Raw genomic sequence first — 71560 nt, forward strand, 5'->3', positions numbered from 1 at the left:
AACGTTCACATCAGGAAGCCTGTGGAAGGTTTCTCTGCCCCTTTCATCCCCCTCACTTCATCCTCTAGGCACCCATTTCTCCTCTGGGCTCCACTGGTATACTTCCTGATTGGGATGTGATTTGGTTTCAGAAATGGCCTTCTCAAACCATGCAGTGCCACCGCAGCCTCTCTGAATATTCAGCTACTGAGCAGGATTGTCTCCAGACCTGTCTGGTCTCAAGTCCACAATGTGAGCCTGTGGACCTCCACTCCCCTTCCCGTTTCTCTGAACCAGATGTGCACTCCAGCCGCCTGGCCTCCACCCCCGACAGAGGGCTCCTGTCGACTCCCACCCCCACCCCTGCGCTTTCTCCTGCTGGAGACCCGCTCCCAGGCTAGGGCCCACGGTAGAGACCCTGGGCTGGACATCAGGCAGATCCCGCCAAAGAAACAGACCATCCACTGCACCGCATGTACTTATATCTTTATTTTAGTCCGGTATTAGGTTTTGATTTTTTTCTTTTTCTTCGTGTTGTAGATGGAGGTCACCACAGGTCGGGGGAGTGGGGCATGGACAGGGTGTTTGGGGATGTGAGGAGAAGGAGTCTCATGGGTTGGATTCAGAAATAAGGACGTGAAGCGGAGAACGTGGCGATGTAACCATCTGCAGCCCTTCACGTGGAGCATTCGTGAGGCACGAGGCTTCCCATTTCAAAGAAAACTAAAGATTCAGCAAACTTACAAGATATTGCTTTGGAGGGAAAAGAAGGCTCACACGTCAGGCAAATCCCAGTGCACAGATCTGTATCCCAGGTGCACGAAGGAGGGCACCTTCCAAGGCCCGAACCTGGGCTCTTGTCTACCACTCAGAAATGAAGTGTCCCAGGAGACACACGTGCCGACAAAGCAGCAGATCTTCTTGGGAGAGGGCACCCGGGTGCAGAGCCGTAGTGGAAGGGAACCCAGGAGAACAGCTCTGTCACACGGCCTGCAGTCTTGGGTTTTATGGTGATGGCATTAGTTTCCGGGTTGTCTTTAGCCGATCATCCTGACTCAGAGTCCTTCCGGTGGTGCAGGCCTTCTTCAGCCCAGATGGATGCCAGAGAGAAGGATTCTGGGAGGTGGTCGGACATGTGGCGTCTCCTTTGGACCTTTCCCAAACTCTTCCTGTTGGTGGAGGCTCATTAGTCCCGTGTTCCTTGCCAGCACCTCCTGTTGTAAAACAACTCATGGCAATGGTTACTAGGTGCCTGGCCAGGGTGGGATCAGTGCGCTTCCCCTAACACCCTGATCACCTGCACCATCTCCACTTAGCTGCAGAGGAAAGACTCAGCAGGCAGCTGAGAAAAGCTGACCGTTCCTGGTTAGAACAAGGTGAGCAGTCTTTGCCAGAAGACCGCCAGGGTCCCACTGACCAGGCTTTGTCTGAAGGACACTGTAGCCCTGAACGGCTTCCACCAGAAGGACACTGTAGCAGTTGAATATACTCTGTGAAACGTTCCAAAGAAGAAGAGAACGACAAACAAGAGGCACAGGAAGCATATGAGCAAGACACGCCTGCTGCGCTGCGAAGAAACAGCAACTTGAGAGGCAAAAAAGGAGAGAGGAGAGGCTCCAAGGCTCTCCAAAAAAAGAAAATTCAAGTGCTCAAAATGTGGAGCCAAAACACTCACAGTGGCCAGACAAATTCGAAATCACAAATGGAGTATTTTCTAAGAAAATACAGGAGAAGAATTAACGGGAAAAATTTACGGTACAAATATCTACTTGCCTTTGAGTCCTTTTGTATAGGGACTGTCCGTCCTAACATATAACTAGATTTGTCAGCATAAACTGGCCTGCGAAGGGATAGAATAGGGGGGGAAAAAAGGAAAAAAATGTGTAGAAGTCGTACCGTTTTCAAATAGTTTCAATTCTCCGTTCAGAGTTCAGTGGATCGGTTTCCTGGAGATGCGACAAGGACGTCAAGGATCATTCAACAAAACCTTTCCAAGTCGCTTCAAACGTCGTTTAAACCGGATTTCTACCTATTGCTTCATCAGGTTCTTTCTGAAAGCAATACGACATCTTGGGTGCGATGGAAACGAGAAACCAGGTTCTCATAGCACCAGCAATCTTTCCTGTTAGAAAGCTCAAAATAGATTGCATTGCATGCAGACAAATCAGTTTAATAAATTCCTTTATCACATTTTGGTACGGTAATTCATTTGGCAGAAAGGGCATCATCTTGCCCTCGAGATAAGCCCACACAATGTGGCTTAGAAGTCGCAGGAGTAGGTCTTGCATGAAGGAAGTCGTTCTCGCTAAGTCGCAACACATAACGGATATCTCGTTTTGCTTTCGGTCAGGCTGTGCCTGCGTCTTAATTCATAGAGGTGCCTCAGTGGCTCTGCAGAGAGGCCAGTGTCCTTACAAAGAGAGGTTGAAAGTCACCTAGTGAGGAGAGGCACCGCGCAGGGTGCAGAGACCCAAGGGGACGCGCCAGGTTTCAAAGAGCTTGTGACCTCTTGAAGGGGGCGTGTCTAAGGCAGAGCTGAGAGCTGGTTGTTTTCAGAAGAGGCAGCAGGAAGTGGCGAGTGGGGTGGGGCCAAGCCGCCTGCTCAATATCGGTTTTTGAATACCCCGGGTGTGTTTGGAGCTCTGGAGGTGGTCTCTGATAGCCGGGGACCTGGACGGGGAGAAGTTCGGCTAGGTGTGTGAGTATCAAATGCGGAGGTGCTTGTGTCTCCATAGAGCTGAGAAAGCTTGCTAGGGCTAGTGTCGTTGCACCCGAATCCCTGGGCACGTTGTGGCCATCAGAAGCCGTGCAGAGACTCCAGATGGCGGCAGATACTTTCCCAAAGCTGCTTTAGTGCAGGAGTCTCTGAGGGCACTGACGGGCATATGTGTTGACTCTTAAGTTGGAAGGAAAACGTGTAAATGAGCACTGGGTTGCCTCAGAACCCCAGGAAAGGACTAGAAGGTGTGAGATGTCTGTGTCCTTAGCACAGAAAAGGTGCTTGCACTGCATCTCCTTGAAGGCGGATGTCATCCTGTAGCCTCACACGGCTGCCCAGAGAAGTGTGGTGGGTCCGGCTGCTCCACACTCAAAGCAGTAGAGCAGCCAGGTTGGTGCAAAGGAAAGTTTGCTTTGTTTCAGACGCCGGCAGGTCGGGGGGAGGATGGTGGACACCTGTCCAGAGGCTGACTGACCGCTCCCCCACCCAAACCCTTAGTGGCAACCAGTGGGGCCAGAGCTTTTCCAGACAGAAGTGTGAGGGGGCCGCTCTATGCAGAAACAGCCCAGGCAGCTGGTTGAGAGTCACCTTCAGATCAGTCATCAGTGGTCTGACCAACATCATCTTGATTGTTTTCGGGACAGTGGACCTTCAGGTCCAGGGTCGGTTCGATTGCTTGACGAGAGGCCAGACAGGAAGTTCAGGCAAGGCTTTATTGCGGCTCTGGGTGCAGGAGGAAGGGAGCCAAACAAGTGACAGGTTCCCCTGGTTTGCACCCCAGGAGGGTGGGGGGAGGGTGTCAGGGCATGCGGGGGACTGTGGTCCCTGAAGTGGGGCGAGTGCAGGCTGGGTCAGGGGTTGGGCTGGAGGGGTGAGATCGAGGTCTGCCCCCTCCCCACACCCTTGGTGGGGTGTGTGCAGGCATCACAGCCAGGCTCCCACTTTTGTTCTCCAGCTGGGACGTGGTGATTGGGTTTTTAATCTGCTTTCCTATCTTGTGCATCATTGACCCCAACTGTTCATGTGGGGTCTTCCTGAAAGAGGGACTGAACTCTTGTCCCCGAAATTGGCGGGTGGACTTCTAAGCACTGGACCGCTGGGGAAAGCCGGTACAATATATACAGAAAGGCCAGATCTGGGCCTCCTGTGGCCCTGGGCCTAAAACGTTCACATCAGGAAGCCTGCGGAAGGTTTCTCTGCCCCTTTCATCCCCCTCACTTCATCCTCTAGGCACCCATTTCTCCTCTGGGCTCCAGTGGTATACTTCCTGATTGGGATGTGATTTGGTTTCAGAAATGGCCTTCTCAAACCATGCAGTGCCACCGCAGCCTCTCTGAATATTCAGCTACTGAGCAGGATTGTCTCCAAACCTGTCTGGTCTCAAGCCCACAATGTGAGCCTGCGGACCTCCACTCCCCTTCCCGTTTCTCTGAACCAGATGTGCACTCCAGGCGCCTGGCCTCCACCCCCGACAGAGGGCTCCTGTCGACTCCCACCCCCACCCCTGCGCTTTCTCCTGCTGGAGACCCGCTCCCAGGCTAGGGCCCACGGTAGAGACCCTGGGCTGGACATCAGGCAGATCCCGCCAAAGAAACAGACCATCCACTGCACCGCATGTACTTATATCTTTATTTTAGTCCGGTATTAGGTTTTGATTTTTTTCTTTTTCTTCGTGTTGTAGATGGAGGTCACCACAGGTCGGGGGAGTGGGGCATGGACAGGGTGTTTGGGGATGTGAGGAGAAGGAGTCTCATGGGTTGGATTCAGAAATAAGGACGTGAAGCGGAGAACGTGGCGATGTAACCATCTGCAGCCCTTCACGTGGAGCATTCGTGAGGCACGAGGCTTCCCATTTCAAAGAAAACTAAAGATTCAGCAAACTTACAAGATATTGCTTTGGAGGGAAAAGAAGGCTCACACGTCAGGCAAATCCCAGTGCACAGATCTGTATCCCAGGTGCACGAAGGAGGGCACCTTCCAAGGCCCGAACCTGGGCTCTTGTCTACCACTCAGAAATGAAGTGTCCCAGGAGACACACGTGCCGACAAAGCAGCAGATCTTCTTGGGAGAGGGCACCCGGGTGCAGAGCCGTAGTGGAAGGGAACCCAGGAGAACAGCTCTGTCACACGGCCTGCAGTCTTGGGTTTTATGGTGATGGCATTAGTTTCCGGGTTGTCTTTAGCCGATCATCCTGACTCAGAGTCCTTCCGGTGGTGCAGGCCTTCTTCAGCCCAGATGGATGCCAGAGAGAAGGATTCTGGGAGGTGGTCGGACATGTGGCGTCTCCTTTGGACCTTTCCCAAACTCTTCCTGTTGGTGGAGGCTCATTAGTCCCGTGTTCCTTGCCAGCACCTCCTGTTGTAAAACAACTCATGGCAATGGTTACTAGGTGCCTGGCCAGGGTGGGATCAGTGCGCTTCCCCTAACACCCTGATCACCTGCACCATCTCCACTTAGCTGCAGAGGAAAGACTCAGCAGGCAGCTGAGAAAAGCTGACCGTTCCTGGTTAGAACAAGGTGAGCAGTCTTTGCCAGAAGACCGCCAGGGTCCCACTGACCAGGCTTTGTCTGAAGGACACTGTAGCCCTGAACGGCTTCCACCAGAAGGACACTGTAGCAGTTGAATATACTCTGTGAAATGTTCCAAAGAAGAAGAGAACGACAAACAAGAGGCACAGGAAGCATATGAGCAAGACACGCCTGCTGCGCTGCGAAGAAACAGCAACTTGAGAGGCAAAAAAGGAGAGAGGAGAGGCTCCAAGGCTCTCCAAAAAAAGAAAATTCAAGTGCTCAAAATGTGGAGCCAAAACACTCACAGTGGCCAGACAAATTCGAAATCACAAATGGAGTATTTTCTAAGAAAATACAGGAGAAGAATTAACGGGAAAAATTTACGGTACAAATATCTACTTGCCTTTGAGTCCTTTTGTATAGGGACTGTCCGTCCTAACATATAACTAGATTTGTCAGCATAAACTGGCCTGCGAAGGGATAGAATAGGGGGGGAAAAAAGGAAAAAAATGTGTAGAAGTCGTACCGTTTTCAAATAGTTTCAATTCTCCGTTCAGAGTTCAGTGGATCGGTTTCCTGGAGATGCGACAAGGACGTCAAGGATCATTCAACAAAACCTTTCCAAGTCGCTTCAAACGTCGTTTAAACCGGATTTCTACCTATTGCTTCATCAGGTTCTTTCTGAAAGCAATACGACATCTTGGGTGCGATGGAAACGAGAAACCAGGTTCTCATAGCACCAGCAATCTTTCCTGTTAGAAAGCTCAAAATAGATTGCATTGCATGCAGACAAATCAGTTTAATAAATTCCTTTATCACATTTTGGTACGGTAATTCATTTGGCAGAAAGGGCATCATCTTGCCCTCGAGATAAGCCCACACAATGTGGCTTAGAAGTCGCAGGAGTAGGTCTTGCATGAAGGAAGTCCTTCTCGCTAAGTCGCAACACATACCGGACATCTCGTTGCTTTCGGTCAGGCTGTGCCTGCGTCTTAATTCATAGAGGTGCCTCAGTGGCTCTGCAGAGAGGCCAGTGTCCTTACAAAGAGAAGTTGAAAGTCACCTAGTGAGGAGAGGCACCGCGCAGGGTGCAGAGACCCAAGGGGACGCGCCAGGTTTTAAAGAGCTTGTGGCCTCTTGAAGGGGGCGTGTCTAAGGCAGAGCTGAGAGCTGGTTGTTTTCAGAAGAGGCTGCAGGAAGTGGCGAGTGGGGTGGGGCCAAGCCGCCTGCTCAATATCGGTTTTTGAATACCCCGGGTGTGTTTGGAGCTCTGGAGGTAGTCTCTGATAGCCGGGGACCAAACTGAGCATATTTTTTCTTTATAAAACTGAGCACTTTGTTTTTTTTTTTTTTTTGTCATGAAACTGAGCATTTTTTTTTTTTTTTTTTTTTGTTAGAAAACTGAGCACTTTTTTTTTGGTCACAAAACTGAGCACTTTTTTTTTTTTTTTTTTGTCACCAAACTGAGCATTTATTTATTTATTTATTTTTGTCACCAAACTGAGCTGAAGAAGGAATTCATAGGGCCTGGACTCCATCTCAGGCCTGTCTGTGCCGATCGTGCGTGGCCACCTCTCCAGTGGACTCTGAACTCTGTGCTTAGCGCCTGTGGGAACAACAATGGAAGGATAAGACCCCCCTCTGGGCAGGGGAATGTTGAAGAAGAGAAAACAGACACTAATCACCCCTGCCTCTGGACACTATCTATCAGAATGTAAGCACAGGCTTATCGGTTATTAACTATTTGGAATGTAACTGCGGGCTTATTGATTATTGACTGTTTGAACACATAACACGTGAATGATGGGGTTATTGTAATTGTATTTACCCTTCCTTTGTTTATGTAAGTCTCAAGGGAATTGGGGTAGTGGGTTTGGACGCGTGCACATGGGGTATAAAAGATTTTCACAAATGCTGGTCGGGGTCCTTGGCTAAGAGGAGACTCTGCCTTGGGCCCGCCAGTGTAATAAACTGCACTCCACTATCTGCATTGTCCTTCTGAGAGAGTTTGCTTCCCGGAAAGCGTGGCTATAACATTTGGTGCATTGGCCGGGAAACTCCTCACTTTGAGGAGACAGGTCTCACTTGAGGCCACCCCGAGGCTTTGTAGCTTGAACCTCCTAGTGGAGGGAAGGCGCCTCGCCCCTCTGGAAGGATTCTGCTTCTCAACGCCCGGACCTTTCACGTCAGCAGGTAGTGGACGGCAGCAGGGGAACTGAGCGCTCAGGTGAGGAGGAACTCACCCAGTAGGGTGGAAGAGGGGGCCTGATCACCCCTCTGGGAGGGACTAGAAGGAGCGGGGACCCACAGGAGCCTGGAATAGGCAGGCGGCGATTGCTTGGTACACAGGTCGACGAGCGTGCTAGGGTTTAGGAAGGAAATTTGTGAAGGTCATTTAGGAGGTGTGTCCACGCTGTCTCGGGGAAAATTATTACCAAGCTATCACCAGGGATTCTTAGGATAGGAAACTGGTCCTTGTATGCTCGTATTCTGCCCTCCCCCAGGAGGTGTCCTCTCTGCTGTGAAATTCTTGACCCCCTTGGAATTGTTGGGCTAGAAGGAGGGGGAAACAGAAGTGAGTATGAATTGGCTTTTCTGGAGATGGCCTGGGACATGAGATATTTAACCCATCTGTGTTTTCATCCGCACCTGATCAAGCCCACCAAGGCAGAATGGACTTTAAGGGAGAAACAGTCTCGGACCATGTGATGTTCTGGTTCAGCTATGCTGACTGGCAGGTGAAGACACGCTGATCCCCCTTCTCCCTCTGGGATCTGGCAGGTAAGGCTCTTCTCACCCCAGTTAAGGAGGCAAAATGGCAATTTAAGTGTCACTGAGTGGAAATATCAGAAGTACATAGGGTACTGAGAACTTCGTAGACAGAACGAAAAGGAAAAGTAGAAGAAGGTCCGAGAAGGTAAGCAAGATGGGGGAAAGTGAATCTAAGGCAACTGTATTGGAGTGCATGATTAAAAATTTAAAGAAGGGATTAGGAGGAGACTATGGGGTGGAGATGAAGCCTAACTGCCTCCACAGACTCTGTGAGGTCGAATGGCCCCCTATGGGAGCAGGATGGCCACCAGAGAACACCGTGAACTTAAAAATAGTGGAAGCAATCTATACAGTAGTCACAGGAGAGCCAGGACACATGGATCTATATCCATCTATTGACTCATGGCTAGGGTTAGCTTGAGACCCTCCTACTTGGACAAGGTTCTGTATCCAGAAGGGAAAGGGAAAAATATTAATGGCACAAAAATTGACTTATGATAAAAAAGGAAATTCTACAGGATTTGGACGGGGATGACCTGACCCCTCCCCCATGCTGGATAATGACACGCCTGCCTCCCAGTGCTTCACCAGGACCGGAGGCCGCCTTAATGCCCGATCCAGGGCCAGGTGAAGTTTCTGCAACAGCCACTGCTCCTCTGCCAGCTTTCCCGGAGTTCATAGAGCCGCCGTTTGGGCAGGCTCCGATCCCGGTGACAGAAGCCTCTGGCCAACACTTCCAGGATCCGGCTCCACCCGAACCGCCCAAGCTATACCCGCCTCTCCTGGTGAGTACTCACAAGACAGGGAGGGAGACGTTGGAATTAAGCAGAGACCGCGCCCTGCCGGAGAGCTGGAGGGAACGAAAGAGAACAAACAAGAGCCTTACAGTGCAAGTTGCTGCTCTGGGAAAGTCTATCTCGGGCCCTCCAGAAAACCTCATCTGCCCCAGGGACAGGACAGTCCTTCAGCCGGTCCAAAGGGAGGCCCTGGGCCCATTACAGCCAAACCAGTGTGCCCGGTGCCGAGCTTTTGGCCACTGGAAGAAGAAGAAGCTCCCGCAGTTGTGGGGCTTGCTGACCTGGAAATTAACTAGGGCTGCCAGGGCTCAGAGATATCAGGTCCCTGAGAGCCCATGGTAACCGTAAAAGTGGGGGACCAAAACACTGACTTCGTGGTGGATACAGGAGAACTGTCGGTAGTAACAAAACCTGTGGCACCTCTGTCCACAAGACTACCGCTGTAACTGGGGTATCGGGAGAAGAGATGATTAAATCATTTTGCCAGCCCAGAAAATGTCAGATTGGGGGGTGGGGGGGCACCAAGTGATTCATGAACTTCTCTGCATTCGTGAGTGCCCAGTACCCCTGTTGGGAAGAGACTTGCTCTCCAAACTAGGAGCACAAGTGACTTTCTCCCCTGAGGAGAGACCCACCTTCTGGACGGACTCTATGACTTATTTGCCCTCTCTCTCAATACCAACCCAAGATGAGTGGAGGTTGCATGAGCCTCTGAAGGCAGAACCGGGTGGGCCAGAAGAACATGAGGCAGCTAACTCAATTATTCCCTGAGGTCTGGGTGGAAGACAACCCCCTCTCCCCCCCCCCCCCAGGCTGGCTAAACATCATGCCCCAGTGATAATAGAACTCAAACCAGGCACCATCCCGGTTAGAGGGCGCCAGTACCCGCTATGGATGGAGGCCTGAACCGGCATATTGCCCCACATCAATAGATTGAAACAAGCAGGCATTCTGGTAGAGTGCCAGTCGGCTTGGAATACGCCAATCCTGCCAGTCAACAGGGAAGGAGGACAGGACTATAGGCCTGTACAAGATCTCAGGCTAGTCAACCAGGCTACTGTGACTTTACATCCCACTGTTCCAAACCCCTATACCTTACTTAGCCTCCTCCCACCGAGGACTAAAGTTTACACTTGCCTAGATCTCAAGGATGCCTTCTTCTGCATACGCCTCGCCCCAGCGTCACAGCCCATCTTTGCCTTTGAATGGGAAGATCCAGTGGGGAGCACCAAACAACAGCTCATCTGGACTCCCCCACAAGGGTTTAAAAACTTCCCAGCCATCTTTGGAGAAGCCTTGGCTTCTGATCAGGACTCATTCCATCCGGAAGAGTATGGATGTCAGCTCCTACAATAGGGGGATGACCTGCTGCTGGCTGCCTGAGACCAAGGAAAAATGCTGGAAAGGGACAAATGCACTGCTCCAGCTGTTGATGGAAGGTTACCGGGTGTCGAAGAAGAAGGCACAGATCTACAAAGAGGAGGTAAGGTATCTGGGGTTTGTTTTAAAGAAGGACTCAGGGTTCCAGACCCTAATTGGGTCCTATATACTGATGGCACTCGCCTGATAAAACAGGGACAACAGTGTGAGGGGGCCGCTCTATGCAGAAACAGCCCAGGCAGGTGGTTGAGAGTCACCTGCAGATCGGTCATGAGTGGTCTGACCAACATCATCTTGATTGTTTTCGGGACAGTGAACCTAGGTATAGTACATGTCCCCGGTCACCAGATAGGAGAAGACCCTAAGGCGCGGGGCAATCGTGCTGCTGATGCGGCCGCTCAAGAAGCAGCTAGCCGGGACTATGCTGCCCTCATATTAGCCGTGGGACTTCCACCTCCTTGTATGGGGACCTTGCCACCAGTTCCCGAGTATTCCCTCCCTGATCTCGCCTGGATCAACAAGGATACCACCCTCCAGAAAGATGACCAAGATGGATGGTACCGAGACCAAATCAACAACCTGATCTTGCCTGCCACCCTGGGTCGTCACCTGTGTGAACACCTGCACACAACTACACACTTGGGAGAAAAAAAGACCCTAACACTTCTCCAGACGGCCTGCCTGAGTTTCCCTCGACAAAATGCCACTGTACGAGAGATAATTCAAGCCTGCGAAGCGTGCCAGCTGATGAGGGCAGAGAAGAAGCAGCACTCGGGAACGAGATACCGAGGGGAAAAGCCAGGGCAACATTGGGAGATAGATTTCACTGAGGTAAGGCCAGGCAAGTACGGGTACCGCTATCTGTTGGTTCTGGTAGATACCTTCTCGGGGTGGGTGGAAGCTTTCCCCACTAAGGGAGAGACAGCAATAGTGGTTGCTAAAAAGATCTTAGAGGAGATAGGGCCTAGGTATGGGCTGCCAGTGACTATGGGCTCTGATAATGGACATGCCTTTGTGAGCCAGATTGTACAAGGGCTGGCCCAAGCTCTGGGGAAGAAATGGAAGTTACATTGCGAATATAATCCCCAGAGCTCAGGACAGGTTGAGAGAATGAATCGGACCCTAAAAGAAACTTTGACAAAGTTGGCAATAGAGACTGCCGGGGACTGGGTGACCCTCCTCCCCTTTGCACACTTTCGGGCACGTAACACCCCTTATAAGCTGAACCTTACTCCTTTTGAGATTCTGTATGGAAGACCCCCTCCTGTGTATCCTATTTTCGAAGGAAAATGTCTGCCACCCCCTACTTTGGGACAATTCCAGCAAACTCTGATAGCATTAAGTAAGATGCATAACCATGTTTGGAAATTGATTCGAGAGATACATCAGGGCCAAAACAAGAGGGCCCTCCCCTCACATAATATTGGCCCAGGTGATTGGGTTTGGGTAAAACGACACCAATCTAAAGTATTAGAACCTAGATGGAAACGCCCTTATGTTGTTCTTCTTACCACTCCTACCGCTGTCAAGGTCGACAGGATTGGACCCTGGGTTCACTGCAATCACGTGCGGCAAGCCACATCGGAAGAACAGGAAAAAGCGCGAGCAGAATGGAAGGCGAGTCCTCACCCGTCAAATCCTTTGAAACTGAAACTCGTCTGCAGGGAGGCCTCCTAATTCTCCTGCTGATGGCAGCCCTCATCGACCCAGGAGCGACCAGTCATAACCCCCATCAACCTGCTAAGATCACATGGAAACTCAACGACGGGCAAACTCATGAGCTGCTCAATGAGACCTCAGGAATCCACCCTCCAAACACCTGGTGGCCAGACCTGAACTTCGACCTCTCAAGCCTCTTCGCAAAGCAGGACGGTCTCTATGATAAGTACTATAGGGATGGGATAAAAAACCATAGGTTGGGGTTTGGGGCTTGCCCGGGCTATGTAAGAAATAACTGGAAAACCTGTGGTGGCATAGAAAGCTATTATTGCAGGAGCTGGAGTTGTGTGACCTCTTGTGATGGACCCCAGAGGTGGGATGTCGGAAACAGAGATCTAGTTAGCTTCACCTTCAAGGACCGTAGACACCAGGGGCCTCAGGTACGAGTACAATTTAACCAGGAACGGGCGAAGAAAGAAAACCGCTGGACCTCAGGACTGACTTGGGGTTTTCAGCTTCACGTAAATTGGCCCGGCCCCTACCCAGGCGAGCTTTTAATCATTAAACAGGTTATTGAGCCGGTGCAGGTACATAGTTTAGGTCCCAATCTGGTCAAAGCATTACAGGGGCATAAGGCGACCCCCAAGCCAACCACCTTCAGACCAAGCTTGCCGGGAACATTTAACATCTCCTCTACCCCGAGCCTCAGAGGCAAACTGACAGAAACCCCTGGCCCTCTGGCTGTTACCATTAGCTCAGCAATTCAGGACCCCCTATGGGCCTTAGTGAATGCAGCCTTTACGGTCTTAAACCATACCAACCCTAATGCGACCCAGTCCTGTTGGCTTTGTTATAATCTTCACCCACCCTTCTATGAGGCCATAGGCCTCAATGTCTCTTACCACTTATCTTCAGGCCAGAACCCACCCCCATGCCGATGGGAAGAACGCAAGGTTGGCCTCACAATGAATGAAGTCTGGGGACAGGGACTCTGTTTGGGCACAGTGCCACGTGATAAAACTTCCCTCTGTGCCCGGACTATTAGTAACCTACGCTTACACGGCAAACATTGGATTGTGCCAGAGGTTGGGGGTTGGTGGATTTGTTCACATACTGGGCTAACCCCATGTTTACATTGTGAAGATTTTTAACCAGAGTCAAGAATTCTGTGTCCTGGTTGCTGTAATGCCAAAAATCTTATACCACTCTGAAGAGGTTATGTACTCACATTGGGACCGGGAATTGCTAAGACAAAAGAGAGAGCCAATCAGTGCGATCACCATGGCAGCCGTGTTCAGTCTTGGGCTGGCAGAAGCAGGGAGAGGAATAGCTTCACTATCTCTGCAAGGCCAAGGGTTTTCCTCCCTACGAGCCGCCATAGATGAAGATATAACTCGCATAGAAGAATCAATCAGCCACTTAGAGAAGTCTCTGACTTCCTTGTCTGAGGTGGTCTTGCAGAATAGGAGAGGATTAGACTTGATTTTTCTCCAACACGGTGGGGTCTGCGCGGCTCTGGGAGAAGAATGTTGTTTCTATGCATACCATACAGGAGTGGTAAGAGAATCTATGGCAAAAGTAAGAGAAGGGCTGGCGCAACGAAAGAGGGAACGGGAGGCCCAACAGGGATGGTTTGAGTCTTGGTTTCAACGCTCCCCCTGGCTGACCACCTTAGTTTCCACCCTCCTGGGCCCGCTTATAGTGCTATTATTAACAATTACATTTGGCCCTTGTATTTTAAACCGGCTAATGTCATTTATTAAAGAACGTCTAAATACCATTCAGATTATGGTATTGAGGCAGCAATATCAGATGGTAGCCCAGGATGAAGAGAAAGATTCCTCTACAGGAACAACAAGACAGGGGGGAATGTGAGGCTGCCAGGGTTAATACCGTGACGGGCGGCCTGGACCTAAGTGTTAGCTTCCCCCGAAATGGTAAGATTCCCTACCCCCATCAGGTAACCTGGAGCCAGCCAATCAATATGCGCCCAGTAAGAACAAAGGGAGAGCTGAAAAGCCCGTGAACGCCCAGGTTTGAAAAAAGCCCGCGAAAGTCTGTACCAATAGAATTGTCTTGCATACATGTAACCAATCCGCTTAAGCCAGCTACTAACCGCTTTTGCATATGTTATAAATTTGTGTAACAAGCTTGAGCTCGGCGCTTTCTGACCCTGCACCACTGTGATGTTTGTGGCAGAAAGCCCTGGCTCGAGACAGTAATAAACTTCCCTTTTTTGCGAGTTGCATTGTCTTGGAAGCCTTCTCTCTCTTCCCGCTCGGGGATTCGGACATCGGGCATAACATTTGGGGGCTCGTCCGGGATCCCTTGACCGGGAGAAGGGAACGCTTACAGGACAAAGGGGAAGGATAAATAATAACACCGGTGCTCAGGAATGTCCAGAGTAAATCCAAGGCCCTGCTGGGAAGCAGGGAGGTATCTGGCACAGAAGGAAGGCTTTCTATAAAGGGGGGCCAGCCGGCGTGAGGCCGAGGCCAGCGGACGCGCTGGGAGGCAGCCGACTCCGCGGGAAGGAAAGTTCCTCTACCGACCCCGAGTCTGGTGAAAAGCGGACGCCATTCTGTAAGGTGAATCTGCTACCGGGAGGCAAGAAAATTCAGGGGGCCCGAAAACCCAGCGCTGTGTCGTCGGCCGACGTTTGTTTGTCCGTGTGTTTGTCTTTGGCTCTCCGTGTTTTTGTGTGTGCTGGCATTGTCTCTAGTCTCGTTCTCTTCTGGTGCATCGTTCCTTCTCACTTCTGACTTATTCTCCTTCTCTTCTTCTCTGATCTGCCCTCAACTCCTTTTCTTTTCGGGAGTTTCAGTGAACAGGCGAACGGTTGTGGGGGCATTTGATGAGTCCTGGCCAGGGCTACACTCTGGCGGACTCTGAAGGCCCTACAATAAGTAAGCCTCAGTAACTAGAGCCCGACCGGGTGAAACTCTCCTTTAACATCCCTAACTGAGGACGTGGCCTAAAATTCTTCTTGTGGGCACGGGTCAGGCACTTAAAGGCCATTAGGGCACCTGCCACTTGAAGACTCCCGTGAGAGGATAAGGGGGTCACGGAACGGACTAGAAACCCCTAGGGTGCCCGCCCCCAGCAAGAAAACTTCCGTGCAACGACGCCGGCACATAAACAGTTCCAAAAGCATACCATAAGCCCAACCTCTTGGCCGCCACCACTCCCGGTAGGATTTTTGGTGGTCGTTCTCAGTGACTTCCTCTCTCTCTTCCTTGCCGTTTATTCTTTGACCATGGGGCAGGGAGAATCTACCCCACTTTCTCTCATGACTGACCATTTTTCGGATGTCAGGGCCAGGGCCCATAACTTGTCTTTGCTAGTCAAGAAAAGTAAATTAATAACTTTTTGTTCTGCAGAGTGGCCCGCCTTTCAGGTTGGATGGCCTCCGGAAGGCACCTTTCAACCGTCCATCATACAGGCTGTGAAGGAGAAGATTATGGCTCCTGATCCCTGAGGCCATCCGAGTCAGGTCCCCTATGTCATGGTCTGGCAGGATCTAGTGGAAAATCCGCCTAAATGGTTAAAACCTTTTGTTCACAAACTTCCTAGTTCCTCCAATTCACAGGTCCTGGTGATGGAGACCCCCCGGAGGAAACCAAAAAGAAAGAGGACCCAAAACCAGTCCTTCAGGAATCATCTTATCCAAACCTGATAGATCTAGAAACGGAGATAAGGCCTCCGCCATATGTGCCCTCCTTCCAATCCCCTCCGAGGAGAGAAGCTCCCACAGGTGAACCGAGAGGATTAAGAGGGCCAACGCGAACCGACCGTGAGGGGGGGGGGGCTGGCATTGGGGACCCGGGGGTAAACTAAGGGAGATAGGGGTAAGCAAGACCCTGGGGCCCCAGAGTTACCTTCATCCACTGTTCAGGCGCTCCCCGTCCGAGTGGGACCAACTAACCCGGACGGAGAGCGAACCTATCAGTACTGGCCCTTTTCCACGAGTGACCTGTACAATTGGAAGACCCAAAACCCTCCTTTCTCAGAGAAACCCCAAGGCCTCATTGACCTCTTAGATTCCATTTTGTTCACTCATAATCCCACCTGGGATGATTGTCAGCAGCTGTTGCAGGTGCTCTTCACCACGGAAGAACGGGAGCGAATTCTGGCAGAGGCGCCGAAACGGGTCCCAGGGGTCGACGGGAGGCCAACCACCCAGCCTCATCTTGTGGACGAGGGGTTTCCCCTGTTGCGGCCTAACTGGGATTTTGAGCGGGTGGAAGGTAGGGAGCGTCTCCGAGTGTACCGCCAGACTCTAATGGCTGGCCTGCGGGCTGCAGCAAGAAAGCCGACAAATCTGGCAAAGGTAAATTTAGTAAGGCAAGAGCCCACTGAAAGCCCGGCAGCCTTCCTAGAGAGGCTGATGGAAGCTTTCAGGCAATATACACCTATGGACCCCCAGGCTGAGGAGTCACGCGCTGCAGTTCTGTTAGCGTTCGTGAATCAGGCAGCCCCAGATATTAGGAAGAAATTACAAAAGGTAGAGGGATTGGGAGAACAGACAATACAGGATTTACTGAAAGTAGCTGAAAAGGTATTTAATAATAGGGAGACCCCAGAAGAAAGGGAAGAGCGAATTCGGCGGGAGGAAAGGGAATTAGCGGAGAAGATCAGGAAAGAAGATAGGGAACATAGGGCGAGGGAAAACCGGAAGAACCAGAAGGAGCTAGCCCAGATTCTTTTTGCGGGGATAAAAGCCGGAACAGAATTGAGGGAACCTCGAGACCCCCGGACGGGAGAAAAAGAAAAACCAAAAAGGCAGGCCCTAAAGAAGGATCAGTGCGCCTACTGCAAAGAACAGGGGCACTGGAAAAACGAGTGCCCTAAGAGGGACTCAAGGAGAGGAATGACCCAGAGAGAGAAAATCCCCCCTGGAACTCGAGTTCTATATGCGGGGGAAGACAGTGACTAGGGGAGTCGAGACTCGGCACCCCTCCCCGAGTCCTGGGTAGCCATACATGTGGAGGGGAAACCCGTTGGCTTCATGGTAGATACTGGCGCCCAACACTCTGTTCTAAATAAAAAACTGGGACCAATGTCTAAGAAAACCAGCTTAGTGCAAGGAGCCACGGGGACAAAAAGATATTGTTGGACCACAGAATGGAAAGTAAATCTGGGGACCCACCAGGTGTCCCACTCGTTTTTGGTGATACCAGAATGCCCAGCCCCTCTACTTGGAAGAGACTTGTTGACTAAAGTTAATGCTCAGATCCATTTTGACCCCGGGGGAATGTCAGTCACGGATGGACTTGGACAACCGATACATGTCTTGTCCCTAGCCTTAAGAGATGAATACAGACTTTTTGCGCCTAAGCCCTCAGAGACCATAGCACTAGATGTACAACCGTGGGTCCATAAATATCCATTGGCCTGGGCAGAAACAGCAGGAATGGGACTAGCCAAACAGAGACATCCGGTCGTCATCGAGCTAAAGGCCGAGGCAGTTCCTGTGAGGGTGAGACAGTACCCTATGAGCCAAGAAGCTCGGCGGGGGATCACTCCCCACATTCGACGGCTCATGGAGGCCGGAATTCTCAGGCGATGCCAATCCCCACACCCCCTTACTGCCGGTGAAGAAGCCAGGGGGGACAGATTACAGACCTGTCCAAGACCTGCGAGAAGTCAACAAACGGGTGAGTGACATACACCCAACTGTCCCTAACCTGTATACCCTCTTGAGCAGTTTACTGCCTGAGTACACTTGGTACACTGTGCTGGACTTGAAGGATGCCTTTTTCAGCCTACCCCTGGCAGTTCGGAGCCAGGAGATATTTGCCTTTGAGTGGACTGAGGGGGAGGGCCAACCGGTAGTACAATTAACTTGGACCCGCCTCCCACAGGGGTTCAAGAACTCCCCTACCTTGGTTAATGAGGCTCTGAGTGAGGACCTCTAAGAATATCGGGCTTGCCACCCAGAGGTCATTCTGCTACAATATGTAGATGACCTTATGTTGGCTGGAACCACAGAGGAAGCTTGCAGCCGTGCCACTGGGGACCTACTACAGACCCTAGGCATCTCGGGGTATCGCGCTAGCGTAAAGAAGGCACAAATAGCCTGGCAAGAGGTCACCTATTTGGGGTATAAGATCAGGCAGGGGCAAAGGTGGCTAACCCAGGCCATGAAAGAAACAATATTGCAGATACCAGAGCCCAAAAACCCCCGCCAGGTGAGAGAGTTTCTGGGGACTGTTGGATGTTGCAGACTGTGGATTATGGGGTTTGCTGAGAAGGCCCGGCCCTTATATGAGGGAAGTAAAGAGACCCCAAACTGGACTTGGACTGAGCCAATGAAACAGGCTTTCCAGACACTCAGACGGGCCCTACTAGAAGCCCCAGCCCTTGCCCTGCCTAACCCAAATAAGCCATTCCAGCTGTTTGTAGATGAAAAGCAAGGAATAGGAAAGGGGGTCTTGACTCAACAATGGGGACCATGGAAGCGGCCGGTAGCATACCTTTCGAAGCGATTAGACCCGGTGGCCGCTGGGTGGCCCCCTTGCCTTCGCATCATTGCAGCTACAGCCCTCCTCGTCCGCGACGCTGACAAGTTGACGTATGGACAGCAACTCTCGGTTTACACCCCCCACGCCGTAGAAGGGGTTTTAAAGCAGCCGCCGGGTAAGTGGATCTCCAATGCCCGCTTGACACACTACCAGGCCTTGCTGCTCGATGCCCCACGGGTGCGTTTTCAGACCCCTTGCTTCCTAAATCCGGCCACGCTCCTACCCAACCCAGAGAAGGACAGCCCTCTCCATAATTGCAGTGAGATACTGGCTGAGGCCCTGGCGGCACGAAAAGACTTAACTGATGTACCCCTAAGCAACAGGGAGCTAGTATGGTTCACCGATGGGAGCAGTTATGTAAAAGATGGGCAAAGGAAGGCGGGAGCCGCCATAGTTGATGATTCAGGGCAGACGATATGGGCTGAGACACTACCCACAAACACTTCTGCACAAAAAGCAGAATTGATTGCCCTAACACAGGCTCTGGAGCAAGCCAAAGGGAAGAGAGTCACCATTTTTACTGACAGCCGATATGCTTTCAGCACTGCCCATATGCAAGGTCCCATATACCAAGAAAGGGGATTTCGGACAGCTGAGGGAAAAGAGGTCAAAAATCTGCCTGAGATTCGCAGGATCTTGGAAGCTGTCCAACTACCCCAGGCAGTAGCTATAGTACATGTCCCCGGTCACCAGAAAGGAGAAGACCCTAAGGCGCGGGGCAATCGTGCTGCTGATGCGGCCGCTCGAGAAGCGGCTAGCCGGGACTATGCTGCCCTCATATTAGCCGTGGGACTTCCACCTCCTTGTATGGGGACCTTGCCACCAGTTCCCGAATATTCCCTCCCTGATCTCGCCTGGATCAACAAGGATACCACCCTCCAGAAAGATGACCAAGATGGATGGTACCGAGACCAAATCAACAACCTGATCTTGCCTGCCACCCTGGGTCGTCACCTGTGTGAACACCTGCACACAACTACACACTTGGGAGAAAAAAAGAACCTAACACTTCTCCAGACGGCCTGCCTGAGGTTCCCTCGACAAAATGCCACTGTACGAGAGATAATTCAAGCCTGCGAAGCGTGCCAGCTGATGAGGGCAGAGAAGAAGCATCACTTGGGAACGAGGTACCGAGGGGAAAAGCCAGGGCAACATTGGGAGATAGATTTCACTGAGGTAAGGCCAGGCAAGTATGGGTACCGCTATCTGTTGGTTCTGGTAGATACCTTCTCGGGGTGGGTGGAAGCTTTCCCCACTAAGGGAGAGACAGCAATAGTGGTTGCTAAAAAGATCTTAGAGGAGATAGGGCCTAGGTATGGGCTGCCAGTGACTATGGGCTCTGATAATGGACCTGCCTTTGTGAGCCAGATTGTACAAGGGCTGGCCCAAGCTCTGGGGACGAAATGGAAGTTACATTGCAAATATAATCCCCAGAGCTCAGGACAGGTTGAGAGAATGAATCGGACCCTAAAAGAAACTTTGACAAAGTTGGCAATAGAGACTGCCGGGGACTGGGTGACCCTCCTCCCCTTTGCACTCTTTCGGGCATGTAACACCCCTTATAAGCTGAATCTTACTCCTTTTGAGATTCTGTATGGAAGACCCCCTCCTGTGTATCCTATTTTCGAAGGAAAATGTCTGCCACCCCCTACTTTGGGACAATTCCAGCAAACTCTGATAGCATTAAGTAAGATGCATAACCATGTTTGGAAATTGATTCGAGAGATACATCAGGGCCAAAACAAGAGGGCCCTCCCCTCACATAATATTGGCCCAGGTGATTGGGTTTGGGTAAAACGACACCAATCTAAAGTATTAGAACCTAGATGGAAACGCCCTTATGTTGTTCTTCTTACCACTCCTACCACTGTCAAGGTCGACAGGATTGGACCCTGGGTTCACTGCAATCACGTGCGGCAAGCCACATCAGAAGAACAGGAAAAAGCGCGAGCAGAATGGAAGGCGAGTCCTCACCCGTCAAATCCTTTGAAACTGAAACTCGTCTGCCGGGAGGCCTCCTAATTCTCCTGCTGATGGCAGCTCTCATCGACCCAGGAGCGACCAGTCATAACCCCCATCAACCTGCTAAGATCACATGGAAACTCAACGACGGGCAAACTCATGAGCTGCTCAATGAGACCTCAGGAATCCACCCTCCAAACACCTGGTGGCCGGACCTGAACTTCGACCTCTCAAGCCTCTTCGCAAAGCAGGACGGTCTCTACGATAAGTACTATAGGGATGGGATAAAAAAACCATAGGTTGGGGTTTTGGGCTTGCCCGGGCTATGTAAGAAATAACTGGAAAACCTGTGGTGGCATAGAAAGCTATTATTGCAGGAGCTGGAGTTGTGTGACCTCTTGTGATGGACCCCAGAGGTGGGATGTCGGAAACAGAGATCTAGTTAGCTTCACCTTCAAGGACCGTAGACACCAGGGGCCTCAGGTACGAGTACAATTTAACCAGGAACGGGCGAAGAAAGAAAACCGCTGGACCTCAGGACTGACTTGGGGTTTTCAGCTTCACGTAAATTGGCCCGGCCCCTACCCAGGCGAGCTTTTAATCATTAAACAGGTTATTGAGCCGGTGCAGGTACATAGTTTAGGTCCCAATCTGGTCAAAGCATTACAGGGGCATAAGGCGACCCCCAAGCCAACCACCTTCAGACCAAGCTTGCCGGGAACATTTAATATCTCCTCTACCCCGAGCCTCAGAGGCAAACTGACAGAAACCCCTGGCCCTCTGGCTGTTACCATTAGCTCAGCAATTCAGGACCCCCTATGGGCCTTAGTGAATGCAGCCTTTACGGTCTTAAACCATACCAACCCTAATGCGACCCAGTCCTGTTGGCTTTGTTATAATCTTCACCCACCCTTCTATGAGGCCATAGGCCTCAATGTCTCTTACCACTTATCTTCAGGCCAGAACCCACCCCCATGCCGATGGGAAGAACGCAAGGTTGGCCTCACAATGAATGAAGTCTGGGGACAGGGACTCTGTTTGAGCACAGTGCCACGTGATAAAACTTCCCTCTGTGCCCGGACTATTAGTAACCTACGCTTACACGGCAAACATTGGATTGTGCCAGAGGTTGGGGGTTGGTGGATTTGTTCACATACTGGGCTAACCCCATGTTTACATTGTGAAGATTTTTAACCAGAGTCAAGAATTCTGTGTCCTGGTTGCTGTAATGCCAAAAATCTTATACCACTCTGAAGAGGTTATGTACTCACATTGGGACCGGGAATTGCTAAGACAAAAGAGAGAGCCAATCAGTGCGATCACCATGGCAGCCTTGTTCAGTCTTGGGCTGGCAGGAGCAGGGACAGGTATATCTTCACTATCTCTGCAAGGCCAAGGGTTTTCCTCCCTACGAGCCGCCATAGATGAAGATATAACTCGCATAGAAGAATCAATCAGCCACTTAGAGAAGTCTCTGACTTCCTTGTCTGAGGTGGTCTTGCAGAATAGGAGAGGATTAGACTTGATTTTTCTCCAACACGGTGGGGTCTGCGCGGCTCTGGGAGAAGAATGTTGTTTCTATGCAGACCATACAGGAGTGGTAAGAGAATCTATGGCAAAAGTAAGAGAAGGGCTGGCGCAACGAAAGAGGGAACGGGAGGCCCAACAGGGATGGTTTGAGTCTTGGTTTCAACGCTCCCCCTGGCTGACCACCTTAGTTTCCACCCTCCTGGGCCCGCTTATAGTGCTATTATTAACAATTACATTTGGCCCTTGTATTTTAAACCGGCTAATGTCATTTATTAAAGAACGTCTAAATACCATTCAGATTATGGTATTGAGGCAGCAATATCAGATGGTAGCCCAGGATGAAGAGAAAGATTCCTCTACAGGAACAACAAGACAGGGGGGAATGTGAGGCTGCCAGGGTTAATACCGTGACGGGCGGCCTGGACCTAAGTGTTAGCTTCCCCCGAAATGGTAAGATTCCCTACCCCCATCAGGTAACCTGGAGCCAGCCAATCAATATGCGCCCAGTAAGAACAAAGGGAGAGCTGAAAAGCCCGTGAACGCCCAGGTTTGAAAAAAGCCCGCGAAAGTCTGTACCAATAGAATTGCTTTGCAAGCATGTAACCAATCCGCTTAAGCCAGCTACTAACCGCTTTTGCATATCTTATAAATTTGTGTAACAAGCTTGAGCTCAGCGCTTTCTGACCCTGCACCACTGTGATGTTTGTGGCAGAAAGCCCTGGCTCGAGACAGTAATAAACTTCCCTTTTTTGCGAGTTGCATTGTCTTGGAAGCCTTCTCTCTCTTCCCGCTCGGGGATTCGGACATCGGGCATAACATTTGGGGGCTCGTCCGGGATCCCTTGACCGGGAGAAGGGAACGCTTACAGGACAAAGGGGAAGGATAAATAATAACACCGGTGCTCAGGAAAGTCCAGAGTAAATCCAAGGCCCTGCTGGGAAGCAGGGAGGTATCTGGCACAGAAGGAAGGCTTTCTATAAAGGGGGGCCAGCCGGCGTAAGGCCGAGGCCAGCGGACGCGCTGGGAGGCAGCCGACTCCGCGGGAAGGAAAGTTCCTCTACCGACCCCGAGTCTGGTGAAAAGCGGACGCCATTCTGTAAGGTGAATCTGCTACCGGGAGGCAAGAAAATTCAGGGGGCCCGAAAACCCAGCGCTGTGTCGTCGGCCGACGTTTGTTTGTCCGTGTGTTTGTCTTTGGCTCTCCGTGTTTTTGTGTGTGCTGGCATTGTCTCTAGTCTCGTTCTCTTCTGGTGCATCGTTCTTTCTCACTTCTGACTTATTCTCCTTCTCTTCTTCTCTGATCTGCCCTCAACTCCTTTTCTTTTCGGGAGTTTCAGTGAACAGGCAAACGGTTGTGGGGGCATTTGATGAGTCCTGGCCAGGGCTACACTCTGGCGGACTCTGAAGGCCCTACAATAAGTAAGCCTCAGTAACTAGAGCCCGACCGGGTGAAACTCTCCTTTAACATCCCTAACTGAGGACGTGGCCTAAAATTCTTCTTGTGGGCACGGGTCAGGCACTTAAAGGCCATTAGGGCACCTGCCACTTGAAGACTCCCATGAGAGGATAAGGGGGTCACGGAACGGACTAGAAACCCCTAGGGTGCCCGCCCCCAGCAAGAAAACTTCCGTGCAACGACGCCGGCACATAAACAGTTCCAAAAGCATACCATAAGCCCAACCTCTTGGCCGCCACCACTCCCGGTAGGATTTTTGGTGGTCGTTCTCAGTGACTTCCTCTCTCTCTTCCTTACCGTTTATTCTTTAACCATGGGGCAGGGAGAATCTACCCCACTTTCTCTCATGACTGACCATTTTTCGGATGTCAGGGCCAGGGCCCATAACTTGTCTTTGCTAGTCAAGAAAAGTAAATTAATAACTTTTTGTTCTGCAGAGTGGCCCGCCTTTCAGGTTGGATGGCCTCCGGAAGGCACCTTTCAACCGTCCATCATACAGGCTGTGAAGGAGAAGATTATGGCTCCTGATCCCTGGGGCCATCCGAGTCAGGTCCCCTATGTCATGGTCTGGCAGGATCTAGTGGAAAATCCGCCTAAATGGTTAAAACCTTTTGTTCACAAACTTCCTAGTTCCTCCAATTCACAGGTCCTGGTGATGGAGACCCCCCGGAGGAAACCAAAAAGAAAGAGGACCCAAAACCAGTCCTTCAGGAATCATCTTATCCAAACCTGATAGATCTAGAAACGGAGATAAGGCCTCCGCCATATGTGCCCTCCTTCCAATCCCCTCCGAGGAGAGAAGCTCCCACAGGTGAACCGAGAGGATTAAGAGGGCCAACGCGAACCGACCGTGAGGGGGGGGGGGGCTGGCATTGGGGACCCGGGGGAAAACTAAGGGAGATAGGGGTAAGCAAGACCCTGGGGCCCCAGAGTTACCTTCATCCACTGTTCAGGCGCTCCCCGTCCGAGTGGGACCAACTAACCCGGACGGAGAGCGAACCTATCAGTACTGGCCCTTTTCCACGAGTGACCTGTACAATTGGAAGACCCAAAACCCTCCTTTCTCAGAGAAACCCCAAGGCCTCATTGACCTCTTAGATTCCATTTTGTTCACTCATAATCCCACCTGGGATGATTGTCAGCAGCTGTTGCAGGTGCTCTTCACCACGGAAGAACGGGAGCGAATTCTGGCAGAGGCGCCGAAACGGGTCCCAGGGGTCGACGGGAGGCCAACCACCCAGCCTCATCTTGTGGACGAGGGGTTTCCCCTGTTGCGGCCTAACTGGGATTTTGAGCGGGTGGAAGGTAGGGAGCGTCTCCGAGTGTACCGCCAGACTCTAATGGCTGGCCTGCGGGCTGCAGCAAGAAAGCCGACAAATCTGGCAAAGGTAAATTTAGTAAGGCAAGAGCCCACTGAAAGCCCGGCAGCCTTCCTAGAGAGGCTGATGGAAGCTTTCAGGCAATATACACCTATGGACCCCCAGGCTGAGGAGTCACGCGCTGCAGTTCTGTTAGCGTTCGTGAATCAGGCAGCCCCAGATATTAGGAAGAAATTACAAAAGGTAGAGGGATTGGGAGAACAGACAATACAGGATTTACTGAAAGTAGCTGAAAAGGTATTTAATAATAGGGAGACCCCAGAAGAAAGGGAAGAGCGAATTCGGCGGGAGGAAAGGGAATTAGCGGAGAAGATCAGGAAAGAAGATAGGGAACATAGGGCGAGGGAAAACCGGAAGAACCAGAAGGAGCTAGCCCAGATTCTTTTTGCGGGGATAAAGGCCGGAACAGAATTGAGGGAACCTCGAGACCCCCGGACGGGAGAAAAAGAAAAACCAAAAAGGCAGGCCCTAAAGAAGGATCAGTGCGCCTACTGCAAAGAACAGGGGCACTGGAAAAACGAGTGCCCTAAGAGGGACTCAAGGAGAGGAATGACCCAGAGAGAGAAAATCCCCCCTGGAACTCGAGTTCTATATGCGGGGGAAGACAGTGACTAGGGGAGTCGAGACTCGGCACCCCTCCCCGAGTCCTGGGTAGCCATACATGTGGAGGGGAAACCCGTTGGCTTCATGGTAGATACTGGCGCCCAACACTCTGTTCTAAATAAAAAACTGGGACCAATGTCTAAGAAAACCAGCTTAGTGCAAGGAGCCACGGGGACAAAAAGATATTGTTGGACCACAGAATGGAAAGTAAATCTGGGGACCCACCAGGTGTCCCACTCGTTTTTGGTGATACCAGAATGCCCAGCCCCTCTACTTGGAAGAGACTTGTTGACTAAAGTTAATGCTCAGATCCATTTTGACCCCGGGGGAATGTCAGTCACGGATGGACTTGGACAACCGATACATGTCTTGTCCCTAGCCTTAAGAGATGAATACAGACTTTTTGCGCCTAAGCCCTCAGAGACCATAGCACTAGATGTACAACCGTGGGTCCATAAATATCCATTGGCCTGGGCAGAAACAGCAGGAATGGGACTAGCCAAACAGAGACATCCGGTCGTCATCGAGCTAAAGGCCGAGGCAGTTCCTGTGAGGGTGAGACAGTACCCTATGAGCCAAGAAGCTCGGCGGGGGATCACTCCCCACATTCGACGGCTCATGGAGGCCGGAATTCTCAGGCGATGCCAATCCCCACACCCCCTTACTGCCGGTGAAGAAGCCAGCGGGGACAGATTACAGACCTGTCCAAGACCTGCGAGAAGTCAACAAACGGGTGAGTGACATACACCCAACTGTCCCTAACCTGTATACCCTCTTGAGCAGTTTACTGCCTGAGTACACTTGGTACACTGTGCTGGACTTGAAGGATGCCTTTTTCAGCCTACCCCTGGCAGTTCGGAGCCAGGAGATATTTGCCTTTGAGTGGACTGAGGGGGAGGGCCAACCGGTAGTACAATTAACTTGGACCCGCCTCCCACAGGGGTTCAAGAACTCCCCTACCTTGGTTAATGAGGCTCTGAGTGAGGACCTCTAAGAATATCGGGCTTGCCACCCAGAGGTCATTCTGCTACAATATGTAGATGACCTTATGTTGGCTGGAACCACAGAGGAAGCTTGCAGCCGTGCCACTGGGGACCTACTACAGACCCTAGGCATCTCGGGGTATCGCGCTAGCGTAAAGAAGGCACAAATAGCCTGGCAAGAGGTCACCTATTTGGGGTATAAGATCAGGCAGGGGCAAAGGTGGCTAACCCAGGCCATGAAAGAAACAATATTGCAGATACCAGAGCCCAAAAACCCCCGCCAGGTGAGAGAGTTTCTGGGGACTGTTGGATGTTGCAGACTGTGGATTATGGGGTTTGCTGAGAAGGCCCGGCCCTTATATGAGGGAAGTAAAGAGACCCCAAACTGGACTTGGACTGAGCCAATGAAACAGGCTTTCCAGACACTCAGACGGGCCCTACTAGAAGCCCCAGCCCTTGCCCTGCCTAACCCAAATAAGCCATTCCAGCTGTTTGTAGATGAAAAGCAAGGAATAGGAAAGGGGGTCTTGACTCAACAATGGGGACCATGGAAGCGGCCGGTAGCATACCTTTCGAAGCGATTAGACCCGGTGGCCGCTGGGTGGCCCCCTTGCCTTCGCATCATTGCAGCTACAGCCCTCCTCGTCCGCGACGCTGACAAGTTGACGTATGGACAGCAACTCTCGGTTTACACCCCCCACGCCGTAGAAGGGGTTTTAAAGCAGCCGCCGGGTAAGTGGATCTCCAATGCCCGCTTGACACACTACCAGGCCTTGCTGCTCGATGCCCCACGGGTGCGTTTTCAGACCCCTTGCTTCCTAAATCCGGCCACGCTCCTACCCAACCCAGAGAAGGACAGCCCTCTCCATAATTGCAGTGAGATACTGGCTGAGGCCCTGGCGGCACGAAAAGACTTAACTGATGTACCCCTAAGCAACAGGGAGCTAGTATGGTTCACCGATGGGAGCAGTTATGTAAAAGATGGGCAAAGGAAGGCGGGAGCCGCCATAGTTGATGATTCAGGGCAGACGATATGGGCTGAGACACTACCCCCAAACACTTCTGCACAAAAAGCAGAATTGATTGCCCTAACACAGGCTCTGGAGCAAGCCAAAGGGAAGAGAGTCACCATTTTTACTGACAGCCGATATGCTTTCAGCACTGCCCATATGCAAGGTCCCATATACCAAGAAAGGGGATTTCGGACAGCTGAGGGAAAAGAGGTCAAAAATCTGCCTGAGATTCGCAGGATCTTGGAAGCTGTCCAACTACCCCAGGCAGTAGCTATAGTACATGTCCCCGGTCACCAGAAAGGAGAAGACCCTAAGGCGCGGGGCAATCGTGCTGCTGATGCGGCCGCTCGAGAAGCGGCTAGCCGGGACTATGCTGCCCTCATATTAGCCGTGGGACTTCCACCTCCTTGTATGGGGACCTTGCCACCAGTTCCCGAATATTCCCTCCCTGATCTCGCCTGGATCAACAAGGATACCACCCTCCAGAAAGATGACCAAGATGGATGGTACCGAGACCAAATCAACAACCTGATCTTGCCTGCCACCCTGGGTCGTCACCTGTGTGAACACCTGCACACAACTACACACTTGGGAGAAAAAAAGACCCTAACACTTCTCCAGACGGCCTGCCTGAGGGTCCCTCGACAAAATGCCACTGTACGAGAGATAATTCAAGCCTGCGAAGCGTGCCAGCTGATGAGGGCAGAGAAGAAGCAGCACTCGGGAACGAGGTACCGAGGGGAAAAGCCAGGGCAACATTGGGAGATAGATTTCACTGAGGTAAGGCCAGGCAAGTATGGGTACCGCTATCTGTTGGTTCTGGTAGATACCTTCTCGGGGTGGGTGGAAGCTTTCCCCACTAAGGGAGAGACAGCAATAGTGGTTGCTAAAATGATCTTAGAGGAGATAGGGCCTAGGTATGGGCTGCCAGTGACTATGGGCTCTGATAATGGACCTGCCTTTGTGAGCCAGATTGTACAAGGGCTGGCCCAAGCTCTGGGGACGAAATGGAAGTTACATTGCGAATATAATCCCCAGAGCTCAGGACAGGTTGAGAGAATGAATCGGACCCTAAAAGAAACTTTGACAAAGTTGGCAATAGAGACTGCCGGGGACTGGGTGACCCTCCTCCCCTTTGCACTCTTTCGGGCACATAATACCCGTTATAAGCTGAATCTTACTCCTTTTGAGATTCTGTATGGAAGACCCCCTCCTGTGTATCCTATTTTCGAAGGAAAATGTCTGACCCCCTATTTGGGACAATTCCAGCAAACTCTGATAGCATTAAGTAAGATGCATAACCATGTTTGGAAATTGATTCGAGAGATACATGAGGGCCAAATCAAGAGGGCCCTCCCCTCACATAATATTGGCCCAGGTGATTGGGTTTGGGTAAAACGACACCAATCTAAAGTATTAGAACCTAGATGGAAACACCCTTATGTTGTTCTTCTTACCACTCCTACCGCTGTCAAGGTCGACAGGATTGGACCCTGGGTTCACTGCAATCACGTGCGGCAAGCCACATCGGAAGAACAGGAAAAAGCGCGAGCAGAATGGAAGGCGAGTCCTCACCCGTCAAATCCTTTGAAACTGAAACTCGTCTGCCGGGAGGCCTCCTAATTCTCCTGCTGATGGCAGCTCTCATCGACCCAGGAGCGACCAGTCATAACCCCCATCAACCTGCTAAGATCACATGGAAACTCAACGTCAGGCAAACTCATGAGCTGCTCAATGAGACCTCAGGAATCCACCCTCCAAACACCTGGTGGCCTGACCTGAACTTCGACCTCTCAAGCCTCTTCGCAAAGCAGGACGGTCTCTATGATAAGTACTATAGGGATGGGATAAAAAACCATAGGTTGGGGTTTTGGGCTTGCCCGGGCTATGTAAGAAATAACTGGAAAACCTGTGGTGGCATAGAAAGCTATTATTGCAGGAGCTGGAGTTGTGTGACCTCTTGTGATGGACCCCAGAGGTGGGATGTCGGAAACAGAGATCTAGTTAGCTTCACCTTCAAGGACCGTAGACACCAGGGGCCTCAGGTACGAGTACAATTTAACCAGGAACGGGCGAAGAAAGAAAACCGCTGGACCTCAGGACTGACTTGGGGTTTTCAGCTTCACGTAAATTGGCCCGGCCCCTACCCAGGCGAGCTTTTAATCATTAAACAGGTTATTGAGCCGGTGCAAGTACATAGTTTAGGTCCCAATCTGGTCAAAGCATTACAGGGGCATAAGGCGACCCCCAAGCCAACCACCTTCAGACCAAGCTTGCCGGGAACATTTAATATCTCCTCTACCCCGAGCCTCAGAGGCAAACTGACAGAAACCCCTGGCCCTCTGGCTGTTACCATTAGCTCAGCAATTCAGGACGCCCTATGGGCCTTAGTGAATGCAGCCTTTACGGTCTTAAACCATACCAACCCTAATGCGACCCAGTCCTGTTGGCTTTGTTATAATCTTCACCCACCCTTCTATGAGGCCATGGGCCTCAATGTCTCTTACCACTTATCTTCAGGCCAGAACCCACCCCCATGCCGATGGGAAGAACGCAAGGTTGGCCTCACAATGAATGAAGTCTGGGGACAGGGACTCTGTTTGGGCACAGTGCCACGTGATAAAACTTCCCTCTGTGCCCGGACTATTAGTAACCTACGCTTACACGGCAAACATTGGATTGTGCCAGAGGTTGGGGGTTGGTGGATTTGTTCACATACTGGGCTAACCCCATGTTTACATTGTGAAGATTTTTAACCAGAGTCAAGAATTCTGTGTCCTGGTTGCTGTAATGCCAAAAATCTTATACCACTCTGAAGAGGTTATGTACTCACATTGGGACCGGGAATTGCTAAGACAAAAGAGAGAGCCAATCAGTGCGATCACCATGGCAGCCTTGTTCAGTCTTGGGCTGGCAGGAGCAGGGACAGGAATAGCTTCACTATCTCTGCAAGGCCAAGGGTTTTCCTCCGTACGAGCCGCCATAGATGAAGATATAACTCGCATAGAAGAATCAATCAGCCACTTAGAGAAGTCTCTGACTTCCTTGTCTGAGGTGGTCTTGCAGAATAGGAGAGGATTAGACTTGATTTTTCTCCAACACGGTGGGGTCTGCGCGGCTCTGGGAGAAGAATGTTGTTTCTATGCAGACCATACAGGAGTGGTAAGAGAATCTATGGCAAAAGTAAGAGAAGGGCTGGCGCAACGAAAGAGGGAACGGGAGGCCCAACAGGGATGGTTTGAGTCTTGGTTTCAACGCTCCCCCTGGCTGACCACCTTAGTTTCCACCCTCCTGGGCCCGCTTATAGTGCTATTATTAACACTTACATTTGGCCCTTGTATTTTAAACTGGCTAATGTCACTTATTAAAGAACATCTAAATACCATTCAGATTATGGTATTGAGGCTGCATTATCAGATGGTAGCCCAGGATGAAGAGAAAGATTCCTCTTCAGGAACAACAAGACAGGGGGGAATGTGAGGCTGCCATGGTTAATACCGTGACGGGCGGCCTGGACCTAAGTTTTAGCTTCCCCCGAAATGGTAAGATTCCCTACCCCCATCAGGTAACCTGGAGCCAGCCAATCAATATGTGCCCAGTAAGAACAAAGGGAGAGCTGGCCTTCCTCACTTCCCCTGGGCTCGAGTCCAGGAAGCCTTTATGCTCACACCCAGACTCAACTTCCTTCGTTTTAAATTCTAAAATCATTTTGTTGACAATTTTGAAAAGCTCTTTCCATTTATATCTCTTACAAAATATTGCCTATATTCTCTGTGTGTATGATCCATCCTTGAGGCTGTCTTAGGGCTTCTCAAGTGGCACTAGTATTCAACAATCTGCCTGCCAATGCGGGACGCACAGGAGACACGGAATGGATCCCTGAGTAGGCAAGATCGCCTGCAGAAGGAAATGGTAACCCAAACCCAGTATTCTTGCCTGGAAAATTCCATGGACAGGAGAGCCTGTCTTACTCCCAGATTTTGTACCTCCTCCTCCCCACCATACTTAATCTCCTGCTCTCCCACTAGAAACCACTAGTTTCAAAATATCCTTCTGCTGCTTTTTTGTTATATCCACTACTCGTCAGGAAAGTAGTGTATATTACAATTGTTTTTGTTAAATCCATTAGAGAAAAGCATTATAAAAATATAAAATTTTTTTCTTTTATCCACTTCATATACAGTCAAGAAACTACTATAGATAGCAACGAAGTAGTGTATCTCTCCGCACAGGAAGGAGTAGCCAAGACACAGCCTCTTCCAGATGGAGACTTCCCATATGTCTGTCAGAGCAAGTAAATTGAGGACCTAGACTAAAAGGAACAGAAACACTCCCTTGTTCAGCATGGAGACACTGATTTATTTAACCAAGAATAAGCTCAAAGAAACTCTTGAATATATAGCTGCTGACCTTCTCACAGAGATGTTATAGACATTTGTAGAAAATAAATTACAAGTGGATGAATTGAGGCTGGCCCGGAGGCCATTCAGTGAGTTGCTTAAACACCTAGTCTAATGGTTGCTGCTATCTGTCCTACACCAGATGGCTTTGGTGGCATGGAACCAGTTAGGCATGAGTTGCTTAAGGAATAAGATTATATATGTCTTTAGGAAGTTTGGTCACCAACTAGCTGAAGTCATCATGGCTTAATTTCTATTCATGTGTCAGTTCGGTATCTATGCTATCTTTGTGAAGTCTTAAGAAGACAGCATCATGCATTATTGTGAGAGAGGACTCATCATTGTGGGATGTTTGTGGCTAAGATTTCAGTTTCCTTCTGATTTATACATCCCAACTCTGCCTGCCTAACCAACAAGACTGATTGAACTGGGGGAGACATCCCTAAGATTATAATAGTATTCAGAAGACACAGATCACCAGCTTACCTTCCTTTATTCCTTCCTCAACAACAGTTTGGTCTAACATGAACAAAAATTGAGAAACAGAATTTGTGCTGTTAGCAGCAACACACCACCTCTACCCTCCTGACAATGGATGACCTGTGGGCCTTTTCAGTTGCTCTTTGTGACTAGTCCACCAGGCTCCTATGTTCATGGGCTTTCCCAAGCAAGAATACTGGAGTGGGGTGCCACTTCCTATTCCAGGGGATCTTATGCACCCAGAGATCAGATGCGTGTTCCCTGCATGTCCTGCGTTGCAGGCATTTTCTTTATCACTGAGCCCCTAACAAAGTACAGCCTTCACTCTAAGGATATAAAGGATATCTGAAGGCTCATGTGGTCTGCCCGATTCTGTGCTGACTTCCTTCTCCTGGAGCTGAAACTCCAGCCAGGGGCAGACCAGGGAAGGGACAGATTGTAACCAAGCAGGACCCTCTGAGGCTTTCCCAGAATAACCCCCCAGCCAAGTCCTCTGCCTGCCTTTTGTCTGTAAAAAAACTTGCACCACAGAATAAATGTAGGGACTTCACTCCCGGTCTAGTGGCTAAGACTCCACCAGTCAAATTCAGGGGTGAAGGTTGAATACTTGGTTGGGGTATGAATATCCCACATGCCTTGCAGCGAGATTAGGGGGAAAAAAAAGAAGAAGAATAAATTTAATCAGAGAAGTGAGAAAATGTGGAAAGGAAAACAGTCAAACAAGACTGATGAAAAAATGAGACCTAGTCTTATGTAAATATATGTATGACTCAGTTTGTGTGTTTGTCTTTAGATAACATTCCTGAGATTCATTTCTCAATGAGCTCCATTTAATTGACTTAAAGAAAAGTAAACACTTACAAATAAAGTATTTCTAAGGTTCACATGATCTGGGAAATGTTCAATATTAAGTCCATATTTGGTATGGACCTCAGGTTAGTTTGTTGTTTAACCGCGTGTGAATTGATGGAGACATGAGTCACTAAGATTGTCATCAACACTCACTGCACCTAGTTCTGCTGCGAGTCAAAAAGTCCTATCTGTTACAAAATTTAACTGCAAGGAAATTAACTATGATGATATTGTCATAAATAATAGAGATAAATGGTAGAGATGTTTTTAGGTAAACTCTTTAAAAGAATTATATTTCGTTTTTCCAAATTTGTCGGAATTTAGAACTTTAGGGTTTTGCTAAATTCAGTAAAATAATGAGAATGTACTGAAGACTGAAATCAGTTTGAGATAAAATTCTGAAACACTGACTACTGAACAAATCCATGTTTATCTTTACCTTCTTATGAATGAAAACACTAAATGTGTTTATTAAACACACATCTTGTACCACCTAAAGAAAAATTATGCTCTGAAATATGTCTGTCATATACTTTATGAATCTAATGTCATAAAAAGAAATACAATTCAATTGCTTGTTTCTTGGTTTTAAGTTTTAAGGGATTTTAGAAATGCAGTGTATTTACAGTTACTAAAAATGGTAAGAGACTGGAATGCAAGTAGGACATATGTTTGTTGTCAAAAGAAGATATAGAAAATAACAGTAGTTTTTCTTGAAATATAACAAGAGGATAATTTTGCTGGTTTGGATAGGGAAAAATAAGAGACTTATTATGTGGATACAAAAAAAAATGATTAACGTTTTTAAAAAAGGGAGGATTGATTAAGGTTAAATTAAATTTAATTAGGTAAAGAACTTTATTTTTAATAGTAACCTGGTCCAAGACTGGAATTTGGCTTTCTCTCTCTAATAAGAAAACAAACTTCCTGGAATAATGAGCTGCCTTGGAGAAGAGATGGGAAGTCTCTTTCTCTAGCTAACTTTGAGTGTCCAGGAGGAACTGTGAGGCAGCTCAGAGGGAAATATTAGACTGATTGGCATCCCTGGTGTGTTAAATACCACGGGGAACATTGTTAAATGTAAGTCTTCTAGAGTTCTCCTGCGGACGGTTGCTATTAATAGAGATGTGTTAAAAATTAAGGAATTCCTACAAACCTGGTGTGTCCTGATGTTACCAAGACATAATTCTCATTACTATAATCAAGTTTCTTAGCCCATTACAGTGTGCTCACGAGTGTCACCATATCTTTAAGTCACTCACAGAGAGTTCTTGTACTCGGACGGTTTTGCAAAAGTGCTTCATATAGGGAAGACCATTTTGAGAAGCACTGGTCTCTGATCAATTTCACTTTATACCATGCAACTGGGTAGGAAATTTAGGGTGAAGTGAAAGTTGCTCAGTTGTGTCTGACTCTTTGTGACCCCATGGATTATACAGTCCATGGAATTCTCTAGGCCAGAATACTGGAGTGTAGCCCTTCCCTTCTCAGAGGATCTTCCCAACCCAGGGGGCTTCCCTTGTGGCTCAGCTGGTAAAGGAAATTTTAAAATCCTAATTTAAAAAACATGATGGTATCATAAAAGTGTTTAACAAAAAAGATGAGCTCCTGAAACAACTTGTAAATATAGTTTTAGAGTTTATGGATTTTGTTGGCTGAAATCTTATTGGGTTTGATCTGTGATTTCCAGATAAAACAAAGCCCTTCCCCTCAAGCTACTAATGACTGACAGCAATTGAGTAAATTCCCTCTGTGAGTAAAATGCAAATATGTTTCTTTTCTCTCTTCTTTGTTCCTCCAGAGGTTAATGATTCTTATGTTCTGAGCGGCCTTATCAGGTTAATAAAAACGACAGTTTCCTGACAGGAGCAGAAATCTCCCTATTTTGCGGACTTCTAGAAGAGAGAAATCTGCAAGGCAAAAACGAATGGCAGGACTTTGGCCTGGATTTCCTGAGCTTAGGAGGCTATTTGTTGTTTGTCTTTGGCATTTGGTCTGAAACACTTTTTTTATACATATAATTGTTTTATTATTGATTTATTCTTGGAGGTGGTCTTTCTGATCAACACACATACTCTTCCGTTCAAGGGGGGCTTTCTCGAGTTGCAGCACTAATTGTGAACAAGACAGCTCAAATTCTAGCCTCAGAGCAAAGACCATTGGATACTACATATATATCAAATGGAAACCCTCCACAACGCTTCTTCCTTCTTGTCCTCTAAACTAGGAGGACTCTTTCGAAAAATATGGCAAATGTGTACTTTAATCATTATCCTCATGGTAATATGTCTCATAATTTTCAAATGTCTGTCCAGGGCTTATGACAAGGCAATCAAAGAGAGAAATAATATTGTCTTAATACAGACTATTGATGCTAAGCTTGAAACTCGAGATGATTTCCAACTCTGTGTCCATTCCCCAAGTAGGGAGGATGACTCCTGAAGGAACTGTAATCAAGCAGGACCCTATGAAGCCTTTGTAGATCTCCACCCAGGTCCACCTGCCTTCTCTTTGGGAAAAAAAAAAAAGCTTTAGTCAAAGAATAAATTTAATCACAGAAAATATAGAAAGAAAACTGTGAAGAAAGACAAAATAAGAATACCTTAGCTACTGAACAAACTCATGCAGAATTAATTTGTCCTCAAGGGCTAGTCATAATGCTGGGAGCCAGGACCTTTGACCTCTTTTACAGAATCAGAAACCCCCCCCGGCAGAGGGAAGAAGTGAACTATGCTGCCCACAAACAGGAAGACCTGAGACCGGCTGGAAGCAGAAGGGTGATGCTGCTGTTCTCCGTGACCTCATCACAGACCCAACAGAAAAGTGCCTCGAGTTGATCAGGCTCTCCTCCTTGAACACTGTAAGAATCCTCAAACCCTCTCCAAGACAGGACACACAGCCTTTTAAAAAACATATATTTTATTTATTTATTTGGCTGCCTTGGGTCTTCCTTGTAACAGGCAGGATATTCCCTGCGTGTGGCAGCATCCTGGCTTGCAGCAGGCAGACTCTCTAGCTGTGGGGTGCGGGCTGAGCTGCTCTTGCCCTGGGGGATCTCAGTTTACCGACGGGAGATCATACCCCTGTGCCCGGCATTGCAAGGTGGATTCTTAACCACTGAACCGCCGAGGAAGTCCCAGGACACAGTCTTGTTTTTTTTTTTCTTCTTCTTCTTTTTTTTTTTTATTAGTTGGAGGCTAATTACTTCACAACATTTCAGTGGGTTTTGTCATACATTGATATGAATCAGCCATAGATTTACACGTATTCCCCATCCCGATCCCCCCTCCCACCTCCCTCTCCACCCGATTCCTCTGGGTCTTCCCAGTGCACCAGGCCCGAGCACTTGTCTCATGCATCCCACCTGGGCTGGTGATCTGTTTCACCATAGATAGTATACATGCTGTTCTTTTGAAATATCCCACCCTCACATTCTCCCACAGAGTTCAAAAGTCTGTTCTGTATTTCTGTGTCTCTTTTTCTGTTTTGCATATAGGGATATCGTTACCATCTTTCTAGATTCCATATATATGTGTTAGTATGCTGTAATGTTCTTTGTCTTTCGGGCTTACTTCACTCTGTATAAGGGGCTCCAGTTTCATCCATCTCATTAGGACTGATTCAAATGAATTCTTTTTAAGGGCTGAGTAATATTCCATGGTGTATATGTACCACAGCTTCCTTATCCATTCATCTGCTGATGGGCATCTAGGTTGCTTCCATGTCCAAGACACTGTCTTGAGGGCGTTATCCTGCTGCGACCCCCGCACCAGGCAAAACAGTAAAGCTATGTGCTTCCATTTCACTCACAACTCTGTCTCCGAGATTTAATCCGGCCCTAGTACATACACAGAGACTGAATTTTGGCAGCAAAGCTGAAGGAATTACAGGGACCCGGGAGCAGGAGGGCTGAGGGTGTCTGAGCCCCCAGGGGGTCGAAAGCAGGGAGGTGCCAAAGGGGAAATTCTGGAGGCGAGCCCTGAGGAGAGGTCAGTGTGGGGAGCAGGGACGGCGCTGTGTGCAGACCTGGGCGCTCAGGAGGCCGGTTCCTGATCTGAGCGGAGCGGCCAGAGGCGCCAGGGCGGCCCTGAGCGGAGTCGGGGGTGCACAAGGCCCCGGTGCCAGTCTTCAAGGAGAGAAGAGCGTCAGAACAGAGACAAGGAGAAGCTCTGCACCATGGAGGAACCCTCGGAGTGTAAGGACCATCCTGGCAGGGGACGCATGTGGATGGTGTGGACTCCAACAAGCGCTGTGCTTCCCAAGGGGCCCGCGAGGCGGTTCCAACAGCGCTAGATACACCAAAGGCCTCTTTTTGCCAAAAGTATGAAACTGCCCAAAAGCTCGAGCCCTGCTTCGAGCTTTTCCTAACCCAGCCTTCCTCTCCCATCCCCAGCGACAATGACCCTCTCTTCATTCCCTGCCCCCCAAACTCCTCCCCCTTCCTTGGATTTTCTGGATCCTGCTAGGCTCTTCCAGCTCATTCTTCCTCATCCTCCATATCTTCCCTGCACACCCTGTCCCGTGTTCTAGATTCTTCTGCTCAGCTCCCCTCCTTTCCCTGGGTCCTGGATCCTTTTCCACCTCCACTGTGGTCTCAGTTTCACCGACCCACAAATCTCAGCGCTTCGCAAAACTCCACTGAAGGACGTTTGGCGTCCCCAGGTGGACATTCACTTTCCTGAAGGGCTGCGCTAGATGCTGGCGGCCCCACCGCAGACCCCCTCTGAGAGCAATCCAGCCTTTCTCAGCCTGGCCCCAGCTGGAGCCTGGATCCTGCCCTCCTGTCCCACACTCTAGTCCCCACCCCAAGGCTGCCCCCCATTGGCGTCTCCATTTCCCCTGGGCTCTAATCCAGGAAACTTTTCTGCCCCCATCCCTATCCCTCAAGTCCCTTCATTTTTTGAACTGTCCAAGCCCTCAACTCAAGCCTTCTGTCTCCTCTCGGGTCCTGACATCTGCCACTCCCTGCTCATTCTCTGCCTTTCTAGAACCAAGGGATTCCAATCTCCTTCTCCACCTGGTTTCCTGTGCCCTTTGTCTATCCCCTCTTCTTCAGGGGTCCCTGGGACTCCTGCGTGCAAGGACGTTTGCACCTGTGTGTTCCTAATACCTTTCAAAGACACACAACACATAGACATATACAAGCACACAGATACATATAATTACATGAATACACATATACACACCCATGTCCACACATATACATAGGCAGGTACCTACATACATACACACAAATATACACCACAATTTCACACACAAACACACATACACACAGCCCACAGAGCTCCCATACCAAGGCCTTAATTCCAAGACTCTCAAGTGGTCACACATGGAGCTCTTGTCTGCACACTCCTCCCCCTGGGCTGGGTCTGGAGAGTGTCCCTTCTCTTAGTGACAGTTTAACCCTGAGTGTGCTTTGCTGTCTTACGGTCGCTCACCTCACCCCACGTCAGAACCCTAACCTTTCTGATCACTCCTCTCTGCCCCTTCTGTCTCCAAAGGATCTCATATAGTTTCCCAGAGCGTCTGATCCTTTTCCCTCCAAGAGCATTTAGACAGTGCAGTGCGTGCTGGGGACACGCTGGGTAGTGCCTGTGCCCAGCTTGCTCGGTGCTCTCACAGAGGCCCTCGCTCTGATGCAGAGACTGCCCTCAGCTGAGCCACAGTCCCTTCTTTGGTTGCCCCCCACCCACTCGTGGGAGCAGCCAACAGCCAGGACCACCTGGCGCAGGGCTCCAGAGCCCCAAGTGCGGCCGACCCGGGGCCGAGGTGTGTGCTCAAAGCCCCCGTGCGTAGGCTACATGCAGCACGTCCCCAGCTGGCAGGGAAGGGAGAGAAACACATTAAGCCTGGGTGTCCCTGAAGTCTCAAGGTGTACAGGCTTCTGACCCTTGATCTGAGCCCTCTCGGGTTCATTTCAGACTCTCACCTCCAGACCTCAAAGATCAGGACCGTGTTCTGTGTGTGCTGGGTGGTAACAGCAGCCGTAAGAAGCACACTCCTTGAGAGACTGTGCAGATTTCAAAGGACACACAACAGGAATTTGAAATTCCCTGGATGTCTAGTAGTTAAGGCTCTGCTCTTTCACTTTTGAGGCCTTGGGCTCAATGGCTGTTTGGGGAACTGAGTTCCTGCAAGCTGCACAGTGTGGCCAAAAGGAAAAAAAAAAAAAAACCTACAGTTCCTCATGGTAAGATTTACAGTCTGTCTCTTTTCTTTTGTCTAGTCCTAAATTCCTGGCAGGCAGGAACTGATCGTCATTTGGATTAGAATCCCTGGTATGTGGTAAGCTGATTGGGGTATATGAACCTGAGTTCAGCCTCTGGATCATTAGGATGTGAACCCACCAAGATAATGAAGGGAGCAGTTCTGGTTCTGGGAGGACAAGGAGCCCAGACCCAGGGTGGAAATGGGTGGAAGGGAGGCTCGAGTGCCCTGGCGGTGGGGGTGACCCGTGTAGCGTCTGCACGACCGGCACAGGTTTTATGCTGCAGCCACTGGGGACGGGGACTTTGACGGCAGCCGAGGGCAGAGCCAGGAAGAAAACTCTTGTCCAAATAATCCATGCTGGAGGGGGTGTGGAGAACAGGTGGGGGGATGTCAACTGGTGCAACCACTTGGAAGCAATATGAAGGTTCCTCAAAAAATCTAAAAATATATTTGCCATGTATCTTGCAATCCCAACTCTGGGCATACACTGAGACACATGTGTAATTCAAAAAGATAGATGGACCCCAGTGTTCATAACAGCCCAGACTATTGACAATAGCCAAGACATGGAAGCTACTAAATGTCCACCAACAGATGCATGGATACAGAAGGTGTGGTGTGTGTGTGTGTGTGTGTGTGTGTGTGTGTGTGTCTATATAATGGAGCATCACTCGGCCCCTAAAAATAATGAAATAATGTGATTTGAAGCAACATGGACAGCCCTAGGGTTTAGCATACTGAGTGAGGTAAATCAGAAAGACAAAGACAAATACCATATATCACTCCTATGTGGAATCTAAAATAAGACATAAACAAACTTATCTTTGAAGCAAAAACAGACTCACAGACATAGAGAACAACTTGTGGTTGCCAAGGGGAAGTGGTGAGGAGAGGGAAGGATTGGAAGTTTGGGACTGGCAGATGGAAACTACTATATAGAGGGGGGGTAAGCACCAAGGCCCTGGAGGACAGCACCCATTACCGTGAGATGAACCACAATGAAAAAAAAGATGAAAAAGAATATAGAGATATGTCAATAAATCACTCTGCAGTGTAGCAGAAATCAAACCCAACATTGTAAATCAGCTATACTTGAAATAAATAAACAGGACCAGGACGGCAATCTGCTCCCACTGTTAGAAGTTCAGCAGAAGAGGGTAAAAGGAAAAATGATCTGAACTGACACCTGTTTAGTACCGTGTCCCCCTGGGTCCTGTCTGCACAGGATCATTCTCAGTTACCAGGTGCTAAGGGCTGCCAACTGCGATAGTACTAGAGGGAGAGGCCCACTGCATATCAATCTTTCCCCCGATTTTTTAAATTGTTAATCTTTATTCATTTTTTCTCTTTTTTATTTTTAAATTATGAAAGTATGCTAACACATTTACAGGAGACGTGAAAAATAGAGAACAAGGTTACATGTATGTGCCTGGTATATTATAATTATTTTTTAAGTAGACAAATTAAGATTTTTAATTGGAGTTTCAACATCAAACTCTCAGTGTTTGTCTAGGTGAGAGAAGAGGCAAGAATTGGAACTCGTACAATCGTCTCCTGAAAAGACCTAACTGTCTGAAGGCCTGTTCTGCCAGTTTTCCCCAGAGCACAGAGTGCCTCATTTCTGATTTTCACCCTGAACTCCTTTGACGGGAGTTGAAAGTCAGCAGTTGCAGTGGCCATGATTTAATCCTTGTAGGCGTAGATGGCAAGTGTCAGTTTTCAGCTGGTAGAGCCCCTTTTTGCTCATAAATGTGACCATGATTCTTAGGGGCCATTTCATGACCATTTGATCCCATGGTGCTGAGAATGTCCGTTCTCAGGTTTTGCAAAGATTTTGTTGACAGGCCACTCAATGTGCTGTTTACTGGACTAGGCCATAAAACAGTACCCAAGATCTAGCTTCATTTTCAAAGCTTAGTCATGAATTAGATATTACAATATAAAATTTACTCGTTTATAAAAGCCAATTGAAATAAATAAAACTTTTAAAGGCTTTTTCCCGTTTTTCAAAATTTTACAATTAAATGTCAAACTAGAGTAGCTATGGTTCAGTCTCAGGAGTTAGAGATGGTCTAGATAAGTGTTCCTGAGAACAGAGCCAGAGCCCTGGTCTCAAGGCACAGGGAAAGAAAATCAGGTTCTAAGAGAATGGTGGCAGGTCTAAGCCAAATGATGGCCAGAGAAAGCAAAATGGCCATCAAAAAGACCACACAGAACACAGTGTTAAAACACACACATATAAACCTGGCAGTTCTCATCGGACACTCCCTTAAATACAAAAGTAGAGTCTCTCAAAAAACCTCCTATAGAGACACAGAACTTCAGATCCAAGTACTAACAGAGTAAAGGAAAATATCTCAGGTCTTCAGAGATTTCAAAGGGAGGAAAGGAAGCCAGGTTGAAAGAAGGGGGAGGATGCGGGAGAGGGGGGCAAAAGGGGTGGCCTTGCAGATGTCTCCTGCCACCTGCAGATACCCAGGCCTTATGGGACTTTACCCTGGGCCTCCAGAGAAGGAGGACTGGATCTCGGCCCTACCAGAAGTCAGACCAGAACAGAACCAGAATTCGAGTTCTCTGCCAAGAGGAGGTGATCAGTTTCCAATCCTCAGCTCAGGCTGAGGCCCTTCGACGAGATTCCTGCATCCAGGACCGGGGCACTAGAAAAAGTGGGAAGGATAGGAAGGGGTAAGGAGAAGAAAGAGAGACGGAAGGGGAGAGAGGTCAATAAAGTCTCTTGTTCCTTACCGGTCGGGGCACTCTGGCCAGTGCTCTGCGTCAGGAGGAGACCAGGGACAAACGGGTCCCGGCTGAGGCTGCTGGGTCTGGTCCATTGGCAGGCAAGCTGGCCGCTGAGTACCCTGAGTGGTCAGGCTCTCAGCTGCAGCCAAGAAGGATCCCACCAGACACGCCATGTGTTGTGTTGTAGCCACAGCTTCCTGGAAACAAACTCACTCAGAAGGACGATGCAGATAGTGGAGTGCAGATTACTACACCAGCGGGCCCAAGGCAAAGTCTCCTCTCAGCCAAGACCCCGACCACTTTTTGTGAAAACCTTATATACCCTGAGTATACTTGCTCAAACCCACCTCCCCAGATTCCTTGAAACTAGTCTGGACAAGGTAAAAGAGAACTACGATCAAAGTTAACCCATGATTCATGTGTCACAAGACTGGATAAACAGTTGACATGTATCAGTCGGACTGTGGTCATATCCCGATAAACATAATGGGATTTACGAGTTTGTTCTGTTACAGAGATAATTAGCATATTCTCTTAGTCAATGGGGAGTCCACGTACCAGTCCTGAGGCTCTTTTATCCGGGGGTCTGGTTTCCCATTGGTATGCCACTTCTTAAGACACCGGGCACAAAGTTCAGAGTCCATTGGGAGGGTGACCAGACGTGTAGTCTAGTGTTCGCAGCCTGGCCCGAGACGGAGCCCACCTCTGTCTGCTTCCTCCTCCAGTTGCAGGAAAGGCGACTCCTTCCAGGTCTTGAAACTGGGGTCTTGTCTAACACTCGAAACTGAATCGACCGAGGAGACACATGTGCTGACAAAATGGGAAGTTTTTTGGGAGAGGGCACCCGGTGGAGAACGGAACCCGAAGGGGAAGGGAACCCAGGAGAACAGCTCTGTCACATGGCCTGCAGTCTCGGGTTTTATGGCGATGGGATTAGTTTCCGGGTTGTCTTTAACCGATCATTCTGACTCAGAGTCCTTCCGGTGGTGCAGGCCTTCTTCAGCCCAGATGCATGCCAGAGAGAAGGATTCTGCGAGGTGGTCGGACATATGGTGTCTCCTTTGGACCTTTCCCAAACTCTTCCGATTGGTGGAGGCTCATTAGCTCCCTGTTCCTTGCCAGAATCTCCTGTCGTGAAACAACTCATGGCAATGATTACTAGGTGCCTGGCCAGGGTGGAATCATTGCGCTTCCCCTAACACCCTGACCACCTGCACCATCTCTACTTAGCTGGAGAGGAAAGACTCAGCAGGCAGCTGAGAAAAGCTGACCGTTCCTGGTTAGAACAAGGTGAGCAGTCTTTGCCAGAAGACCGCCAAAATCCCGCTGAACTGGCTTTCTCAGAAGGCCATTGTAGCACGAGAATATACTCTATTAAACAATCCAAAGAAACCGTCAAACCAAAAGGCACAGGAAGAATAGGAGCAAGCTACATGTGCTGCGAAGAAACAAGAATTTGAGAGGCAAAAACAAGAGAAAAGAGACCCTCCAAGGCTCTACAGAAAAAAGAAAATGGAAGTGTTCAAAATGCGGAGCCAGAAGACTCAAAATGGACAGCCAAATTCAAATTTACAAATGGAGTATTTTCTAAGAAACTACAGGAAAAGAAGGGTAAAAATTTAGGGTGAAAATATCTACTTGCTATTGAGTACTTTTGTATGGCGACTGTCCCTCCTAACATGTAACTAAATGTGTCTACATAAACTGGATTGGGAAGGGATGGAAAAAAAAAGAACCAAACCATATAGAAGTCATGCTGTTTTCAAATATTTTCAATTCTCGTTCATAGTTCATTTGATCGTTTTTGGGAGATGCGGCAAGGACGTCAAGTATCATTCAACAAATCATTTCCAAGTCGTTTCAAACGTTGTTTAAACTGGATTTCTACTTATCGCTTCATCAACCTATGGGACATCTGTGTGCAATGTAAAGGAGAAACCAGGTTCTCATAGCACCGGAAATCTTTCCTGTTAAAAACTTCAAAATAGGTTTAATTGCACGCAGACAAATCAGTTTAAGAAATTCCTTTAACACATAAATAAAGTCATTCTCGCTTTCTTGCAAAACATAATGAGTATCTCGTTGCTTTCGCTCAGGCTGTGCCTGCGTCTTAACTCATAGCGGTGCCTCACTGGCTCTGCAGAGAGGCCAGTGTCATTAGAAACAGAAGTTGAAAGTCACTCAGGGCTCTGCTAATGAGGAGAGGCACCGCGCAGGGTGCAGGGACCCAGGGGAAGCGCCAGGTTTGGAAGAGCTTGTGGCCTCTTGAAGGGGGCGTGTCTAGGGCAGAGCTGAGAGCTGGTGGTTTTCTGAAGAGGCGCCAGGAAGTGCCCGGTGGGGTGGGGCCAAGCCCTCAGCTGAGTATCGCTTTTTGAATAACCCTGGTGTGTTTGGAGCTCTGGAGGTGGTCTCTATTAGCCGGGGGTCTGGACTGCGGGAATTTCGGCTATGTGTGTGAGAATCAGATTTGGAGGTACTTGTGTCTTCACAGAGCTGAGAAAGCTTGCTAAGGCTACTGTGGTTGCACCCGAATCCTTGGGCACGTTGTGGCCATCAGAAGCCGTGCAGAGACTCCAGATGCCGGGAGATACATTTCCCAAAGCTTCTTCACTGCAGGAGTCTCTGAGGGCACTGACGGGCCTGTCTCTTGACTCGAACTTGGAAAGAAAATGTGTCAATGAGCACTGGGTTACCTCAGAACCCCAGGAAAGAACTAGAAGGTGTGAGATGTCTGTGTCCTTAGCACATGAAAGGTGCTTCCACTGCATCTCCTTGAAGGCGGATGTCATCTGGTAAGCTCACACGGCTGCCGAAAGAAGTGTGGTGGGTCTGGCGGCTCCGCACTCAAACCAGTGGACCGGCTAGGTTGGTGGAAAGGAAAGTTTGCTTTATTTCAGACGCCGGCAGGCCGGGGGCAGTTGGTGGACACCTGTCCAAAGGTTGACTGACCACTCCCCGACCCAAACCCAGCGGGATGGGGGAGGGTGTCAGGGCATGCGGGGGAATGTGGTCCCTTAAGTGGGGTAAGTGCAGGCTGGGTCAGGGGTTGGGCTGGAGGGGTGAGATCGAGGTTTGCCCCCTCCCCACACCCTTGGTGGGGTGTGTGCAGGCATCACAGCCAGGCTTCCGCTTTTGTTCTCCAGCTGGCAGGTGGTGATTGGGTTTTTGATCTGCTTTCCTATCTTGTGCATCATTTGCCCCAACTGTTCGTGTGGGGTCTTCCTGAAATAGGGACGGAACTCTTGTCCCTGATATTGGCAGCTGGACTCCTAAGCACTGGACCGCTGGGGAAAGCCGGAACAATATATTAAGACAGGCCAGATCTGGGCCTCCTGTGGCCCTGGGCCTAAAACGTTCACATCAGGAAGCCTGTGGAAGGTTTCTCTGCCCCTTTCATTCCCCCACTTTATCCTCTAGGCGCCCATTTCTCCTCTGGGCTTCACGGGTATACATCTTGATTGGGATGTGATTTGATTTCAGAAATTACCTTCTCAAACCATCCAGTGCCACTGCAGCCTCTCTAATTGTTCTGCTACTGAGCTGGATTTTCTCCAAACCTGTCTGGTCTCAAGTCCACAACGTGAGCCTGCGGACGTCCACTCCCCTTCCCGTTTCTCTGAGCCAGATGTGCACTCTAGCGCCCTGGCCTCCACCCCCGACAGAGGGCTCCTGTCGACTCCCACCCCCACCCCTGCACTTTCTCCTGCTGGAGACCCGCTCCCAGGCTAGGGTCCATGGTAGAAACCCTGGGCTGGACATCAGACAGATCCCGCCAAAGAAACAGACCATCCAGTGCACTGCATTTACTTATATCTTTAATCTTAGATAAATTGTAAGGTACAGTTCGGGCGAGGCAGAAAAGGAAAGCCGCCCTCAACAGAAGTAGGCTGTCTTTATTCAGGCAAGGAGGGCTGACACTCGGCCTAATGACCAGGGTGAGCACGAAGAGGGATCCAGGAGGCTTCATACTTATAGGGTGGTTTGTGGAAGCGATAAGGCACACGTTAATCAGGCAGGATATTTTGAGTATTCTTTTGTTGAGATTCTTTATTTTGAGTATTCTTTTGTAGCTAGAATTCTTTTGTAGTATTCTTTTGTAGTTAGAATTCTTTTGTAGTATTCTTTTGTAGGCAGGGGTTGATAAGTCTTCTGGACGGGTGTAGGGGTTGGAAGGTTTCCCGACAGGCGGCGATAAGTCCCAGATAGATGCAACCGGCCTGGATCATCAGGGCCCAACTAAAGCTCTGTTTCGTTTTCTCCGAAGTTAGATGATTCAGCAAGGGGCCTTTGAGACTGTTGTTCTCTTGTCTAGGCCCAAAAGACTCTTTCATAAATAGAGATTAAACCATAAAATCTTCAGATCGCTTGTTACCACACATCGCCTTAAATATAGAAAAGATCCTCTTCTGGAAAGAACTCAGGTCCAGCTGGTTCCATGCCATGGAACCCATCTTCTCTAGCGCCCATCCGATGAAACATTTAACTAGGTGTTTAACCAGCCATCTGAGGAGCATCAGAGCCTGCTCCATTAGATATACCATAATTCTGTAGAAGACATTCTGTAAACTCTGTAACTCATCTTTTACAAATTCACTTAATTTCTCAGTAAGAACATCAGCAAGTTCATTTTGAAGAGTTTTCATTAGCTTGGTCTTGGTAAAAGAAATAAATATCTCCATGCCGAGAAAGTGAGCTTCTCTGAGCTTCAGCTTGTCTGAACTTCAGCTTTTCTGGGCGCATCTGCTCCACTCAGTCCGAGCCCTGAATTTATGTTGGCTGAAGGAGCAGCAATCAGCCCATTCTTTAGCAAAAAGTAACATACAAAAATGGCACTAAAGGGTGTGAGGCTGTCACGGCTAACACCATGGCAGGCAGCCTAGATTAGGAGTAGGCCTGGTTTTCCAGGGTAACATAATAATCAGGCCTCTTAGAGCCAGCCAATTAACATATGCCTAGCCAGAGAAAAGGGAACCTATCAGGGGAAAGCTGAAAGCCCCACGTTGGGCCAACAAAAATTACCTTGCAACTGTGTAACCAATCCACTTATGCCAACTACCCACTGTGTAACCAATCCGATTGCGCCAACTACCTGCTGCTTGTTTTGACCTAATAAATACCCGAGAGAACTGGGGCTCGGGGCCTTTCGTCCTCACACACATGGTGAGGGCAGGAGGCCCTGGCTCGAGTCAGTAATAAATTCCCCTATTGCGAGTTGCATTGTTTCGAGGAGTCTTCTTTCCCGACCGGGGACTCGGACTACGGGCAGAACATTAGGTGGCTCGTCCGGGATCCCTTGACCAGGGAAGAACGCTTTTTGGAACAAAGGGGAAAAAAAGATAGGGAATAGCACCGGTACTCAGGCAGGTTTAGAAAAAGACCAGAGTAAAGCCGAGGCCCTGCTGTGAAGCGGGAAGGTGTCTGGTGCAGAAAAAGACCAGAGTAAAGCCGAGGCCCTGCTGTGAAGCGGGAAGGTGTCTGGCGCAGGAAAAGACCAGAGTAAAGCCGAGGCCCTGCTGTGAAACGGGAAGGTGTCGGGCTCAGAAAAAGACCAGAGTAAAGCCAAGGCCATGCTGTGAAGCGGGAAGGTGTCTGGCGCAGAAAAAGACCAGAGTAAAGCCGGGGCCCTGCTGTGAAGCGGGAAGGTGTCTGGCGCAGAAAAAGACCAGAGTAAAGCCGGGGCCCTGCTGTGAAGCGGGAAGGTGTCTGGCGTTAGGGAAAGCTTTCCATGAGGGAACGGACTGGCCGTTCCGGCTGGCGTGAGGCCGCAGCCAGCGAGCGCGCTGGGAGGCAGCCAGCTCTGCGGGAAGGGAAGGAGACCTCCTCTCCTAAGCCCGAATCTGGGGAACAGTGGACGCCATACGGTAAGGTGACCCTTGTTCCTGAGGATCTGTGTCATCGGCCGATGTATGTTTGTCTGTGTGTTTTTCTGTGTAACTGCCGGCATTGTCTCCTGTCTCGTTGTTCTCTGGTGTGTCGTTGTCTACTTCTTCCTATAAAGCCTTGGAGCCTCATTTCTGTTTCTGAGAGTTTCAGTGAACAGGCAGACAGTTGTCGGGGCAACTGACGAGTCCCGGCCAGGGCTACTCCCTGGCGGATTCTGAAGGCCTCCCAACAAGTCAGCCCCAGTAACGGGAGCCCGAGAGGGTGAAACTCCTTTCTTTTTTTCTCGTATTCTAAACCGAGAATCTGGCCAAATAAAAACCCGTCTGTGTGGGCACGGGACAGGCACTTAAGAGCCGATAGGGCGCCTGCCACTGGAAGACTCCCGTGAAAGGATAAGGGGGTCATGGAACGGGCTAGAAACCCTTAGGGTGCCCGCCCCCAGCAAGAAAACTTCCGTGCAACGACTAAGGCACTCAAATAGTTCCACAAAGCATACCACAAGCCCAACCTCCTGGCCGCCACCACTCCCGATAAGATTTATTGGTGGTAATTCTCGGTGACTTTCTTCTGACTCTCGCTATGGGGCAAGAAAATCTACCTCACTCTCTCTCATGACTGATCATTTCTCGGATGTCAGGGCTAGAGCGTATGATCTGTCGCTACTGGTTACAAAGAGTAAATTAATAACCTTTTGCTCTGCAGAGTGGCCTGCCTTCCAGGTTGGATGGCCTTCAGAAGAAACTTTTCAACCTTCTATTATTCGGGCAGTGAAAAAGAAAAAGTTATGGCTCCTGATCCCTGGGGCCACCCGAGCCAAGTCCCATATGTTATGGTCTGGCAAGATCTAGTAAAAGATCCACCTGAATGGTTAAAACCTTTTGTTCACAAACTCCCTGATTCTCCTAATGTACAGGCCCTGGTTATGAAAACTCCCACTGCCCCAGAGGAAGCTAAAAAGAATAAGGGCCCAAAACCGGTCTTGCAGGAATCCTCGGACCGGAACCTGATTGACTTGGAGACAGAAATTAGGCCCCCGCCATATGCCCCTCCTCCGTTGCAGGTTCCTCCGGGGGGAAGAGCCCCCCCTCCCCCCAGTGAATCAGAAGGGACAAGGGAATCCCGACCCCGGAGAAAAAATAGAGGAAATAGGGGTGAGCAGGATCATGGGGAACCTTCATCTACTGTACAGGCACTCCCCGTCCGGGTGAGACCAGATAACCCGGACGGAGAGCAAACCTAGCAATACTGGCCCTTTTCCCATTTTGTTCACTCATAACCCCACCTGGGATGATTGCCAGCAGCTGTTGCAGGTGCTCTTCACCACGGAAGAATGGAGGCGAATCCTGGCAGAGGCACGGAAACGGGTCCCGGGGGTCGACGGGAGACCAACCGCCCAGCCTCATCTCGTGGACGAGGGGTTTCCTCTGTTGCAGCCTAACTGGGATTTTGAGCGAGTGGAAGGTAGGGAGCGTCTCCGAGTGTACCGCCAGACTCTAATGGCTGGCCTGCGGGCCGCAGCTAAGAAGCCGACAAATTTGGCAAAGGTAAATTTAGTAAGGCAAGAGCCCACTGAGAGCCCGTCAGCCTTCCTAGAGAGGCTAATGAAAGCCTTTAGGCAATATACACCCATGGACCCCCAGGCTGAGGAATCATGCGCTGCAGTTCTACTAGTGTTTATGAATCAGGCAGCCCCAGATATTAAGAGGAAATTACAAAAGATAGAGGGGTTAGGAGAGCAGAAAATACAAGACTTACTGAAAGCAGCTGAAAAGGTATTTAATAATAGGGAGACCCCAGAAGAAAGGGAGGAACGACTTCGTCAGGAGGAAAAGGAACTAGCTGAGAAGATCAGGAAAGAACATAGGGAACATAGGGCAAAAGAAAACCGGAAGAACCAGAGAGAGCTAACCAAGATTCTTTTTGCGGGGATGAAGGGATGAAGGCCAGAACAAAATTGAGAGAGCCTCAAGACCCCCAGACGGGAGAAACAGAGAGAACAAAAAGGCAGGACCTAAAGAAAGATCAGTGCGCTTACTGCAAAGAACGGGGGCACTGGAAAAATGAGTGCCCTAAGAGGGACCCGAAGAAAAGAACAACCCAGAGAGAGAATTTCCCCTGGAACTCGAGTTCTATATGCGGGGGAAGACAGTGACTAGGGGAGTCAAGACTCGACACCCCTCCCCGAGTCCTGGGTAGCCATACATGTGGAGGGGAAACCCGTTGGCTTCATGGTGGACACTGGCGCCCAACACTCTGTTTTAAATCAAAAACTGGGACCAATGTCTAAGAAAACCAGCTTTGTGCAGGGAGCCACGGGGACAAAAAAATATTGTTGGACCACAGAATGGAAAGTAAATTTGGGGACCCATCAGGTGTCCCATTCGTTTTTGGTGATACCAGAATGCCCAGCCCCTCTACTTGGATGGGACTTGTTGACTAAAGTTAATGCTCAGATCCATTTTGACCCTGGGGGAATGTCAGTCAGGGATGGACTTGGACAGCCAATACATGTCTTGTCTCTAGCTTTAAGAGATGAATACAGACTTTTTGTGCCTAAGCCCTCAGAGGTTATAGCACCAGATATACAACCGTGGGTCCACAAATACCCGTTGGCATGGGCAGAAACAGCAGGAATGGGACTAGCTAAACAGAGACATCCGGTCGTCCTCGAACTAAAAGCCGAGGCGACTCCTGTGAGGGTAAAGCAATATCCTGTGAGCCAGGAGGCTCGGCGGGGGATCACTCCCCACATTCGACGGTTCATAGATGCCGGAGTTCTCAAGCAGTGCCAATCCCCTTGGAACACCCCCTTACTACCGGTAAAGAAGCCGGGGAATACGGATTACAGACCTGTCCAGGACCTACGAGAAGTCAACAAGTGGGTGAGTGACATACACCCTACTCTCCCCAACCCGTATACCCTCCTGAGCAGTCTGCTGCCTGAGTACACTTGGTACACTGTGTTGGACTTGAAAGATGCTTTTTTTCAGCCTACCCCTGGCGGCCCAGAGCCAAGAAATATTTGCCTTTAAGTGGACTGAGGGGAAAGGCCAACCGGTAGTACAACTAACTTAGACCCACCTCCCACAAGGGTTCAAAAATTCCCCTACCTTGTTTAATGAGGCTTTGAGTGAAGACCTCTATGAATATCGGACTGACCACCCAGAGGTCAACCTGCTGCAATATGTGGATGACCTTATGTTGGCTGGAACCACAGAGGAGGCATGCAGCCGTGCCACCGGTGACCTCTTACAGACTCTAGGCACCTTGGGATATCATGCTAGCACAAAAAAAGGTGCAAATGTCCCGGTAAGAGGTCACCTATTTGGGGTATAAGATCAGGCAGGGGCAAAGGTGGCTAACTCAGGCCATAAAAGAAACAATATTGCAGGTACCAGAGCCCAAGACCCCCCGCCAGGTGAGAGAGTTTTTAGAGACTGTTGGATATTGTAGACTATGGATCATGGAGTTTGCTGAGAAGGCCCGGCCCTTATATGAGGAAAGTAAAGAGACCCCAAACTAGACTTGGACTGAGCCAATGAAACAGGCTTTCCAGACACTCAGACAGGCCCTACTAAAAGCGGCCAGCCAAGACTACGCCGCCCCCATATTAGCCATGAGACTTCCACCTCCTGGTATGGGGACTCTGCCTCCAGTCCCCGACTATTCCCTCCCCGACCTCATTTGGATCAACGAAGATACCACCCTCCAGAAGAATAACAAAGATGGATGGTACTGAGATCAAAACAACAACCTGATATTGCCTGCCATCCTGGGTCGTCACCTATGTGAACACCTGCACACAACTACACACTTGGGAGAAAAAAAGACCTTGACTCTTCTCCAGACAGCCTGCCTGAGGTTCCCTCGACAAAATGCCACTGTACGAGAGATAATTCAAGCCTGCGAAGCGTGCCAGCTGATGAGGGCAGAGAAGAAGCAGCACTCGGGAACGAGGTACCGAGGGGAAAAGCCAGGGCAACATTGGGAGATAGATTTCACTGAGGTAAGACCAGGCAAGTACGGGTATCGCTATCTGTTGGTTCTGGTAGATACCTTCTCAGGGTAGGTAAAAGCCTCCCCCACTAAGGGAGAGACAGCAACAGTGGTTGCTAAAAAGATCTTAGAGGAGATAGTGGCTAGGTATGGGCTGCCAGTGACTATGGGCTCAGATAACGGACCTGCCTTTGTGAGCCAGATTGTACAAGGGCTGGCCCAAGCTCTGGGGACAAAATGGAAGTTACACTGTAAATATAATCCCCAGAGCTCAGGACAGGTTGAGAGAATGAATTGGACCCTAAAAGAAACTCTGACAAAGTTGGTAATAGAGACTGGCGGGGACTGGGTGACCCTCCTTCCCTTCGCGCTCTTTTGAGCACGTAACACCCCTTATAAGCTAAATCCTAACCCTTTTGAGATTCTGTATGGAAGACCCCCTCCTGTGTGTCTTATATTTTTAAAAAAATGCCTAACACCCTCTACCTTGGGACAATTTCAACAAACACTGATGGCATTAAGTAAGGTACATAGCCATGTTTAGAAATTAATTCAAGAGATACACGAGGGTCCAAGCAAGGGGACCATCCCCTCACATAATATTGGCCCGGGTGATTGGGTTTGGGTAAAACGACACCAATCTAAAGCATTAGAACCTAGATAAAAAGGCCCTTATGTTGTTCTCCTTACCACTCCTACTGCTGTTAAAGTTGACGAGATCGGGCCCTAGGTTCACTGCAATCACGTGCGGCAAGCCACCCCAGAAGAACAAGAGAAGATGCAAGCAGAATGGGAGGCAAGACCTCACCCGTCAAATCCTTTGAAACTGAAACTCGTACGACGGGAGCCCTCTTAACTCTCCTGCTGATAACAGTTTTCATCGGCCCAGGAGGAACCAGCCACAACCCCCATCAGCCAGCTAACCTGACTTAGGTGATCTACTATCCTGAGACTGGAGAAGTGCTTAATTCGAGCTCCAACGTGGCCCCAAAGGGACATGGTGGCCAGTACTGACCTTTGATTTGTGCATGCTGGTGGCTGACAGTAATGGGTTTGGTCCCCACCAACTGACCAAGTTCTTTGCCCACGGCTCTTTCGGTCTGTTCACCCGTAACTGTGAGCAAAAAGGCCCACAGTACTACAAACAGGTGCCTGTCTATGTCTGCCTGGGGGGGGAAAGGAATCAGAACCAAAATGAAAAATGTGGAGAAATTGACTCTTTTTATTGCGCCGCTTGGGGTTGCAAAACCAAGGGAACAGTCCATTTCGCACCTCCAAGAATCCTTGAGCTCCTTGGCTGAAGTAATGTTACACAATAGGAGAGGTTTAGATTTGCTGTTTCTGCAACAAAGAAGATTATGTGCAGCACTGAGAAAAAAATGCTGTTTCTATATCGACCATTCAGGGGTGGTACAAAAATCTCTCTAAAAAGTAAGAGGGGGACTAGCCCAGTAAAAGAGAAAATGAGAAGCCCAACAAGGCTGGTTTAAATCTTGGTTTCAGCGCTCCCCCTGGTTGACCACTTTGATTTCCACCCTCCTGGGTCCACTCATAGTATTAATATTGTTACTGACCTTTGGTCCATGCATTTTAAACCGTCTGGTCTCATTTATTAGGGAGCACCTAAATACCATCCAAATTATGGTATTGAGACAACAATATCAGTCAATTTCACAGAGTAAAGAAGATTCCTCTACTTGAACAACAGACGGGGGGGAAATGTGAGGCTGTCACCGCTAACGCCATGGCAGGCAGCCTAGATTAGGAGTGGCCTGGTTTCCCAGGGTAACATAATAATCAGGCCTCCTAGAGCCAGCCAATCAACATATGCCTAGCCAGAGAAAAGGGAACCTATCAGGGGAAAGCTGAAAGCCCCACGTTGGGCCAACAAAAATTACCTTGCAACTGTGTAACCAATCCACTTATGCCAACTACCCACTGTGTAACCAATCCGATTGCACCAACTACCTGCTGCTTGTTTTGACCTAATAAATACCCGAGGGAACTGGGGCTCGGGGCCTTTCGTCCTCACACACCTGGTGAGGGCAGGAGGCCCTGGCTCGAGTCAGTAATAAATTCCCCTATTGCGAGTTGCATTGTTGCGAGGAGTCTTCTTTCCCGACCGGGGACTCGGACGACGGGCAGAACAAAGGGCTCTAAAGGGCAGCAGGAAATCCCCAGTTAGAGGTTGCAGTTTTCACTGTTATGTTAGATAAGTTTCACCAGGATTTCGATGTTCTATTTTTCAATGTTTTGTGTTACTAGAACTTCCCTAGCTTTACTTCCATTGTTGTCACTGTATTTTTGCAGATTTTTCTCATCACATCTCAGGTTAAGTCCTTGCCCTAGGGGTGTTTATTGCAGACATAAGTTGACTGCCTCAAATTATTGTGGGATGTGCCTCCTCTGGCCTCTGTCTGTCACAGCCCTTTTTCAGTCCCTGTGTTACTTGTGCTGTTATAGCCACGTGTTCTGGGATACAAACTCACTCGGAAGGACAGTTCAGATAGTGGAGCACAGTTTTTTACACCAGCGGGCCCAAGGCAGTCTCCTCTTAGCCAAGTACCCCGACCAGTTTTTCTGAAAACCTGTTATACCCTAAGTGTACGTGTCCAAACCCAGCTCCCCAAATTCCCTGAAGCTAGTCTGAACAAAGGAAAAGAAAGACACAATCAAAGTTAACCCGTGATTCATATGCCTTAAGCCTAGGTAGCTAACAGTGGACAATTATCAATAGGTCTGTGGTCATACCCCAATAAGCATAATAGAATTTATGATTCTATTTGGTTACACAGATAATTAGGGTATTCTTCCAGCAACAGAGAGTCTAGGTACGAGCCCTGGGGCTCTTCCTTCCAGGGGGCCTGGTTTTCCAGTTGGCATGTTGTTTCCATAGATACTGGGCATAGAGCTCAAAGTCCACAGTCCGGCCCAAGATGGAGCCCTGCTTTCAAATGGAGCCAGTTCTGTCTGTTTTCTCTTTCATCCCCCCGCGCTTGATGCTCCTAACTCATAGTATGAGCATCATTCACAGGGATATATTGCACCCTGGCTCTTCAACCTCCAATTTGGGAGAACGACATCAACCTTTGCGTTACAAAGTTCATAATACTTTATAAAATAAAGGGTCCACAAAGCAGAACTATCAAGGCAACTGTAACAATGCTAAATATAGTTTTCCACCAATCACCCTTCACCCAAAATAGGACTGAAGTTCAAAATGGAAGATTATCACCAGACATAACTTTTAACTGACCTTTCATGTCATCTAGGGTGGCTGATCTATAGCCAGACAAATCAGGAATATATACACAACATTGAACTTTAATGACAGCACAGGTCCCTCTTTGTATTGAAACTGAGGTTAGTTTCAAGATGATACCAGCAAGTGTTTGTTGCAGCAGTTGCCTGTAGAGCTTCCTCTCTTTTTCTTCTTTAAGATGATCTTGGTTTCCCGGGGATCAGTGGGGTCCTTTGGGTTGTCCCCTCGGTGTCCTCCAGGTCTGTGTGATATGCTCTATTCTGATGTGCACATCATCTCATGTGATGGATCCAGGGAGTGACATCTGCAACTTCAACTGCAGTCGGGCTGGTTAGAACAACAGTACACGGACCCTTCCAGTGTGGGGCCAACGAGTCATGTTTCCAGTGCTTGAACACTCCTGATCCCCGGGCACACATTCATGAATCTGCTCCCCAAGGGGGAACGGCACCCTTTCTTGTACAAACTTCATTCCCTGATTTATGACCGTGCCCAGTTGTTCCATCTGCTGTGAAATCTCATCTCCCCTTACCTGAGGCAAATTTGTTGATACCTGTTTCATTCTGGGAGGCGACCTCCCATGCACAATTTTGTCCGGAGAAGAGCCATGGGACCACGGGGTCATCCTGAGTCTGAGCAGAGTCGTCGGAGACAAGTCCCCCCAGGAGCAGTCAGTCTCTGAGATCCACTGGGAGAGCGTCTCTGTATGTGTCCAGTTGGTTCATTCCACCATCTCAGAACTCTGGGGCCTATATGCTGTATGTAATTTCCACTTGATGTTTCAAGTTTTGCTCGCTGGTTATACTAAATCAGCTCTGAAAGACGGGCCATGGTCCGGTCCAATGCTGGTAGGAAATCCAAATCTGGGAACTGTCTTCCTAAGCAGGCACCGGGCGACTCTTGATGCTCTTCCAGTCCGGGTAGGAAAATCTTCTACCCATCCTGAGAATGCACACACCATGACCAGCAGGTAACGGTAGTGTCGGTGAGGATTCATTTCAGTGACGTCCACTTCCGGGTGTTCAAAGGGCAGCGTGCCTTTTAGTTGAATCCCTGGAGGTTTCTGTCTGTGCTGAGAGGCAGCATGGACCTGTGAGCAGGCAGTGCAATTCTGAGATTTTGTCCTGCATAGGGAAGAGAGGCGGGGAACCAAGAAATATTTTCAAATGAGCTCTTCCAGTTTATCATGGCCTAGATGGGTCGCTTGGTGTGTTTGGCTTACCAGGGTGGGTGCCAGCTCCTCCGGCACCAATAATTTGCCACTTGGCAATTCCCACCATCCCTTTTCAGGTGTGATGGCCCCTTGTGCTTTGGCTAGGTGGTTGTGGGCTTCAGTGTACTTTGGAGAGTCTAGTGTTGGCTCAGGCAGCTCTGCCAATACCAGAGCTTTAACAGGGGCCTCACGTGTCTGCCCCAAACCCTCGGCTGCTTGTCTAGCAAAGACTTGACAGGAATTGGAAGCAGCCACTCTGAGCTTTATGCTTTCTGGTCTTTCCCCTGGTATAAGACTTCCACCAGGTAATGAGGTCTGGTTTGCATTTGGTTTATGTGTGTCTGATCAAAAAGGAGAAATGCTCCTTTGATTCCCTCTGATAACCTCCTAGGACACATTTTGGAAGACTGGTCGAGCCATACGTTTAAACCTATCAATAAGGACAAAATAGTTTAACACTATGTAGTCACAAGATTCTTTAGACTTTGGAGAAAATGGTTGAGATGAAACTCTTGAAATTTCAGAAAAGGTTTTTTGTTTTGTTTTGTTTTGTTTTTTTTTTGCATGTGCTGTTGGAGAGAGTGACTTGATAACACACTTCATTTTTTTAGAACACCTACCCTGAGAGAACAAAGATATTCCAAGGAGGAAAGTTGATGTTCAGCCTCACCATGTCCCTAAGTGTTAATACAAACACAGCCCACATTGCCTGTGTCTCAGCCTTGGCTTACTTAGAATTGCAACTGAGCCGGGAGAGGGGGGTGGGTGGAGGGAAGAAAAAGCCTTTGACCTCAAGTGTGTACATTTGACTGTTCTCTCTGTTTTTCATGAACTGACAAGTTTAATTGCAGTGCCTGATTCATGAAATGTAAAATGAGGAACAGATCTCTGCTCGTGTGTATGTCTCAGTGTGTCTTTGTCTCTAGATAATATTCCTGAGATTACTAACTAGAGATTATATTATATATTATCATATATAGAGCTCTAAATGCGCTCTATTGCACTGACTTCAAATAAGCGCTTACAACTGTTGTATTTCTGAGTCACAGAATCTGGGAAATGTTCAAGAAGTCTTTGTCTGGTACTGACATCATTTTAGCCTGTTTAACTGTGTCTATTACTAGAGACAGGAGACAGCAACATTCTTTCAGTGTACTTAGTTCTACTGCAAGTCACTAGGGCACACCTATTGCAACATTTGTCGGCAAGAAAGTTCACTCACACTGCTATATTGTCATAAATAACTGAGATAAATGGCATAGATAAAATACTGACACATTGAGTTCTGACCAAGTCTATGTTTACTTATCTTTGCCTTTTATGGAAAACCACAGACATATTTGAGTTTATTAAGTACATATCTTGTACGACATAAAGGAAAATTGTGCCCTAAGATATGTATGACTTATAGGTTACAAAATCTACTGTTGATAAAAAACTTCAATTGCCTGTTTCTTGGTTTTAAGTTTTAAGGCATTTTAAAAATGCGATATGATTTAACATCTACTAAAAAGAAATAATGATAAAATAATAAAAAATAATAAGCATAAATAAATGAAATGAAAATGAAAACATAATATATGAATAAAAATAATACAATAATATATGACATAATGACATAGGAATATATAAATATATAAAAATATAAATATATTACATGTATGTATATATAGTATAATTATTGTGTATTATATTATAATTATATTATATTATTATATTACAATTCTTATATCTGATATGTAAACTTTTTCTTCTATTTATAAAAATCTCATGAAAATTTTTTAAATTTTCATTAAACAATTGTATACTTATTAAAAAATTATATATATAATATGTATTACCATTACGTATAATATTATACATATTAATAAGTCTATATTTAATATATTTAGGATATATAAAATATAAACATAGAATTTATACAAAAGTACAATGAATATATACCACATATATGTTAATAATAAAACACATATTTATATAGAGGATTATACATATAAATTTATGTATAAATATATAATATATACATGTAGAGATATAATTAATTTACATCTTATATTTCATTATATATAATTGCTATATGATATATTATATAAAGTAATTACATATATATAAGAATTATGTACATACATTATATATAAAAGCAACTTTTATATGTTGTAAAATTGATATATATATTGTGCATATATTGCTTAAATATATAATAAATGCTATTATATGTATATAATATTGATATGTGATATATAATAATATATACCATCTAAAATATATGTTATATATCAAAGTATATTATATATTACATATAATTTTTATTTTACTGTATTATATATACTTTAGTTTATATCCATATAAAGTATATTTACATATACTTTATTATTTTATTATAATTTTTGTAGCTCTATATAAATATCCTGTATTATGTATATAATATATAAACAACACCATTTAATATTAATAGATAATTGAAATGGATTATATATAACTATATAAAATATGAAAATATCTAACATATGTAATAAATATTATTATATGCCGAGTATTTTTAATTTAATTATTATATATAATGTATGTAACATAACACACAATATCATATAAGAATATATATTGAAATATATAATATTGTATTGTTTCATATATATTATCATTATTAATATTAATACAATATCATCATTATCATCAAATACATATTAATTTATATAATATATAAAGTGTAACTTATGTTTATTATAATAATATACTGTCTATTTAACAAATATGTATATTAATTCAATATAATCCTGAACAGTAACATATATATAATGTAATATAATATTTATATAATATTAAATATGTGTAATATAATATTTAATTAATAAACAATATCTAATATACAGTTATATAATCATAAAATATAATTACTTTATTGGTATATAATATATTTTCTATATGTAATATATGCATTATTTTATTATTACATAATATAATATATAACTATTTTTATCATATAATATATATTTCTATATAACTGTATATATTATATACATGATATATACTTAATATTGGATATAACTATATACATAAATATAACTATCTAAATAATTGTATACTATAAGTTGTAACATACCCATATATATGAATATGTAAAAATATATTTTATATATAAATTAATAACACATTTTTATGTAATATATATTTCTATTAAAGTATTAGTTATTGAATAAATATGAATAAAAATTTATGTAAAAATTGGATGTTATATAAAATATAGATATAATATTTATATAAATATAATATATAAATATTTATATGAATATTTATGATATATATCACATATAAATATATGTGATATAAAATATATGATATATGATACATAATATAAGATATATCAGATAGTATCATATACAAGTATATAATATATAAAATAATATTTATCATTATACTTTATTATATACAGTTTACTGTCTGTAAAGTATATTTATATATACTTTATTATCATATTATATTTTACTTATTATATATACTGTAAAACACCATTATATAATTCAATAATGTATATTATATAACATATAATGTATATGTTATATGATAGATTATATAGAATATATAATATAGAATACAATATAATATAATATTATCTGTTATACATTTTCTGTTCGGTTCAGTTTAGTTGTTCAGTCGTGTCTGACCTTTTGCGACCCCAAGGACTGCATCATGCCAGGCCTCCCTGTCCATCACCAATTCCTAGAGTCCACCTAAACTTCTGTCCATTGAGTCAGTGATGCCATCCAACCATCTCATCCTCTGTTGTCCCCTACTCTGCCTGCCCTCAATCTCTCCCAGCTTGAGGGTCTTTTGAAATGAGTCAGCTCTTCACATCAGGTGGCCAAAGTATTGGAGTTTCAGCTTCAACATCAGTCCTTCCAATAAACACCCAGGACTGATCTCCTTTAGGATGGACTGGTTGGATCTCCTTGCAGTCCAAGGGACTCTCAAGAGTCTTCTCCAACACCACAGTTCAAAAGCATCAATTCTTCGGCGCTCAGCTTTCTCTACAGTCCACCTGTCACATCCGTACATGACTACTGGATAAACTATAGCCTTGACTAAATGGACCTTTGTGGACAAAGTAATGTCTCTGCTTTTTCATATGTTCTCTAAGTGGGTCATAGCTTTCCTTCCAAGGAGTAAGCGTCTTTTAATTTCATGGCTGCAGTCACCATCTGCAGTCATTTAGAGCCCCAAAAAATTAAGTCTCTCACTGCTTCCATTGTTTCCCCATCTATTTGCCATGAAGTGATGGGACCTGATGCCATGATCTTAATTTTCTGAATGTTGAGCTTTAAGCCAACTTTTTCACTCTCTTCTTTCACTTTCATCAAGAGGCTCTTTAGTTCTTCTTCGCTTTCTGCCATAAGGGTGGTGTCATCTGCATATCTCAGGTTACTGATATTTCTCCCTGCAATCTTCATTCCAGCTTCTGCTTCTTCCAGCCCAGCATTTCTCATGATGTGACATTAGCAAGAATTGTGTACAGTTCAGGATTGATTACAATTAAATATAATGTAATCAAGTAAATGACTTTTATTATTAATAGTAAGCTACAACAATACTGGAATTTGGTTTTCTCTCTCTGTTAACAGAACAAACTTTCCTGGAATATTGAGTTGCCTTGGAGAACAGATGGTAAGTCTCATTCTCTACCTAACTCTGAGTGTTCCAGAGGAACTGTGAGGCATCTCAGAGGGAAATATTAGATTAACTAGCATCACCGGTATGTTAAACACCATGGGGAGCATTATCAAGTGAAGGAGAAGCTTTCCCAGGTTAAAGTGGGATGGATATTAGTAATAGAGACTTGCTAAAAAAAATTATGGAATTCCTAGAAACCTGGTAGGTCCCTACGTCATAATTAGGACCTACCAGGGCATACCAAGTTCTGCTACCAAGTCACAGTTCTGGTTATTGTGACCAAGTTTCTTAACCCATCACATTCTGCTCAGGTGCGTCACCATGTCTTTCAATCTTTAAGTCAGTCGCACACAGTTACTATATTCTGATGGTTTTGCAAAAGGTCTTCATCGCCCAAGAAGATTCATAGGGGAGACCATTTTGACAAGCACTAATGTCTGATCAATTTCACATTATACCAGGCAACTAACTGGATAAGAGAATTTTAAATCTCCATTTAAAAAACCTGCTGGTATTATAAACGTGTTTAACAAAAGATGAAATACTGAGTCAACATGTAAATATAGTTTTAAAGTTTATGGGTTTTTGGTTTTTTTTTTTTTTGGTCTCAAATATTATTGATCTGTTGGCTTTCTGATAAACCCCAGCCCTTCCCCTCAAGCTAGTAATGATTGACAGCAATTGAATAAATGCTCTCTGTGAGTAAAACGGTAATATGTTACTTTTCTCTCTCTTGGTTTCTCCAGAAGTTAGAGATGTTTAACTCTGAGCAGCCTTATCAGGTAAATAAAAATGACTGTGTCCTGACATTTGCAATAATTCTCATATTTTGGGGCCCTTTAGAAGAGAGAAATCCGCAAGCAAAATCAAATGGCAGGATTTGGGCCTGCCTGGATTTCCTGGGGGTAAAATTGTGTTGGTTCCTTGTTTTCTGGAATTCAGTCTGAGACTCTCTTTTGTACATGTAGTTTTATGATTGACTTATTTACTCGTTCTTGGAGGCTGGGTCTTTGATGGAGCACAGGCTCTTCGTTGCTAGCTCAGGCTTACTCTAGTTGCAACACTAATTGTGAATGAGACAATTCGAGCTCTAGCCTCACGGCAAAGACCACTGGGACACTACATATTTATCAGATGGAAACACTCAAAAACTCATCTTCCTTGTTGCCCTCTAAAATAGGAAGACTCTTTGGGAAAATATCACAAATCATTAATCATTATCTTCATGGTAATATGCTTTCATGGTTTTCAAATGTTGGTCCAAGGGCTATCATAAGGCAATCAAAGAGAAAAATAATATTTCCTTAACACAAACTGTTGATGCTACCAAAGCTTGGAACTTGAGATTACTTCCAGCTCTTGTGTCCTTTCCTCAAATTACATAGGTTGACTCTCCTTGGAACTGGAGCGGAGAACGAACTTATGAGGCCTTCATAGATCCCCACCCATGTGCACCTGCCTTGTATCTATGAAAAACAACTTCAGTCAAGAATATATTTAATCATAGAAGTGAGACAATACAGAAAGAAAGGAAACTGTCAACGAAGTCAAAATAATAATATCGTAGCTATTAAACAAACTCATGGACTGTTAGCTCTTCCTCAAGGGCTATCAATAAATATGTTGAACCGTCCTGGTTCCAAATGTCCTATTTGACCCCTTTTACAGGATCTGAAACCCCTGCCAGATGGAAGAAGTGAACTATGCCATCCACAAGCAGGAAGACCTGAGAACGGCTGGAACCACAAGGGTGATGCTGCTGCTGCCCATGACCTCATCACAGACCCAACAGAGGAGCGTCCTCGGGTTGATCAGGCTCTGCTCCTTGAACACCATAAGACGCTTCAGACCCCTCCAGGACCAGACACACAGCCTTTTATTTATGTTAATATTTTGTTGATCTCTTTATCTGGCTGCCTTGGTTCTGATTTGCAGGTGCGGGATAGTCCCTACCTCTGGTGGGATCTTGCTTGTAGCAAAGAGACTCACCAGCTGTGGGGCGAGGGTTCAGCTGCTCCTGGGCTGTGAGATCTTAGATTCCCCACCAGGGATTGAACCCAGATCCGCTGCATTTCAAGATGGTCTCTAAACCACTGGACGACTGGAAGTCCCAGGACACGATCTTGAGGGCATTAGCCTGCTTGGTCCCCCATGTGTGGCAAAGCAGTAAAGCTAGTTTTTCCATTTCTCTTAAAACTCTCTCTCTCAGATGTAATCTGGCCCCAGGACACAGAGGCCCAATTTTGGCAAGGAGATCTGGAAAGAAGCCAGGAGCCATTGGAAGAACAGGGTCCTGGGGGCAGGAGGGCTGAGGGACCTGAGTCCCAGTGGGGTGGAAGGCTGCGAGGGGCCCAACGGGGCTTCCGGAGGGGAGCCCTGAGGAGGCGTCCTCGGGAGCAGGCGCGGCGCTGCGGCGCAGACCCGGGGCTGCGGAGACGGACTCCCGATCTCAGCGGAGCGGCCACAGGAGCCGGGGCGGCCCCGAGAGGGGTCGGGGCGCACAGGGCCCGGGCGCCAGTCATCAAGGGACAGAACAGGGTCAGAACAGAGAGGAGGAGAAGCTCTGTGCCACGGAGGCGCCCCCGGAGTGTGAGGACCGGCCCGGAGGGGAAGCGTGTGGACCAGGGTGTGGACTCCCAAGATGCTCTGTGATTCCCAAGGCGGGGCCCAGGAGGCTGGCGGTTCCAACAGCGCTGGATGCACCTGAGGCCTCTTTGCCTCAAGAACGGAAACGGGAGGCAGCCCCGTCTGTCCCCTCCAATCAGAGTTATTCCTCTCCCTGACTTGTCCCACCCACCCCTCAGGGCAGTGCCCCTATCTTCACCCCTCGCCCCCTAAACTCGTCCCCCATCCCCGGCTTTTCTAGATTCTTCTGGGCTCTGCACATTCCTAGGCCTGCCCCATCCTCCATTCCCTCCCCCTCCCCACTCTCCAGGTTCTAGATTTCAGACAGGCTGGGACCTGGGCTGCAGTGCTTCCTCGTGGACACACAGCTTCTTGAGCCACAGACAGCAAGGAAACCACAAGGGACTAACAATCACTACATACACGAGCAGCGGGGGCAAGTGATGCACCAGATCAAAAAAGAAAAGATCAAAACTCCAGTCCCCCCTTCACAGCTGGAGAGCTAAGTGGGGTCCTGGACGTGATGCCTGCACACAGCACCACCAAGGGGCTGCACAGACCTCGCATTCAGCCCTCCCGCGCAATGCTGGACCCAGCCCGCCCTCACCCCATTTAATGGAGCGGATTTCCCACACGCAACCCGACACCCCCTCACCCCCCAGGAGCAAACAAGGGAACTTGTCACTTGTTGGACTCCCTTCCTGATGCACCCAGAGCTCCAATAAGACCTTGTCTGAATATCCTGTCTGGCCTCTTATCAATGTCTATTGACTTAGGATTCCAAGAACCCTGGTGGGTCACATGCCCTTCCGGCTCTGCACACTCCTGGGTCAGCCCTGTCCTCCCTTTCCTCCCTGCCCCTCCCTGTGTTCCAGACGCTTCTGTCCTCGGTGCCACCCCTTCCCTGGACCCTGGATCCGTTTTCCCTCCACTGTGGCCTTCATGTTTTCCCTTCACTACTCACACGTATCAGCATCTCCCAGACGCGATTGAAGCATGACTTTGACTTCCCAGGTGGGCATTTGCTTTCCTACAGAGCTTCTCCAGATGCTGGAGGCCCCAGCCAGACCCCCTCTGAGAGAAATCCTGCCCTTCTCAGCCTGGTCCCAGCTGGAGCCTGGAAAGCCTGCCCTCTGTCCCACACTCTAGACCCCACTCCAAGACCTCTCACCACTGGCCTCCCTCACTTCCCCTGGGCTCGAGTCCAGGAAGCCTTTACGCTCACACCCAGGCTCAACTCGCTTCTTTTTAAATTCTAAAATTATTTTGTTGACAATTTTGAAAGGCACTTTCCATTTACAGCTCTTGCAAAATATTGCTTATATTCCCTGTGTTGCACGATCCATCCTTGAGGCTGTCTTAGGGCTTCTCAGGTGGCACTAGTATTCAAGAATCTGCCTGCCAATTCAGGACGCACAGGAGACATGGGATCGATCCCTGGGTAGGGGAGATCTCCTGCAGAAGGAAATGGTAACCCAATCCCAGTATTCTTGCCTGGAAAATTCCATGGACAGGGGAGCCTGTCTTACTCCCAGATTTCGTACCACCTCCTCCCCACCATATTTAAGCTCCTGCTCTCCCGCTAGAAACCACTAGTTTCAAAATATCCTTCTGCTGCTTTTTTGTTATATACACTACTGGCCAGGAAAGTAGTGTATATGACAATTGTTTTTGTTAGATCCACTAGAGAAAACATTATAGAAATATAAAATTTTTTTCTTTTATCCACTTCATATACACTCAAGAAAGTACTGTAGATAGCAACAAAGTAGTGTATCCATCCACACAGGAAGCAGTAGCCAAGACACAGCCTCTTCCAGATGGAGACTTCCCATATGTCTGTCAGAGCAAGTAAATTGAGGACCAAGACTAAAAGGAACAGAAACACTCCCTTGTTCAGCATGGAGACACTGACTTATTTAACCAAGAACAAGCTCAAAGAAACTCTTGAAAATATAGTTGCTGACCTTCTCACAGAGATGTTATAGACATTTGTAGAAAATAAATTACAAGTGGATGAATTGAGGCTGGCCCGGAGGCCATTCAGTGAGTTGCTTAAACTCCTAGTAAAGTGGTTGCTACTATCTGTCCTACACCAGATGGCTTTGGTGACATGGAACCAGTTAGGCATGAGTTGCTTAAGGAATAAGATTATATATGCCTTTAAGAAGTGTGGTCACCAACTAGCTGAAGTCATCATGGCTTAATTTCTATTCATGTGTCAGTTCGGTATCTATGCTATCTTTGTGAAGTCTTAAGAAGACAGCATCATGCATTATTGTGTAAGAGGACTCATCATTGTGGGATGTTTGCGGCTAAGATTTCAGTTTCCTTCTGATTTATACATCCCAACTCTGCCTGCCTAACCAACAAGACTGATTGAACCGGGGGAGACATCCCTAAGATTATAATAGTATTCAGAAGACACAGATCACCAGCTTACCTTCCTTTATTCCTTCCTCAACAACAGTTTGCTCTAACACGAACAAAAATTGAGAAACAGAATTTGTGCTGTTAGCAGCAACACACCACCTCTACCCTCCTGACAATGGATGACCTGTGGGCCTTTTCAGTTGCTCTTTGTGACTAGTCCACCAGGCTCCTATGTTCATGGGGTTTCCCAAGCAAGAATACTGGAGTGGGGTGCCATTTCCTAGTCCAGGGGATCTTATGCACCCAGGGATCAGATGTGTGTTCCCTGCATGTCCTGCGTTGCAGGCATTTTCTTTATCACTGAGCCCCTAACAACGTACAGCCTTCACTCTAAGGATATAAAGAATATCTGAAGGCTCATGTGGTCTGCCCGATTCTGTGCTGACTTCCTTCTCCTGGAGCTGAAACTCCAGCCAGGGGCAGACCAGGGAAGGGACAGATTGTAACCAAGCAGGACCCTCTGAGGCTTTCCCAGAATAACCCCCCAGCCAAGTCCTCTGCCTGCCTTTTGTCTGTAAAAAAACTTTCACCAAAGAATAAATGTAGGGACTTCACTCCCGGTCTAGTGGCTAAGACTCCACCAGTCAAATTCAGGGGTGAAGGTTGAATACTTGGTTGGGGTATGAATATCCCACATGTCTTGCAGCGAGATTAGAAAAAGAAAAAAAAAAGAATAAACTCAATCAGAGAAGTGAGAAAATGTGGAAAGGAAAACATTCAAACAAGACTGATGAATAAATGAGACATAATCTTATCTAAATATATGTATGACTCAGTTTGTGTCTTTGTCTTTAGATAACATTCCTGAATTAATTTCTAAATGAGCTCCATTTAATTGACTTAAATAAAAGTAAGCACTTACAAATAAAGTATTTCTAAGATTCACATAATCTGGGAAATGTTCAATATTAAGTCCATATTTGGTATGGACCTCAGGTTAGTTTGTTATTTAACCGCATGTGAATTAATGGAGACATGAGTCACCAAGATTGTCATCAACACTCACTGCACCTAGTTCTGCTGCGAGTCAAAAAGTCCTATCTGTTACAAAATTTGACTGCAAGAAAATTAACTATGATGGTATTATCATAAGTAATAGAGATAAACGGTAGAGACGTTTTTAGGTAAAACTCTTTAAAAGAATTATATTTTGTTTTTCCGAATTCTTAGGAATTTAGAACTTTAGGGTTTTGCTAAATTCAGTAAAGTGATGAGAAGGCACTGAAGACTGAAATCAGTTTGAGATAAAATACTGAAAAACTACGGAACAAGTCCATGTTTATTTATCTTTACCTTCTTATGAGTGAAAACACTAAATGTGTTTATTAAACACACATCTTGTACCACCTAAAGAAAAATTATGCTATGAATATCTGTCATGTACTTTATGAATCTAATCTTAGTAAAAAAAAAAAATACAATTCAATTGCTTGTTTCTTGGTTTTAAGTTTTAAGGGATGTTAGAAACGCAATGTATTTACAGTTACTAAAAATGGTAAGAGACTGGAATGCGAGTAGGATATATGTTTGTTGCCAAAAAAGATATAGAAAATAACAGTTTTTCTTGAAATATAACAAGAGGATAATTTTGCTGATTTGGATAGGGAAAAACAAGAGACATATCATGTGGATACAAAAAATGCTAAACGTTTTTAAAAAAGGGAGGATTGATGAAGGTTAAATTAAATTTAATTAGGTGAAGAACTTTATTTCTAATAGTAAGCTGGTCCAAGACTGGAATTTGGCTTTCTCTCTCTAGTAACAGAACAAACTTTTCCTGGAACAATGAGCTGCCTTGGAGAACAGATGGGAAGTCTCTTTCTCTAGCTAACTTTGAGTGTCCAGGAGGAACTGTGAGGCAGCTCAGAGGCAAATATTAGACTGACTGGCATCCCTGGTGTGTTAAATACCACGGGGAACATTGTTAAATGTAAGTCATCTAGAGTTCTCCTGCGGACGGTTGCTATTAATAGAGATGTGTTAAAAATTAAGGAATTCCGACAAACCTGGTGTGTCCTGATGTTACCAAGTCATAATTCTCGTTATTGTCATCAAGTTTCTTAGCCCATTACATTGTGCTCATGTGTGTCACCATATCTTTAAGTCACTCACGGTTTTGCAAGAGTGCTTCATATAGGGAAGACCACTTTGAGAAGCACTGGTCTCTGATCAATTTCACTTTATACCATGTAACTGGGTAGGAATTTAAAGTGAAATGAAGGCTGCTCAGTTGTGTCTGACTCTTTGCGACCCCATGGATTACACAGTCCATGGAATTCTCCAGGCCAGAATACTGGAGTGTAGCCATTCCCTTCTCAGAGGATCTTCCCAATCCAGGGGGCTTCCCTTGTGGCTCAGCTGGTAAAGGAAATTTTAAAATCCTAATTTAAAAAACCTGATGATATCATAAAAGTGTTTAACAAAAAAGATGAGCTACTGAAACAACTTGTAAATATAGTTTTAGAGTTTATGGGTTTTGTTTGCTGAAATATTATTGGGTTTGATCTGTGATTTCCAGATAAAGCAAAGCCTTTCCCCTCAAGCTACTAATGACTGACAGCAACTGAGTAAATTCCCTCTGTGAGTAAAATGCAAATATGTTTCTTTTCTCTCTTCTTTGTTCCTCCAGAGGTTAGTGATTCTTTTTTTTTTTTTTTTTTTTTTTTTTTTAGGTTAGTGATTCTTATGTTCTGAGCAGCCTTATCAGGTAAATAAAAAAGACAGTCTCCTGACATGAGCAGAAAACTTCATATTTTGCAGACTTCTAGAAGAGAGAAATCTGCAAGGCAAAAAAGAATGGCAGGCCTTTGGCCTGGATTTCCTGAGCTTACGAGGCTATTTGTTGTTTGTCTTTGGCATTTGGTCTGAAACTCTTTTTTTATACATATAATTGTTTTATTATTTATTTCTTCTTGGAGGTGGTCTCTCTGATCAGCACACACACTCTTCAAGTGGGGACTTTCACGACTTGCAACACTAGTTGTGAACAAGACAGCTCAAATTCTAGCCTCACAGCAAAGACCACTTGGATATTACATATATATCAAATGGAAACACTCGAAAATTCTTCTTCCTTGTTGTCCTCTAAACTAGGAGGACTCTTTTGAAAAATATGACAAATGTGTACTTTAATCATTATTCTCATGGTAATATGTCTCATAATTTTCAAATGTCTGTCCAGGGGTTATGACAAGGCAATCAAAGAGAGAAATAATATTGTCTTAATACAGACTATTGATGCTAAGCTTGAAACTCGAGATTATTTCCAACTCTGTGTCCATTCCCCAAGTAGGGAGGACGACTCCAGAAGGAACTAAATCAAGCAGGACCCTATGAAGCCTTTGTAGATCTCCACCCAGGTCCACCTGCCTTTTGTTTGTATAAAAAAACAAAACAAAGTTTAGTCAAAGAATAAATTTAATCACAGAAAATATAGAAAGAAAACTGTGAAGAAAGACAAAATAAGAATAACTTAGCTATTGAACAAATCATGCATAATTAGTTTGTCCTCAAGGGCTAGTCATAATGCTGGGAGCCAGGACCTTTGACCTCTTTTACAGAATCAGAAACCCCCGGCAGAGGGAAGAAGTGAACTATGTCGCCCACAAACAGGAAGACCTGAGACCGGCTGGAACCAGAAGGGTGATGCTGCTGTTTCCGTGACCTCATCACAGACCCAACAGAAGAGGGCCTCAAGTTGATCAGGCTCTGCTCCTTGAACACTGTAAGAGTCCTCAACCCCCCTCCAAGACCGGACACACAGCCTTTTTAAAAACATATATTTTATTTATTTATTTGGCTGCCTTGGGTCTTCCTTGTAACAGGCAGGATATTCCCTGCATCTGGCAGCATCCTGGCTTGCAGCGGGCAGACTCTCTAGCTGTGGGGTGCAGGCTGAGCTGCTCTTGCCCTGGGGGATCTCAGTTTACCGACGGGAGATCGCACCCCTGTGCCCGGCATTGCAAGGTGGATTCTTAACCACTGAACCGCCAAGGAGGTCCCAGGACACAGTCATGAGGGCATTAGCCTACTGCGACCCCCGCACCTGGCAAAACAGTAAAGCTATGTGCTTCCATTTCACTCACAACTCTGTCTCCGAGATTTAATCCGGCCCTAGTACATACACAGAGACCGAATTTTGACAGCAAAAGCTGAAGGAATTACAGGGACCCGGGAGCTGGAGGGCTGAGGGTGTCTGAGCCCCCAGGGGGTCGAAAGCAGGGAGGTGCCAAAGGGGAAATTCTGGAGGCAAGCCCCGAGGAGAGGTCAGTGTGGGGAGCAGGGACGGCGCTGTGTGCAGACTGGGCGCTCAGGAGGCCGGTTCCTGATCTGAGCGGACGGGCCAGAGGCGCCAGGGCGGCCCTGAGCGGAGTCGGGGGTGCACAAGGCCTGGGCGCCAGTCTTCAAGGAGAGAATAGGGTCAGAACAGAGACAAGGAGAAGCTCTGCACCACGGAGGAACCCTCGGAGTGTAAGGACCATCCTGGCACGGGACGCATGTGGATGGTGTGGACTCCAACAAGCTCTGGCTTCCCAAGGGGCCCGCGAGGCGGTTCCAACAGCACTAGATACACCAGAGGCCTCTTTTTGCCAAAAGTATGAAACTGCCCAAAAGCCCCAGCCCTGCGTTTATTCCTAACCTAACCTCCCTCTCCCATCCCCAGCGACAATGACCCTCTCTTCATTCCCTGCCCCCCAAACTCCTCCCCATTCCCTGGACTTTCTAGATCCTGCTAGGCTCTGCCCAGCCCAGTCATCCTCATCCTCCATATCTTCCCTGCACACCCTGTCCCGTGTTCTAGATTCTTCCACTTAGCTCTCCTCCCTTCCCTGGGTCCTGGATCCTTCTCAGCATCCACTGTGGTCTCAGTTTCCCCGACACACAAATCCCAGCACCTTGCAAAACTCCACTGAAGGACGTTTGGCGTCCCCAGGTGGACATTCACTTTCCTGAAGGGCTGCCCTAGATGCTGGCGGCCCCACCGCAGACCCCCTCTGAGACCAATCCAACCTTTCTCAGCCTGGCCCCAGCTGGAGCCTGGATCCTGCCCTCCTGTCCCACACTCTAGTCCCCACCCCAAGGCCGCCCCACATTGGCATCTCCATTTCCCTTGGGCTCTAATCCAGGAAACTTTTCTGCCCCCATCCCTATCCCTCAAGTCCCTTCATTTTTTGAACTGTCCAAGCCCTCAACTCAAGCCTTCTGTCTCCTCTCGGGTCCTGACATCTGCCACTCCCTGCTCATTCTCTGCGTTTCTAGAACCAAGGGATTCCAATCTCCTTCTCCACCTGGTTTCCTGTGCCCTTTGTCCATCCCCTCTTCTTCAGGGGTCCCTGGGACTCCTGCGTGCAAGGACATTTGCACCTGTGTGTTCCTTATACCTTTCACAGACACACAACACATAGAAATATACAAGCACACAGATACATATAATTACATGAATACACATATACACACCCATGTCCACACATATACATAGGCAGTTACCTATATACATACACACAAATATACACATTTTCACACACAAACACACAT

At 47.4% G+C, this 71560-nt stretch overlaps 3 protein-coding genes and 1 long non-coding RNA gene across 5 annotated transcripts; all 4 read left to right on the forward strand.

Annotated features, from left to right (window-relative positions):
* The first annotated feature begins 6639 nt into the window (after positions 1 to 6639).
* LOC133054422 (uncharacterized) lies at positions 6640 to 14059 on the forward strand. The gene is made up of 2 exons (XM_061139393.1): positions 6640 to 10989; positions 11689 to 14059. Exons 1-2 carry the CDS (start codon positions 10174 to 10176, stop codon positions 11833 to 11835), a joined length of 963 nt encoding a protein of 320 aa, XP_060995376.1. The 5' UTR covers positions 6640 to 10173; the 3' UTR covers positions 11836 to 14059.
* Positions 14060 to 14200: 141 nt separating this feature from the next.
* LOC133054421 (protein NYNRIN-like) lies at positions 14201 to 22588 on the forward strand. Its single transcript, XM_061139392.1, has one exon. The coding sequence runs from the start codon at positions 17790 to 17792 to the stop codon at positions 20361 to 20363; it is 2574 nt and encodes an 857-aa protein (XP_060995375.1). The 5' UTR covers positions 14201 to 17789; the 3' UTR covers positions 20364 to 22588.
* LOC133055103 (uncharacterized) lies at positions 21284 to 28875 on the forward strand. The gene is given in 4 exon segments (XM_061140563.1): positions 21284 to 21299; positions 24145 to 25924; positions 25926 to 27998; positions 28744 to 28875. Coding segments are annotated over 4 exon segments (3984 nt in total). The 3' UTR covers positions 28859 to 28875.
* Positions 28876 to 44340: 15465 nt separating this feature from the next.
* LOC133054423 (uncharacterized) lies at positions 44341 to 61742 on the forward strand. Of its 2 annotated transcripts, none has more exons than XR_009692442.1 (3): positions 44341 to 44740; positions 60919 to 60961; positions 61714 to 61738. It is a non-coding gene; the product is annotated as an uncharacterized LOC133054423 (long non-coding RNA). The 2 variants fall into 2 exon arrangements; XR_009692441.1 differs by lacking the exon at positions 44341 to 44740 and adding an exon at positions 46927 to 47809 and having other exon boundaries at positions 61714 to 61742.
* The last annotated feature ends 9818 nt before the right edge of the window (positions 61743 to 71560 follow it).

This window comes from Dama dama, chromosome 4 (genome assembly GCF_033118175.1).
Source record: "Dama dama isolate Ldn47 chromosome 4, ASM3311817v1, whole genome shotgun sequence".
Taxonomy (NCBI): domain Eukaryota; kingdom Metazoa; phylum Chordata; class Mammalia; order Artiodactyla; family Cervidae; genus Dama; species Dama dama.

Coding starts and splice junctions, on each gene's coding strand:
- LOC133054421 (XM_061139392.1), top strand. CDS start 17,790: ATGTTGGCTGGAACCACAGAGGAAGCTTGCAGCCGTGCCACTGGGGAC.
- LOC133054422 (XM_061139393.1), top strand. CDS start 10,174: ATGCTGGAAAGGGACAAATGCACTGCTCCAGCTGTTGATGGAAGGTTA. Junction 10,990..11,688: donor GGGAGATAGATTTCACTGAG/GTAAGGCCAGGC, acceptor ACCGCTGTCAAG/GTCGACAGGATTGGACCCTG.